The sequence below is a fragment of the Mercurialis annua genome, linkage group LG3, assembly GCF_937616625.2.
Source record: "Mercurialis annua linkage group LG3, ddMerAnnu1.2, whole genome shotgun sequence".
NCBI classification, from domain to species: domain Eukaryota; kingdom Viridiplantae; phylum Streptophyta; class Magnoliopsida; order Malpighiales; family Euphorbiaceae; genus Mercurialis; species Mercurialis annua.
This window is the reverse complement of record NC_065572.1, coordinates 59,909,517-59,981,605: the sequence shown is the minus strand read 5'-3', so window position 1 is coordinate 59,981,605 and position 72,089 is coordinate 59,909,517. Positions and strand designations below refer to the sequence as shown.

General features: G+C 32.2%; 7 protein-coding genes across 9 annotated transcripts in view; 2 read left to right on the top strand and 5 right to left on the bottom strand.

Moving 5' to 3' along the window:
- Positions 1-3,086, bottom strand: part of LOC126675415 (2-oxoglutarate and iron-dependent oxygenase domain-containing protein CP2-like) — a 3,806-nt gene extending 720 nt beyond the window's left edge. The window contains exons 1-7 of the mRNA XM_050370051.2: positions 2,643-3,086; positions 2,292-2,339; positions 1,723-1,899; positions 1,479-1,629; positions 1,304-1,390; positions 808-932; positions 226-344 (exon numbers count right to left, since the gene is read on the bottom strand). Of these exons, the coding sequence (XP_050226008.1) occupies positions 226-344; positions 808-932; positions 1,304-1,390; positions 1,479-1,629; positions 1,723-1,899; positions 2,292-2,339; positions 2,643-2,927 (992 nt within the window). The 5' untranslated portion in view covers positions 2,928-3,086. The remainder of the gene's footprint in view (positions 1-225; positions 345-807; positions 933-1,303; positions 1,391-1,478; positions 1,630-1,722; positions 1,900-2,291; positions 2,340-2,642) is intronic.
- Positions 3,087-27,515: 24,429 nt separating this feature from the next.
- On the top strand, positions 27,516-39,537 carry LOC126671231 (DExH-box ATP-dependent RNA helicase DExH5, mitochondrial). Of its 2 annotated transcripts, XM_050364981.2 has the most exons (19): positions 27,518-28,025; positions 30,161-30,312; positions 30,392-30,479; positions 30,849-31,091; positions 31,726-31,821; positions 31,989-32,177; positions 32,288-32,447; positions 32,576-32,706; positions 33,802-33,969; positions 34,057-34,329; positions 34,664-34,858; positions 35,757-35,960; positions 36,115-36,184; positions 36,281-36,429; positions 37,533-37,838; positions 38,022-38,081; positions 38,195-38,347; positions 38,439-38,549; positions 38,803-39,537. In XM_050364981.2, exons 1-19 carry the CDS (start codon positions 27,645-27,647, stop codon positions 39,262-39,264), a joined length of 3,591 nt encoding a protein of 1,196 aa, XP_050220938.1. In that variant the 5' UTR covers positions 27,518-27,644; the 3' UTR covers positions 39,265-39,537. The 2 variants fall into 2 exon arrangements, with proteins under 2 accessions (XP_055961196.1, XP_050220938.1); XM_056105221.1 differs by lacking the exons at positions 38,439-38,549; positions 38,803-39,537 and having other exon boundaries at positions 27,516-28,025; positions 38,022-38,112; positions 38,195-38,274.
- A 256-nt stretch (positions 39,538-39,793) lies between these two features.
- LOC126671232 (F-box/LRR-repeat protein At3g26922-like) lies at positions 39,794-42,541 on the bottom strand. Of its 2 annotated transcripts, none has more exons than XM_050364982.2 (3): positions 41,485-42,539; positions 40,494-40,664; positions 39,794-40,388 (listed from the first exon to the last, which is right to left on the bottom strand). In XM_050364982.2, exons 1-3 carry the CDS (start codon positions 42,454-42,456, stop codon positions 40,140-40,142), a joined length of 1,392 nt encoding a protein of 463 aa, XP_050220939.1. In that variant the 5' UTR covers positions 42,457-42,539; the 3' UTR covers positions 39,794-40,139. The 2 variants fall into 2 exon arrangements, with proteins under 2 accessions (XP_050220939.1, XP_050220940.1); XM_050364983.2 differs by having other exon boundaries at positions 40,247-40,388; positions 40,571-40,664; positions 41,485-42,541.
- A 1,453-nt stretch (positions 42,542-43,994) lies between these two features.
- Positions 43,995-44,663, bottom strand: LOC126672776 (uncharacterized). The gene has a single exon (XM_050366728.1). The coding sequence runs from the start codon at positions 44,661-44,663 to the stop codon at positions 43,995-43,997; it is 669 nt and encodes a 222-aa protein (XP_050222685.1).
- On the bottom strand, positions 44,604-45,366 carry LOC126671233 (uncharacterized). The gene is made up of 2 exons (XM_050364984.2): positions 45,026-45,366; positions 44,604-44,948 (listed from the first exon to the last, which is right to left on the bottom strand). The coding sequence occupies exons 1-2, from the start codon at positions 45,323-45,325 to the stop codon at positions 44,772-44,774; spliced, it is 477 nt and encodes a 158-aa protein (XP_050220941.1). The 5' UTR covers positions 45,326-45,366; the 3' UTR covers positions 44,604-44,771.
- A 9,533-nt stretch (positions 45,367-54,899) lies between these two features.
- On the top strand, positions 54,900-56,171 carry LOC126672775 (F-box/kelch-repeat protein At3g23880-like). The gene has a single exon (XM_050366727.1). It carries the CDS (start codon positions 54,900-54,902, stop codon positions 56,169-56,171), a length of 1,272 nt encoding a protein of 423 aa, XP_050222684.1.
- Positions 56,172-57,899: 1,728 nt separating this feature from the next.
- Positions 57,900-58,770, bottom strand: LOC126672774 (F-box/WD-40 repeat-containing protein 1-like). Its single transcript, XM_050366726.1, has 2 exons — positions 58,448-58,770; positions 57,900-58,251 (listed from the first exon to the last, which is right to left on the bottom strand). Exons 1-2 carry the CDS (start codon positions 58,768-58,770, stop codon positions 57,900-57,902), a joined length of 675 nt encoding a protein of 224 aa, XP_050222683.1.
- Between the last annotated feature and the right edge of the window lie 13,319 nt (positions 58,771-72,089).

Below are 72,089 nucleotides of genomic sequence, written 5' to 3'. Positions count from 1 at the left end.
AATTACAATATTTCTTTGTACTACCAGAGTTCTCAACTTGAGGATTTAGACAGTGAAAAATTAGTTCTGGTGGCAAGTCTATAATAATAGATTTCAAATGTCCAAGTCCAACCATGACCTAGCATGCAGACTAAACAAACTGCGATAAAGTGATTTCTTTGTTTAAAAGGAAGGATGCTTAAAGCTCACATTCACAGTTGTGTTAAGAGACAGATAGAGATGTACCTTCTGCACCATAAAATTAAGTTGGCCCGACGTCCAGAAGTTGTAGCTCTGGCACCATGTCGATGGCGACCACGATGAAGAACAGCATGCCCTTGAACATGAACATAATCTAAAATTTCCTGTAGTGTGTTATAAATACCTGTCAGATTAAAGTTCAAAAACTCAAAAAGACAATTCTAAACCACCGTAGTCTTTTGACCTTAGAGAGAAATGACAAAAAGAAGTGATCCATAGCATTTGGATTTTTTTTTTGAGAAATTGATGTTTGCATTCTTAATAGGAGCTAAAAAGACTCATAATAGCCAAAGTCATAACTAGATTTTATCCTTTTCTGATTTCTGAGCGTACTTTAATGTTCCGTTTTTTTTTAAGAGAACGAATCATCCTGGGTGCTTTTGTTAAAGCCTTTTCTAATAGTTCATGATACACTTATTCTCTAGATGGTACGTATAAGAAGTTGAGAATAAATTCAAAAAATGACAACATGGTAATCTTGTGTATCTAAGAAAGAAAGAAAAAACATTAGCTTTTGCCTCAATTAAAATTCATGTACTTCTGGGAATTAAATTTGGATTAACATACCTCTGGCTGGGTTTCAGTATTCACATGTTTATCACACCTTACACCACGAAAGAACAAGTCTCCTCCAACGAATTGCTTACTCAAGCAAGCATTCAAAGTGATTTCTGAATCATCCACATGAAAACCTACAGAGAAGTTTTTTCGACGTTTTACATAAGCTTGTAAAGATATAGCTACAAAACTGAAAGTAAAAGGCGGTAAATGAAAACGGACAAAGCTGCAGTTTGTACAAGCAAGTAAAACACTAGCAGACTACCATCCACTTAAATTATTAATTGTCAGTGTTATTATGATGTAAGGCTTTCATAGAAATTTTGTAAAAACGAAAGAGAAGTTTGACATATTTAATATTATACCATTAAAACAGAATAATTAAAAGAGAGTTAAGGGAGATTTCACTCAAATCTGGACTAACCAAGTGTGATAAGCTAGATAAAATTATTAATCTACAGCAATGGCAGTGGAAGGAAAGAAGAAGATTCATGCAAGTACCTACCAAGATCAACATCCCTATCCACTCCATATTCAACAACAAAACCATGATGAGAATCCAGAGTTAATCCTCCAACCTCAGGAAAGAACACTACAAGAATTATCAGCTAATTAGAACGAGGAACTAAAAAAATGATGATACTCTTTTATGCTCTTCCTGACTGGATAAAAATACATACATCTTGAAATGGGACGTAAATATTCATCCATCAATTTGTCAAGCATGTTTTCAAGGCCAAAGTCATCGAGAACAGCACCATAATTGTTCATAGTATTTGGACGCATTATCCTGAATTTTGTCTCATGAACCCACCTTTCAAAGTTTTCCACCTAAGCAATTAGAACCTGATAAGAAAACATACAAACTAAAATACAAGCAAAATTACACTATTCAAATAACGAATAACAAGAATGAGATAATACCTCAGACATCAACATTTCACAAAAGCTTGGCTGAAGCATTTCAAATACATAAACTCCTGGTGTGGGTTCAACCAATATATTTCTGAAACTCTGCTCTGTGCTTTCATTGATGGCTTTGAGAAATGAAGGTACAAAGAAGTTTTCAGCATTTACAGTATATAACTCCCTGTGCAAAGGCTAGAAAAATGAAAAAAATAAGTGAAAGAAAACAGTAAGAAAGAAATCAGTGTTAAGATGCAAACTGAAAACAAAACAAGAAAAGCCGGTAATTTTCTCCTGATCAACTCATCTTATTTTGACAGAATCATTCTCTTTCCATCATGTAGCCATAATTAATGACATTATAGCAAAACATCAGCTATTTGAAACCACAAAACCTAAAGACAGCACGAAATCTATCCTAATTACTATAGAGTCATCAAATACATTTTAAGGTAGCAGTTTATACCAAAAGATGCAATTCCAGATACGAAAATAAATTTTAGTACAATGCTACACATGCATATACAAATACTATAAAGTAACTCTGAACATGAGACCGGTCAATCAAACTTTCATCATGAAATTACCTGATAATTTGACATAATCCTCTGCCTGTATTCTTTATGCTTTTGAATCTGGCACAAAATAAGCAAACATACAAAATGAGAACTAATATTATTGTGAACAGATTTCCAAACCTGAGCATATATCAAATAGCGAATTCAATTTTCTATTATAATAGACAGTCCTAATTCTAACAATTTGAAATTTAAGTATTCAATCTCAGATACTAATAATTTGAAGTAATTCCAACTCAAACAATCAATCAAATGTCAACAGTTACAGCATAGCCAAACGTATACATATCGTACGGGTAACTTATAATTATACGTATACAAATATTTAAATACACAAAATAAAAGTAAAACGAAGCGTACGCGAGTGCGTTCACCCTCCGGCGAATAGCGAACGAGAATGTCCCGCATGAACTGGACTTTAGAGTCACGTGGCAGATTTAGCACTGACGGAGGTAAGTACCGCTCCAGCGAGCTGAACAGAAGTGGACTAAATTCCAATTGCAGTCCATCGTAGCTATCCGGACTGTGATCGGAGCTAGGGTTTAATCTTAGTCTATGTGACGCCGGCGTCACCGGCGTCCGGACTACGACGCCGTTTCCGTTTCCGTTTCCGGTTCCATTTCCATTAGGTCTGTCTGGTGACATTATGATTGAATTTTAGTATAATTAAGAAGGTATGAAGGTAGTTTGTTTTGCAGGTTAGGGTTTTGTCTAACAGTTGGTTCGTTCCACTGGTTTAGATGGGGCCCATATGTGCCAGCAAATAACGAAAATGCAACAGCCGTCCGATTTGGAGATGGCTTTGCTTAGGAAGGACCGACCAAAATTTCGGTTAAATAAATATAGCTAGACCATACGATATACATAGTAGAATCGTCCAGTGTCTAAAACAGTTGACTCTATTTTTACTCTACAAAAATATTTTTAATATATTTATATCCAATAAATTATTAAATATTTTATATTTACATCCATAAATTATACGAGACTTAAAAAATACATCTATATATTTATTTATAATAGAATATATTATTAATTTTAATAATATTTATATAAAGTTAAATATAAAAAACTATATTAATTAAAAAAATACTAAATAATTTGAAATAATTTTTTCTATACAAAATAATTTGAAATTTTAATGCAATAATTTTTCTATATGTTTGTATATATTAAAATAAAGGTATTAAACAAACATGATTTTATAATTGTATTTAATCGATTTAATTTTAGTTTTTATATTTATGTTACTTGATTATTAATTTTAATTTTTAACATTAAATTAAATTTTAGTTTTTATTATTGGATAAATAGAAGTAAGTTAATAGATAGCTAAGTGAATAATTAATGTGGACACGATATATGAACTTGATTTTTTTTTTTATCAGAGGTGGAAATCGACTCTTTAGAGTTTCATGTTAGTTGTTAGTTATCGAGGCGTGGTTCGAACCCACAACCTCTCGTGTTAGTTGTTAGTTACTTGTGATAACTCTGTTTTCCTGTGAATTTCACCCAACACCAGCTTCAAATGAAGATTTAAATGACATATATCCTCTAAATACTTTATTAAATCTCATAAACCTGGTGAACCTCGATCAATTATCACATCTAAAAATAGAGACCTTTTTTAACTCTTGTATTTGTTTCTTTCAAACAAAACAGTAACTTCTTCCCTTCTCTTCACTCTTTTATTTGTTTCTTTCAAACAAAATTCATTAAAATTTAGAATATATGTAATAATTTGCTGTTTTGTTTGATCATTTGGTTTTTGAATTGAAATTAGAAATAAAAGAGTGTGTATAGACCTGTCATGTTGGATAATTCAACTTTAAAATGTAAACAAATCTCAAATTCTGAATTCAAGATAAGCTTAGTTAAATTTGTTACCTTTTATTTGTTATTATAGAAATACAAATCCTTGTTGTGTGTGCAATCTTATAAGAATGTCCACCATTCATACAAAGATCGCATTTATAAATAACTATTGTTATTCATTCATCGATAGTTGATTAATAGTGGATTTGCTTAAAATTTGTTTGTTACGAGTGAGGTTGTAAATATGTATTCTAAATATAACAATTGGTGATGCTTATAAGTTGTTTATAGAATGCTCAAGAGAATTTTGGTTTGTTCGAATATTATTATTTTTTGGTATGCACAAAATAGGTTAGCTAAAGCCTAAAATGGCGTTAGAGTTGGTTCTTAAAATGTTTGAGGAATGACAAAGGCCTGATTTTGTGGAGCTATTTCGATGCGATTGTTGTAAGAAGTTTAAAATACTTCGTTTTACTTTGAATTTTTGAGATGTAGAACGTTATGATTCTTTATAAATTATGAGACGCGTCTATACTATTTTTTAGATGTATCTTATTTGTTTATTAGATGTATCAAAAATGTATTATTTTTATATCTTTGTATGTATTACGTTATATTTATTAATATGTTTTTGCTTACTGATTTTTCTCTTCTATTTTGCAGTTTAATGGTTTCATCAATATTTTTTGCAAGAAGTTTAGTCTACTTCCTTTATTTTGAAGAATGTAGCTGAGCTAGTTCTGAGACGTATCTCCATTGTTTTTGATATGTAACTGAAATATTTTTAAAATGTACATGATTTGTTTCTGAGATGTATTTGAATTATTTTTGAAATTTAATTTGTTATGTAAATTAGAAAAATGTAAATATGTATATTTTTGATATAAACTCGTATGTGTAAGCTTAACTTCAACTGATGATAAATTTAATGAAGGCATTGTATAATTCTTTATTCAGTTTATTATGTATATACATATTTGATATATCAATGATTCATGGCCTAATTACTTAAAACCCACCCATCTTATAACTTTTTTTCATTTATACCATGACTTATGAAAATTTTCAATTGTACCCTATTTTTAATTTTTATGTTTCATCTCTACCCTAATGAGTTAAATTGACCTATTTTTTTTGAAAAAATAATTTAAATTAGTCATTCATTTTTAACTTATATTATAATAAAACGTTAATGTTAATCATTTATGTATCTTGTTTTTAATATTTTCATCTTTATATTAATTAAATTATCAAATTTTTTAATTTTGGGGTACAAATAAAACATAAAAATCAAAAATAGGGTACAATTGAAAATTTTTCTAGGTGATGGTATAAATGAAAAAAAGTTATAAGGTGGGTGGTTTTTAAGTAATTAAGCCATGATTCATCGTGTATACATCACTAATGCATTGTAGATAATCTGATACATCATAGATACACAACTGGTACATCGTAGATACATATGTTTATTTTATTTTTTTTAACGAAATAAATTTTATAAATACACCATAGATTATAATTTTTAAAATCATATGCTCTTATTAACAACATATTTTTTGATTTGTCTTAAACTTTTAGCTATCTCTAACTAAAACTTAAGTTGATTTAGTTTTTATTTATATGTTATTATGTAATACATATTAGATACATCAACGATACATTATATATATAATATTGATACATCGTTGATACATCATGGATACACCATTTATTATAACTTCTAGAATCAGTCTCCAATTGATACCAATTATTTTTAACAATTAAATTTTGAAGAAACAGATACATTTGAGATACATCGTCGATACATCATTTTGAATGAACAAAAGTAATTCAAATATCCCTAACTATTTGAAGAACTCATTATAACAAAACCACATCCTCAACTAATCCAAGTTTCTGGGTTCTTGGAGACTTGAAACAAATTAATTTAATAATAAAAATTTAATACAATTACCTAATTAGTGGAATTGGTTGATTAATTAACCAAATAAAATCATAAAAACTGAAATTGAATTGGAATTATGTTGTGATACATAAATGATACACAAAAGATATATAAATGATACATGCTTAAATAATTCTGACACGCAGACACGCCCTGACGGGTGACTGATACACTTTCCTGACACGCGTGTCAGACGCGTTGCTGTCACGTTTTGACGCGTTTTTACAGCTGTTAACATGTTTTTTGACTTTTTTTCATTTTAAGTGTGCCATGTGTCTATTATTTAGTGGTTGGCTAGAAAATGTAAACTTTCTCCTTGTTTTGTCATAAATGTAAAGAATTTGGTTTTTGGCTATTTGAGTAATATTTGATTTATTTTGGAATATTTTTGTTTTTCTCTATAGTTTAACCCTTAAATTTTACCACTTTATTCTCTGTGACGTATAATTTTTTTTAAGGAAAATCTGTCGCATTTCTATTGTAAAATTCTCTTATAGACACTAAAGTCGTTCATTTAAAAATCTGAAGTCATTTTTCTCTTTTCTGATAGCTGTAAAATTTTCAAAAACAAAAATTAACATTTTTATTTATGCTCAAATCAAAACTTTCAAAGCAAAAAAACAGACCTTGTAAAAAAGGAGGTTACCATCATCGTCTTTCTCATGTCCTTCATTTTTAGGGTTGTGTTCTTCGAAAAAGATATTAACAACGAAGAAAATAAAAGCTTTCTTTTCAAATAGTTTGAGGTCAATATCGAGTTTTTTCAATGCTATTTTATGAATCTGATCCTCGGTCATCGTTCTCAAATTTGATTGTTGTAGCACTACCCGTATTATTTGACCTATATCAAAATATTTACAAAAAATAATTTATATCCAGATACAAATTTCTATTTAAACACTAATAATTATAAAAACTTTTTAATTTTTAGTCAATAAAGTAATATAAATTATTAAATTATAAAAACAAAATTTGAAGTTCAAAACAATAAAACATACTTATCTCTAACTTTTGTGAACCTCCAAGTACCATTATTTGGATGTTTCTTCAGCTTTTAAAATTTATAAACTCTCTCTTCAATCTACAACCTTTATTCAAGACCTTTAAATTTGTACTACTTAATTTGCATATTATATCTTTAGTAGCTTCTATTTTCACTAAACTAATTAAAGAACGAAAATTTGAAGAAATTGATTTTGTCTTCAAAAAATATCAATCCTTTCAAAGATAGAATCCATGTCGACGACCGGATGATAAGTTCTTCAATCCTGTCGACGACCGGATGATAAGTTCTTCAATCCTGTCGACGACAAGATTCGTGTTAATGACAAGACTTTTTTTCGTACTAAATTTGGTCGAGGAACATCATCCCATCAAGGACTATGTTTTCCTACCTCAATGAGATCTTCTGTCAGCACACTTCTTCCGCTTTTCACCGATTTTCTCTCCATTTGATCCGATGAGCTACAATTATCATATCAAAGGTAAGAATCTTCACATGCTAGAAGAACTAAAGGATGTTTTTCATATTTATTTCTAGTTACACAAAGTGGTGTAATTTGAGCTTTTCTTCCAATTTTCTCGGTTAAACCCTTTCCAATTTGGATATAATCATTTTAAAAATATTTGTTAAATCAGCAATATTAAAAGTTGATAAGCACATACATAATTTTGATACTGTTGAATTTTCAATTCATAAACAAAAAGATACAATTAAACACACAGTTGAAGCTAAGTCATTCATTAGCATGCTCCACTTCTCATATCAGAAAAAAAAAATCTAGTTTTTATTCAAGTCAAATGTATACTTGATTTTATACATAAAATAAGCAGCTCACACATCATATTGTTGTTCTATACAGTTTAACCGTGCTCAATACAACAAACTAAACTTGTTATAGAAAAGCATATCACTGTTAGTTTAATCAAAATTTAGTTTAATAGTTTATTATCCAGATTACCACTCTTTCAATATTATACATAATTCATGAAAGTAACAAGCAATAGTATAATATTTTTGCGGTTTTTATAAAAATATAACCAGCCATAAGAATAGAAAATAAAAATAAAAAAATTTTAAAAAAGGAAAATATGTCCCATTTTTATTGTAAAATTCTCTTATAGACACTAAAGTCGTTCCTTTAAAAATTTAAATAGTCATTTTTCTCTTGTCTGATAGCTGTAAAAAAATTAACAACAAAACTTAACATTTTTATATATACTCAAATCAAAATTTTCAAAGGAAACAAAAAACAGATCTTGCAAATAATGAGGTTTTCATTATCGTCCTTGTCATGTCCTTCATCTTTAGAGTTGTGTTCTTCGAAAGAGATATTAACAACGCAGCAAACAAAAGCTGTATTTTCAAATATTTTGAGGTTGATATCGAGCTTTTTCTATGCTATTTTATGAATTTGACCCTGTGTCATCGTTCTCAAATTTGATTGTTGTAGCACTACCCTTATTATTTGACCTATATCAAAATATTTACAAAAAATCATGTATATCCAAATACAAATTTATATTTAAACATTAATAATTATAAATTGCTTATGTTAAACTTTTTCATATTTAGTCAATAAAGTAATGGAAACCATTAAATTATAAAAATAAAAATTGAAAATCAAAACAATAAAACATACTTATCTCTAACTTTTGTAAAGTTTGAAGTACCATTATTTGGACGTTTCTTCAGCTTTTAAAATTTATAAACTCTCTCTACAATCTACAATCATTATTCAAGACCTTTTAATTTATACTACTTAATTTGCATATTATATCTTTAGTAGCTTCTATTTTCACTAAACTAATTAATGAAAGAAAATTTGAAGAAATTGATTTTGTCTTCAAAGAATATCAATCCTGTCAAAGATAGAATTCATGTCGACGACCGGATGATAAGTTCTCCAATCCTGTCGACGACAAGATTCGTGTCAATGACAAGACTTTTTTTCGAACTAAATTTGATCGAGGAACACCATCCCATCAAGGACTATGTTTTCCTACCTCGATGTGAACTTCTGTCAGCACACTTCTTCTGCCTTTTCACCGATTATCTCTCCATTTGATCTGATAAGATCTGATTATCATATCAAAGGCAAGAATCTTCACATGCTAGAAGACTAAATGATGTTTTTCATATTTACTCCAAGTTACACAAAGTGCTGTAATTTGAGCTTTTCTTCCAATTTTCTTGGTTAAACCCTTTTTAATTTGGATATAATCATTTTAGAAATATTTGTTAAATCAGCAACATGAAAAGTTGATAAGCACTTACATAGTTTTGATACAGTTAAATTTCCAATTCATAAACAAAGATATACAATCAAACACATAGTTGAAGCTAAATCATTCATTAGCATGCTCCACTTCTCATATAAGAAACAAATCTAGTTTTAATTCAAGTCAATTGTATACTTGATTTTATACATAAAATAAGCAGCTCACTAATCATATTGTTGCTCTACATAGTTTAAACGTGTTCAAGATAACAAACTAAACTTGTTATAGAAAAGCACATCACTAGTTTAATCTGAATTTAATTTAACAGTTTATTATCCAAATTACCACTTTTTCAATATTACATATAATTCATGAAAGTAACAAGTACATTGTAACTAAATTTATACAATTAGTATAATATTTTTGCAGTTTTTTCACAAATATAACCAGTTATAAAAATAGAAAATAGAAAATAAAAATCTAAAAAAGAAGGAAAATCTCTCACATTTTTATTGTAAAATTCTCTTATAGACACTAAAGTCGTTCCTTTAAAAATATGAATAGTCATTTTTCTCTTGTCTAATAGCTGTAAAAAACTTAGCAGCAAGAATAAATTTTTTTATATATGCTCAAATTAAAATTTTCAAAGGAAAAAAAAAAACAGACCTTGCAAACGATGAGGTTATCATCATCGTCCTTGTCATGTCCTTCATCTTTAGAGTTGTGTTGTTCGAAAAAGATATTAACAACGTAGAAAACCAAAGTTTTCTTTTCAAATAGTTTGAGGTCAATGTCGAGCTTTTTTTATGCTGTTTTATGAATATGATCCTCTGTCATCTTTTTCAAATTTGATTGTTGTAGCACTACCCTTATTATTTGACCTATATCTAGAAAATGTTAAAAAATCATGTACATCCAGATACAAATTTATATTTAAACACTAATAATTATAAATTGGTTATGTTTAACTTTTTAATATTTAGTCAGTAAAGTAATAAAAATATTAAATTATAAAAACAAAAATTGAAAATCAAAACAATAAAACATACTTATCTCTAACTTTTATGAAGCTCCAAGTACCATTATTTGGATGTTTCTTCACCTTTTAAAATATACAAACTCTCTCTACAATCTACAACCTTTATTCAAGACCTTTAAATTTGTACTACTTAATTTGCATATTATATCTTTAGTAGCTTCTATTTTCACTAAACTAATTAAAGAACAAAAATTTGAAGAAATTGATTTTGTCTTCAGAAAATATCAATCCTTTCAAAGATAGAATTCATGTCGACGACCGGATGATAAGTTCTCCAATCTCGTCGACGAAAAGATTCATTTTAATGACAAGACTTTTTTTTCGTACTAAATTTGATCGAGGAACATCATCCCATCAAGGACTATGTTTTCCTAACTCGATGAGATCTTCTGTCAGCACACTTCTTCCGCTTTTCACCAATTTTCTCTCCATTTGATCCGATAAGCTCCGATTATCATATTAAAGGCAAGAATCTTCACATTCTAGAAGAACTAAAGGATGTTTTTCATATTTACTTCAAGTTACAAAAAATGGTGTAATTTGAATTTTTCTTCCAATTTTCTCGGTTAAATCCTTTACAATTTGGATATAATTTTAGAAATATTTGTTAAATCAGCAACATGAAAAGTTGATAAGCACATACATAATTTTGATACAGTTGAATTTCCAATTCATAAACAAAGAGATATAATCAAACACATAGTTGAAGCTAAGTCATTCATTAGCATGCTCCACTTCTCATATAAGAAAAAAATATAGTTTTAATTCAAGTCAAATGTATACTTGATTTTATACATAAAATAAGCAGCTCACACATCATATTATTGCTCTATAAAGTTTAAACGTGTTCAAGACAACAAACTAAACGTGTTATAGAAAAGCACATCACTGTTAGTTTAATCTAAATTTAGTTTAATAGTCTATTATCCAGATTACCACTCTTTTAATATTACATATAATTCATGAAAGTAGCAAGCACATTGGAACTAAATTGAATCAATTAGCATAATATTTTTGCAATTTTTTCACAAATATAACCAGCCATAAAAATAAAAATTAAAAATTAAAAATCTTTTAAAAAAGGAAAATATATCCCATTTTTATTGTAAAATTCTCTTATAGACACTAAAGCCGTTCCTTTAAAAATCTAGTTATTTTTCTCTTGTCTGATAGCTGTAAAAAATTTAACAACAAAAATAATTATTTTTGTTTATGCTCAAATCAAAACTTTCAAAAGAAAAAAAAACAGACCTTGCAAACGATGAGGTTTTCATCATCTTCCTTGTCATGTCCTTCATCTTTAGAGTTGTGTTCTTCGAAAAAAATATTAACAACGTAGCAAACAAAAACTTTCTTTTCAAATAGTTTGAGGTCAATGTCGAACATTTTCTATGCTATTTTATGAATCTAATCCTCTATTATCGTTCTCAAATTTGACTGTTGTTTCACTACCCTTATTATTTGACCTATATCAAAATATTTATAAAAAATCATATATATCCAGATACAAATTTCTATTTCAACACTAACAGTTATAAATTGGTTATGTTAAACTTTTTAATATTTAGCCAATAAAGTAATAGAAATAATTAAATTATAAAAACTAAAATTGAAGATTAAAACAATAAAACATATTTATCTCTAACTTTTGTGAAGTTTGAAGTACCATTATTTGGACGTTTCTTCAGCTTTTAAAATTTATAAACTCTCTCTACAATCTACAATCATTATTCAAGACCTTTTAATTTATACTACTTAATTTTCATATTATGTATTTAGTAGCTTCTATTTTCACTAAACTAATTGAAGAAAGAAAATTTGAAGAAATTGACTTTGTCTTCAAAAAATATCAATCCTGTCAAAGATAGAATTCATGTCGACGACCGGATGATAAGTTCTCCAATCCTGTCGACGACAGGATTCGTGTCAATGACAAGACTTTTTTTTTGAACTAAATTTGATCGAGGAACATCATCCCATCAAGGACTATGTTTTCCTACGTCGATGGGATCTTCTGTCAGCACACTTCTTCCGCCTTTTCACCGATTTTCTCTCCATTTGATCCGATAAATTCCAATTATCATATCAAAGGCAAGAATCTTCACATGCTAGAAGAACTAAAGGATGTTTTTCATATTTACTTCATGTTACACAAAGTGGTGTAATTTGAGCTTTTCTTCCAATTTTCTCGGTTAAACCCTTTTCAATTTAGATACAATCATTTTAGAAATATTTGTTAAATCAGCAACATGAAAAGTTGATAAGCACATACATAATTTTGATACAGTTCAATTTCCAATTCTTAAACAAAGAGATACAATCAAACACACAATTGAAGCTAAGTCATTCATTAGCATGCTCCACTTCTCATATAATAAACAAATCTAGTTTTAATTCAAGTCAATCGTATACTTGATTTTATACATAAAATAAGCAGCTCACAAATCATATTGTTGCTCTATACAGTTTAAACATGTTCAAGACAACAAACTAAATTTGTTATAGAAAAGCACATCACTCTTAGTTTAATCTGAATTTAATTTAACAGTTTATTATCCAAATTATCACTCTTTCAATATTATATAAAATTCATAAAAGTAACAATTACATTGGAACTAAATTGATGCAATTAATATAATATTTTTGCAGTTTTTTCACAAATATAACCAGCCATAAAAATAGTAAATAAAAATAAAAATCTTTAAAAGAAGGAAAATCACTCCCATTTTTATTGTAAAATTTTCTTATAGACACTAAAGTCGTTCCTTTAAAAATCTGAATAGTCATTTTTCTCTTGTATGATAACTGTAAAATTTTCAATAACAAAAAGAAACATTTTTATATATGCTCAAATCAAAACTTTCAAAGAAAAAACTAGACCCTGCAAACGATGAGGTTATCATCATCGTCCTTCATCTTTAGAGTTGTGTTTTTCGAAAAAGATATTAACAACGTAGTAAAAAAAACTTTCTTTTCAAATAGTTTGAGGTCAATGTCGAACTTTTTCTACGCTATTTTATGAATCTGTCCAATGTCATCGTTCTCAAATTTGATTTTTGTAGCACTACCTTTATTATTTGACCTATATCAAAATATTTATAAAAAATCATGAATATCCATATACAAATTTTCATTTAAACATTAATAATTATAAATTGGTTATGTTAAAGTTTTAAATATTTAGCCAATAAAGTAATAGAAATTATTAAATTATAAAAACAAAAATTGAAGATTAAAACAATAAAACATACTTATCTCTAACTTTTGTGAAGTTTGAAGTACCATTATTTGGACGTTTCTTCAGCTTTTAAAATTTATAAACTCTCTCTACAATCTACAATCATTATTCAAGACCTTTTAATTTATACTACTTAATTTGCATATTATATCTTTAGTAGCTTCTATTTTCACTAAACCAATTGAAGAAGGAAAATTTGAAGAAATTGACTTTGTCTTCAAAAAATATCAATCCTGTCGAAGATAGAATTCATGTCGACGACCGGATGATAAGTTCTCTAATCCTGACGACGACAAGATTCGTGTCAATGACAAGACTTTTTTTCGAACTAAATTTGATCGAGGAACATCATTCCATCAAGGACTATATTTTCCTATCTCGATGGGATCTTCTGTCAGCACACTTCTTCCGCCTTTTCACCGGTTTTCTCTCCATTTGATCTGATACTCCGATTATCATATCAAAGGCAAGAATCTTCACATGCTAGAAGAACTAAATGATATTTTTCATATTTACTTTGTCACGACCCGATTTCCACCCCGAAATTCGAGCCGAGACCGACGATAGAAATGGGAATGGTTGTTCTGAAACCGTAGCAAGCCTAAAATCTTTATAAATATTTCGCAAACATAACTCTAGATCGTACCTCGCGTACGATCATTTTTCAGAAAATACCGTTAAAATATTTTTCCGATTAACGTAAGGGCGGTCCCAAAAATAATCCTTTAAGTGAAATCACGTTTTTTGAAATGCTGGTTGAATAACCCTAGTTATTCTAGACCACGCGTATTTCTAAAAACCGATGCATTGGTCCACGGACTTAACTCACATGCCTAACCTCATAGGGAGCACTGTCTCAACAACGCATCCGAATAATATGTTTAATAAAATATCTCAAACACTTTCCGTTTCAAAGCGTTATATTAAACATATTAAAAAATTGCACAGCAGGCATACAAACATAAGGTCAGCAGAACTATACACAATGTCTTTACAGACTGAAGACACAAAGCCTGGCCAACCCGTAGAGGGACACAAACTAAACACCATATGTCAAGTAAGTAGCCACCTAGTACTTATAAGCATCATCAGGTTCCTATCATAGTATATCAATAGAGGAACACTAACGTGGCCACTGGCATAGCACTCCTATATATACTACTGAAACAGCTAAGAGTTCAAAGTATTATGTACATATCAACAAGAAAAAGCTTCCCTGATAGAGAAGGATGGAAGCTCGACCAGACCCGAAACTAAGTACATGAAAATGATAAACAACAACAGAGTTAGAAATATAAATATTTCTGAGTGAGTAGATAGGTTTACAATTAAATACTAAAATCGCATATAGGTAAAATATCGTATATCAAAATATTACCAGTTCTCGATTCAAATGAAACCCTAATCCTGTTACGTATAATGTTATCGTTAATAATGCATATGCTCAGCTCTTGTTTAATACATGATGAGCTGTATACTTGTGTATCACAGCCATCTTAATTCTGTATAGGGTTGTTGGGCCGGAGCTTAAGTCACTACCACCTCAGCACTACCCGTTAGGTTTAAGCCGCTTTGCAAGCATTTGGCTTCACAACCTAACCTAACCTCAACATATATGCTTATAATATTTACCTCTCATTCTAGTTCATTATCACCGGTGATCACACAGTCCTATTGTTGCCCAATAGATAGCTCGTTTCAGTGGATCTTCCTTGGCTAGGTTTCATACTTAGTGTAATTTCTGGATTTAAAAACAATTGAATACTAATATCTAAAAGTAAACAAATGAACTCACAAACATCGCTAAGTCTGATACTAATTCCTGTGGTATGTGTGTTAGAGTCCATGTGGTCGTGGTCAGACTGTTGGCTAGCTGGTCGGACTAAACATACAAAGCAAACAGGATAAACACATCAATATATGTTTCCTATATAACTTTTAGGTTCAGAAACCTAGTTGCACGTCAAATATATAATCATTTAAACACATAACACTTATGGTCTCTTTTCTTTTAAAACCATATTGTTAATTCTCATTCTGAGAAAAGAAGCTCCGATTATCATATCAAAGGCAAGAATCTTCACATGCAAGAGGAATTAAAGGATATTTTTCATATTTACTTTAAGTTACACAAAGTGGCGTAATTTGAGATTTTCTTCTAAATTTCTCAGTAAAACCCTCTTCAATTTGGATATAATCATTCTAGAAATATTTGTTAAATCAACAGCTTGAAAAGTTGATAAGCACTAATATAATTTTGATGCAGTTGAATTTTCAATTCATAAACAAAGAGACACGATCGAACATATAGTTGAGGCTTGATCATTCATTAGGATGCTCTAATCTATACATATAGTTTAAAATAGAACCCAAAACACTGTACATTGAACAGTGTTTTGGGTTCTATTTACTCAAAAAACCTCACTGTTTTGTATAATTTCAATAAAACCAAGATGATACCATATCTTTTTTTGTCCCTTTCCGTAAATAGATGTTATTTGTGATAAGAAATGCTAATTGTTGCTATATAATTACCAAACAACCAATACCAACTTGCATTTTTTATTTATTGTCTTTATATTACATTAACTATTCTTCTTTTGATTAGAAAGAATTATGCTTTTCTATTTCATTTTTCATTTGAATCTATTTATTACTAATTTTAGCTGTCTTTTTAAAAATTTATTTTCATTTTTTTTGTGTAGTGTGAGTTTAATTAATGAAGATGGACCAACGAAATAGAATTTTGAACGGGAAAAAATGATTTTTTTTAATTTAAAGATATTTTAGTTGCTAATAACTATATATTTGTAATTTAAATAATTTTCTAATTGAATTGGAAATTTTCATTTCACGTATAAAAATAATATCATGATGTTGTTTAATTTGATATTACAATGCTCTAAATGTGAATTTTACATTAAATAATTCATTGTATGCATGAGAAAAGAAAGATATTTTGAATAAAATATATCAATTATAAAAAAAAGTTAATTATTTGCGTTTAGTATATTTATTTATCTAATTTACTATTATATGACATTTATTTATTTATTTTATTTAAATTCTTTAAAAATAAATTCCGATGCAAAGCGAGGGTATCTTACTAGTTCTTATATAAAAAAGAAATCTAGTTTTACTTCAAGTCAAATGTATATTTGATATCATACATAAAATAAACAGCTCACATATCATATTGTTGCTCTCTATAGTTTAAACATGTTCAAGATAACAAACTTAACTTTTTATAGAAAAGCACATAATAGTTAGTTTAATCTGAATTTAGTAACAGTTTATTATCCAAATTACCACTATTTCAATATTATATAATTCATGTGTCACGACCCAAAATATTAGATCGTGACCGGCGCTAGGGCAATGGGAGTGGTTCCGCCTCCAACTCACATTCTTTCGCGACATATCTCTCATACGCAACCCTGATCCCATCAACAATAGTAAGAAAATATTAGAGAGAGGATCATAAAGATTGTTGTCCTCGAGTCGAAAATAAGACGAAAGAGCCTCCATCCTCCCGATAAACTCACGAAGTTATCGAAGGACACCCAAGTCATTTTGCTGGCTACCATAATAGAGAACAAGGTAAGGCCCAACATAAACGGTCGTACTCGGAACAACGACGACAATATCAACATCTATACTAGCAGAAGAAGCAGAGGCAACTGCTGATTTTCTGGAGACCCTGGCTAAAACACCCGCACGAAGAGGACGAGAGACAGGCGGAGGTACCAAAGGAGCAGAAATAGCTACTCACAGAGCAGGATGGACCAATGGAGAAACGATATCCAGAGTAGCCCAAAATGAAGGTGGACACATTCCCAACAGAAAGACATGCAGTTAATGGGGATGGCGACAAATCTGGCAAAAGAGGGTCCCTTTGAGGCCCCTCTGTGAAACGTCCGAAACCTCCTTCCTAGACGAAGGAACAGGGACAGTCGGAAAATGTTGACCTACAAACACTCATAAAAATAAACATAAGGAAAAACTACAAACTTATGAAGTAAGGCCAAATTTGCTGGCGGAAAAAAGAAGACAAATACCTGTCGAAGGGACGAAAACGTCTATTTTTGGGCAGCAGGAGCGTCCTGATGCCAAACATAGTCACTGATGTACGTGGTGTACGCTAGCGAATCTTCAAAATAGAAAGCCCCTATTCGATCCATTATTGAATGTTCGACGGCAGGAATCTCCATATCATATTTTTGCTCGACATCGGAGCGCCACGGTCAAGGCCCGAGCGAATGACTGGGATGGGAAATCAAGAAGAACTTATCCTTCCATTTCCTTAGAGAGTCAGGAATATCTTTAAACATCTTTAGACTAGACTTGAAACCTAAGGTAAAAAATGGCCAATCTCTACAAGGAAAAAGGGAGTTCGTCCAGTAGTGAAGACGAGTCAGCGTCAACCGCTCATCATGAAGGAGATAAAGCGACTTCAAACAGATGATATGGAAAATGATGCTAGGGTGCAATTGGGAAAGAGCAATACCCCATAAGCAAGAAAGCGAAGTACTAAAGGATCCAGAGGAAAACCAAGACCACCCAATAATTATTCTTCAAAAACAAAAGAGTACTGAGGGGGAGCATTCACAAAAACTCCAACCTCAGGAAAAAATATTTCATAATCGTTGGGTATGCTGTTAAATTCATAAAAAGTAACAAAAGATTCTGACTGTAAAGGACAAGGATACTTCTTCAACGAAGTAACGACCTTCGTATAATCCTCGGCCATGAGACAAGAGTGAGAGAAGAAAAGAACATGCGATAGAAGTCAAGGAAGGAATATAGGGGAGAAATAAGAAGAATGAGACAAAAAGAATGCAGAGAATAATGACAAAATCAAAATACCAAGAAGTTTTAGGAAAAATTTTGAATGAGAAAGGAAAGAAAACAGCGGCAGTACTCGAAAGGGTGCTAAGCGCATTAAATGTGACATGACAGGCAGCCAGAAGTACAAACACAAAAAAAGAGAAACAATTCCACTAACAGACCCAACCTGATAACCAGCGACCTATTTCACAGATATTAGATATAAATATCCAAGTAAAACGGGTATATAGGAGGGGATTAATGATGGAATACCATAAAATCTCACATCACCAAGAGAAGAAAGGATTCACACACTCGCTTATAAATAAACGGTCAAAAGCCACTCTCAGGGGTATGTACTATTCCTTATAATGAACACATAACTCATATACCATTATACCTTTACTGACTTAAACATCGGAGTGGACATGGGGCCTGCGCCCAAGATCCATCTTCTTCTTTGCCTTTCAGGAAGGACCAGAAAACCGGATACGTGATTAGTCGCTCATACATTCTTGGATCCATCACTTTCACTTAAGATACTCGCAAATGGTTAATTGCAACTCAAATTGCTTTACTCAGCCGCATACTATCGGATAAAATACATGTAGTGAAAGCTGAGTAATAAAACACATTAGATTAGATAAAAAAATTGATACTTAATTTCAAGTTCTTTAAAAAGCTCAGCTTCCAAAGTTTTTTAAGCAAGCACAAATTTTCCAATTATAATAAAAAACCACTAAAAATACTTCTTAGTTAAAAAAATAAAAGCAAGATTATAATAACACCTGATTGTGATGGACTGTTGGAACTATCAATTAACAAAATGATTGAATAATTTGTGTAAACAGTTTATGGAAAATTGGAATGAATTACAGAATGAATAACAGTTTATGGACTAAGTCGCTCTATTTAAGACGTTTTGCGGCTTTGCCCAGTCTATCAAGCACGTCGTACATAGGATAAAACAACCACTCTTTGATGTACGACGTACACTTCATTGTGTTGGAACGTTCGAATTACTCCCCCAATAATCCTTAAGGAAGTCACAGGTTTTATTCTGAAAGAGAATTCAGAACGACGTTTTTGAAATTGCAATGTAATGTTTGTATTTTTGCAGTCGTCTCAACGAAGAAGACATAATGTTTGATATAGAAAATAATATCATTAATGGTAATAAAAATATATTCGTATAATGTTAATAAAACGTATCCAAAAATAATGTTATTAACTATTATATTTTCAAAAAACGAAATAAAGCAGGTGGCGCAAATTAAATAATCCAATTTGACAAAATCTAAACATTACATCTATATAGATAAAATATATAATAAATCTCTGAACCGAGCCAACTAGACCAGCTAGCCGACAGACGACGCACACATGGTAAATAAGAAGGATTTAAGTCCTACCTTACTCACAAAACTAGTACCCCTTGAGCCCAAACAAAAAGTTGAATTCTTTCATATAAACCCAATGAATACTAATTCCTTATTGATAACATGGCTAGTAACGTAAAGGTAGCAAAGCAGCCTCACCAGCACAAGACCTCACCAGGTCAGGCAATCAGGGGATCCGGACCGAGATACCTTCTCTGAGCAACCCACCAACCTGACGACTTCACAAAGGGACGAGCTAAAAGAAACTGTATCTCGGTACGAAACGCGGCCGATGTGGCAACTGAAATAAACAACCTAGCTCGGTATACATCCAGACCGATGTACATTATCTACCAACAAACTCTCTGAAATCACTAACAGAATCTGACACACAGAAGGTTCCCCGCATCACGTATTTTGCTCGATAAACGAGACACAATGAGGAGCTGCTGCCTCAGCTAACCGATTATGTGGGGACCAAGAGAAGAGAAATAAATCCACTGAGGTAGGTTTGTATTGGGTGAACCTATATAAGCCACCATATGTACAAACCCTGAGGTAATTCTTTTTCTTACTCTACACTCTCTTTTTTCTTCTTCCTTTCCTTTTTACAAATTTTGACTAGACCGTCGGAGCAATTTGTCGTCGTTCCCCACTGGTATTTCGGCTGACTTTTTTTCTTATCTTCTCAGGCTCGGTTGACCGGATTAGGCGGCAGCGATTTATCACTTATCAATGTGGGATTTCTACTCTTACATACACATACAAGTGGTGTTCTCACTCAAGTACAAATAAGACATTTTTTAATTTTATTTTAAAATTTAACACAAATTTTAACATGGACAACGGTGGTGCTCATACAATATTAACGGTAAAAATGATACAAAAGAAAACGAAACTGGAACAAATTAAATGGAAAGAACAGAAGTGAGAATACGATTGACAAAAAAGGGAAATAAGAAGTGTAATTAGCTAGGGAAAAGATAGCTAAAAAAATGACATAAGACAAGATCTGATTTTTTTTGGATTAATAAAGGGTAAAATTACCGGCATGTAGTTACATTTTTTAAGTAACACTATTACTTCTACAAAAAAAATCGGTCGAACGCCGACAGCGGGTACCTCAGAAGAGGAGGAGTTTGATGCTCCGGAAAAAATTTCGGAAAAAATATGTGGATTAAAAAAATCGAAAAAAAATCGGCGGAAAAAAATTTCCGTCAAACGCCGACAACGGTTACCTCGAAAGAGGAGGAACCTAATCCTTCCGAAAAAAAATTTGGAAATTAATTTTTAAAAAATATCTCAGGATTAAAAGAAATTCGAAAAAAAATTGTCGAAAAAAAAATTTCGGTCGAACGCCGACAGCGGGTACCTCGGAAGAGGAGGAGTCTGATCCTGCGAAAAAAATATGTAGATTAAAAAAATCGGAAAAAAATTGTCAGAAAAAAACTTCCGTCAAACGCCGGCAGCGGTTACTATTAGCCAGCCCTCACAGCTCAGCAACAGTAAATATTGTTATGAGGATAAAAATAAAGAAAACCAACAATCTTGGAGTGATAAGGAAGCATCTTGGAGTGATAAGGAAGCTTATCCTCATTCAAAACAATAAAACCGTATGCTGCTATGGATGGAGAGTGTTTGAGTAATACAGGACTTCTAAGGTTTACTAGTTCCAATCAATTGGTTATCTAAGGAGATGTGATCAGCTGAAATAACAACAACTTATTAGAGAGTATTTGAAATTCAGAATAGATAGCTTGAGTCAGTTAGCTATTGATTGAGTTAGTTATTTATGCTTTCTATTTAAACGAAAGCTCACTGTAACATTGAATCTTAACGTTGAATAAAATTATTAAATCACTCATAATTTCTTTTTTCTTCTTGGTATCAAAGCAGGTTGAGAGCACCGTGTTTTTTTTTTCTCAACCAATCATGTCTACAACACTTGCTACAAACAGCTCACAATCATCTCTTTCCCTCAATGTCGGCAACTTCATCACTCTCCGACTCAACTCCACCAATTATCCATTATGGCGAGAACAAGTTTTAGCCCTTTCTGAAAGCCAAGACCTCGTCGGTCACCTTACCAATGAAGACCAAGCACCCACCAAATATAACGCAAACACAGAACCACAAACTCTAACCGATGCTTTTATTGCCTGGCGCAAATCTGACAGACTTCTTCGCGGTTGGATCATTGGTACCTTATCCGAAGAATCTCTTGGACTTGTCGTAGGCCTCGATACTGCACATTTAGTATGGGAGGCCCTCAAGAATGAATACGCACAAGATTCACAAGAAAGAGAATTCACTCTCCGACAACAGATTACCTATTTTCGCAAAGATGATGACAAGACTGTTGCAGAGCACATCCGTACGTTCAAAGGCTTATGTGACAGCCTTACAGCAATCGGCAAACCAATTCCGGACAAAGAGAAAGTCTTTTGTTTACTCACAAGTCTTGGACCCCAATATGAACCATTCACCACATCCATGTTAAAGCCACCAAGACCCACTTACTCAGAACTGGTGTCACAGTTACAAAGTTTCGATCAGCGACGCAATTGGTTTTCTGGTCATACAGATGTCACATCTCGACAAGTAACCCAACAATTAGCATTTTACGGGCAGCAGCAAAACACCTCAAAATATCGAGGTGCGTCAACCTTTACCTCAGCTGGAAGAGGATTCCAAGCACAACAATCCAGAAATTTCAGCAAAAGCAACACAAACAACTCCTTCTCCAACACCAAACTTCGCCCTCCACCACCAGGAGAACGTCGCATGACTCCACAAGAGCGGGACATGTATCGTGAAGAACGCTGCCAGTATTGTGGTACTGCAGGACATATTGCAAAGATTTGTTGGTGGATGCCAAAGAACACTACGAAACATGAAGACATTCCACAAGCCCTGGCAGCACTTACATTGGATAATACCATTCCAGACACTGAATGGACATCAGACACCGGTGCATCAAACCACATGACAGGTAAGTCGAATATGTTAAAAAATATACGTCCTTACCAAGGCTCAGATTCTGTTCTTATAGGGGATGGCTATCCCTTAAAAATTCTTGGTAAAGGCGATACATTTATAAAGCAAAAAAATACCACTCTACCGCTTCATGATGTTTTACTCGTTCCTGAACTTACAAAAAATTTACTTTCTGTTAGTCAATTAACCAAAGAGTTTCCTGTAAATTGTGAATTTTCTGATGTTGATTTTTGTGTAAAGGAACGAACAACAGGGCAGCCAATGATAAGAGGGAGTCGTAAGGGTGATCTTTATGTACTCTCCAATACGCCGGAATTATATTTCTCTTGCAGGCAGCAATCCGGCACAACTGAAGTGTGGCATCAACGTTTAGGACATCCTCAAGCATCTGCTTTACATTTACTTAAAAATAAGGGTTTAATTAATGTTTTAGGAACTACAAAATCACATCATCTATGTGATAGTTGTCAGCTAGGAAAACTTAGTAAATTACCATTTACTAGTTCTGAACAATCAAGTACTTCTATTTTTGATAAAATACATTGTGATTTGTGGGGTCCTGCCCCTGTTTTATCTATTGGAAAATTTCGCTATTATGCTTGTTTAGTTGATGATTTTTCTAAATATACATGGATCATTCCTTTGCATAATAAATCTGATTTTTTTAATGTTTTTTTAGCGTTCGAACAATATGTCTACCGACAATTCAACAAGCAAATCAAAGTTTTTCACTCTGATGGAGGAGGAGAATTTTTAAACTCCAAATTATCATCTCATTTTCTTGCAACAGGTATCAAACATCAAATTTCTTGCCCCTATACTCCGGAACAAACAGGTATGGTTGAACGACGTCACCGCATAATAAGAGAATTAGGTATGACAATGCTTTTTCACTGTGGTGCTCCTTTGTTCTTATGGGTTGAAGCATTTATGACAGCAGTTTATCTTATTAACCGATTGCCTTCTTCTTCTCTGAATAATGAAACTCCATATTATAACTTGTATGGAAGCCATCCAGTTTACTCTTCACTTCGAGTTTTTGGGTCAAAATGCTTTCCGTATACGTGGGATACTAGACGTCACAAGTTTGATCCTAAAACAGTTCCCTGTGTTTTTATTGGTTACAGCGATAAGCATAAAGGGTATAAATGTTATCACCCATCATCCAAAAGAATTTTTGTTTCGCGCCATGTACTCTTTGATGAAACATTGTTCCCTTACAAAATACAAACTATTAATTCTCATGTTCCTGTTCCAAAGCATGTTGTTGATATTTTTGATTCATGGCTACCACCTACAACTAACATTGATATTTCTGCAGGCACATCAGATCTGAATTCTGAACCTCCATGTTCAAGTCCATTGCCAACTGCAATTTCTGTACAGCCATCATCAAGTGAAATCGAGATGCCTGCCGAGTCACGGTTTTTCGTACCCTTCAACAGCATATCTCAACAGGGTACCCCTTCATCACCATCGTCAATTGATGACCTGCATTCTACCTCCTCACTTGACAACACCACAAGTAGAGATGATGTGTCTTTACTGCCCATTACTGAAACTATAGCGAGCAGCTCTATACAAAAATCAGGCCCTGTGGTTACTCGTTCTCAACATGGAGTGTTTAAACCAAATCGTAAGTATGCTTTGTCTGCCGTTACTTTCTCCATTCCCCGGGAGCCAAACACCATCAAAACAGCCTTAGCGCACCCCGGTTGGAAGGCTGCTATGGATGAAGAACTAGCAGCTTTACACTCTAATCAGACTTGGCGTCTTGTCCCTCGCACTCAAGGAATGCACGTTATAGGATCAAAATGGGTATTCAAGACAAAACTCAAACCTGACGGTTCCTTAGACCGTCTTAAAGCCCGCTTGGTGGCAAAAGGCTACCATCAAATTGATGGAATAGATTATACTGAGACGTTCTCTCCGGTTGTTAGACCTGGAACAATTCGCATAATTTTGACTATTGCTTTGGTTCAAAAATGGCATATACGACAGCTTGACGTCAAGAATGCCTTTCTACATGGCTTAATTTCAGAAGATCTATATATGGAACAGCCGCCAGGCATGGCTGATGCGCAATGTCCGACGCATGTGTGTAAGCTACAACGAGCTCTTTACGGGTTAAAACAAGCACCTCGCGCCTGGTTTGATCGATTTAGTGCCTTTCTTCTTAAATTTGGTTTCTTTTGTAGTTTGGCTGATCCTTCGTTATTCATTTTTCACTCTGATCATGGTTCTCTCATTTTACTTCTTTACGTAGATGATATGTTGCTAACAGGGTCAACCTTACATATGGTTAATTCTTTCATTCGTATTCTTAGCAATGAATTTTCCATGAAAGATTTGGGGCATGTTCATCATTTTCTTGGGATAGAAATTTCACAAGTATCTAGTGGTCTTCATTTATCACAGACTCATTATGCTCTTACAATACTTGAGAAAACAAATATGGTGGATTGTAAACCTATGAGTACCCCTATGGAGTCAAAATTTACACAGCCGGTTCAAGCTGAATTCTTAGATAATCCTAGCTATTATAGAGGAATAGTAGGTGCTTTGCAGTACTTAACCCTTACTAGACCTGATTTGTCCTTTAGTGTAAACTATTTATCCCAGTTCATGCATTCTCCCACAACAACTCATTTAAAAATGGTTCGACGCTTACTTCGTTATGTTAAGGGTACAATTCACTTTGGTTTACATTTCACTGCAAATACCTCACTTGATCTATGTGCTTTTTCAGATGCAGATTGGGCTGGTTGTTCGACTACAAGACGTTCTACAACAGGATACTGCATTTTTCTCGGAAAGAATATTATATCGTGGTGCGCCAAAAAGCAACATACAGTCTCTCGCTCTAGCACTGAAGCTGAATATCGTGCAATGGCCAACACTGCGGCTGAATTGACTTGGTTAACATACATTCTCAAAGATCTGCGTATTCCATTACGTCGTCCTCCAACAATCTATTGTGATAATCTCAGTGCTCTCTATATGACCGTTAATCCAGTATTTCATGCTCGAAGCAAACACATCGAATTGGATTATCATTTTGTGCGCGAACGGGTTGCCCTTGGTCTCCTTGTTACTCGGCATGTCTCCACCAATGACCAGCTCGCTGATTTATTCACTAAGCCAATGTCCAGAGCTGCTCTACATTACTTCTGCACCAAACTCTGCCTCGAGCCTCGGCACAGTTTGCGGGAGGGTATTAGCCAGCCCTCACAGCTCAGCAACAGTAAATATTGTTATGAGGATAAAAATAAAGAAAACCAACAATCTTGGAGTGATAAGGAAGCATCTTGGAGTGATAAGGAAGCTTATCCTCATTCAAAACAATAAAACCGTATGCTGCTATGGATGGAGAGTGTTTGAGTAATACAGGACTTCTAAGGTTTACTAGTTCCAATCAATTGGTTATCTAAGGAGATGTGATCAGCTGAAATAACAACAACTTATTAGAGAGTATTTGAAATTCAGAATAGATAGCTTGAGTCAGTTAGCTATTGATTGAGTTAGTTATTTATGCTTTCTATTTAAACGAAAGCTCACTGTAACATTGAATCTTAACGTTGAATAAAATTATTAAATCACTCATAATTTCTTTTTTCTTCTGTTACCTCGGAAGAGGAGGAACCTAATCTTTTAGAAAATAAATTCCGAAAAAATTCCGAAAAAAAAAACAAAAAAAACTCCGGAAAATATCGGAAAATAAAATCCAGAAGGATTTATGTCGGACGGCGCCCGCAAGTTTCTCGAAAGAGGAGGAACCGAATCATTCAGAAAAAATTCAGGAAAAAATTGCCGTCGGACAGCGACAGTGGATATCTCAGAAAAAGAGAAACATGCTCTTTTCCTAGAATTTTTTTTTCGAAAAAAAAATTTCGAACAAATATTGACCGGATAAAATTTTCATTTTTTTCTCTATTCGAATCGGGTTATAGTCGATTTTCGACTGAATTAATTCAATCGGTTAATTTTTATAATAATAAAGATAATGTAACTATTTGAAATCCATAGGTTTAGGAGTTATTTCAAATCCTCAATTTTGTATGTGTTAAAATTAACTTGAATTTGACTCAAATCCAAATTCAACAAATTGTACAATCCAAACAAAGGATTTGGCTCAAATCCAAATCCAAATTCAAACCCACCCTTATCCAAACGCACCCTTAGAGAAAAAGGCCATATGTGTCTAAAATGTTTGACTCAAAATCATTTATGTCCTCATATATTGTAAATATGCAATAAGCCTCTTATATTTTTTAATAGGCTCATTTAGCCTACTATCATTTTTCAAAAAATGGTCATTTATGCCCCTTACGTGTAAGGATCCAAATGAGTCAATTTAAAAACGTTAGGAGTATATTTACACCTTTCCGAACCATAAAATATATAAATGATCCTAATCCAAACGTTAGGGGCAATATTTGACCGTTATTCCTTTATATTATAGTAGATACTGACTATTAAATAATTGAGATATTTTATGATCATTGATAAAACTTGTAACCAATTTGTTTCCAGACTCCAGTAATTAACATAGTAACTCAAATAAATTAGCAAAACCATTAATTTTGCACCGGCTTTTATCTTTTTATCTATACGCCCTCGTATCAATACGAGTTAGGTATATTTGTACGCACCTCAGTAGTTCCAATTTGCTGTATGGACCCACTTTTAAAACATACAAAATCTCTTTATATTCCACGTGCCACACAAGCGCGTGTTTTCAACACTATCCAGTACTATCTACCGTCCGTCACCAGAAAGAAGCACGCACTCGTTTCTGTTACTCAGTTAATAAAATAAAAATAAATAAATACTCAAAAAGCTGCAACCAGTAAACAATCGAAACAGTTCCGGTGAAACGCCGGCGTTTTACAGGTCTCGCATGCTCTGTTCTTCTCGGCAAGTTCCTCTCCTTAATACAGCGCACTCCAAAACCCTAAAACCCTCACTAATGAAGGACCGGCCGCCTTCTTCTTACGGCGCCGTTTATGTTCCGCCACATCAACGGCCCCGCTCCGGCATTACTACACCGAGCTATAGCGAGTCTAAAAAAGTTGTTGAGAATCGTAATCCTCATTATTATCAAAGTGCTGTGTTGAATTTAAATCATAAAAATAGCTACCATTTACCTTATTTACAGCAGAAGAACAACGGTGGGAGTGATGATAGTAATGGCAATAATTATAAGTTTATTTCAGCTTATGATGATGGAGTCTATGAGGAAGGAATTAATCGCGAAATGGAATCGTCTACTGTTATACCTGTGAGTAAATTCGTATACTGGAAATGATTTTAGTTGACTTTTAATCTGTCTTACTTATTTTGATAATGAGCGTTTATCTTATGCAACGGTTGCCAGGTAATCTTTAATTAGTACTTTTTTATTATTATCATGAAATATGCTGCCAAATGCCATGACACAACAATTGTGTTGTATAATTTTCCTTTGATAATTACAGTGTTTGAAAAATTTCTGTTTTCTAGGACGAAGTAGTATGATTTTAGCTTTTGGAGCTATGAAGTAATGTTTTGAGATGAATCTAGACTTGCCAAAGATTTGATGAAGAGTGGAGTCCTTGGTTGCTTTTTTTAGGGCAAGTTATGGATTAAACCTTGATGTGTACTGAGATTTCTTATACATTTACAATCTTATCAAATGCCAATAATGGTGCCAGTAATTGTACCATCGTGCAGCCTGTCCTAATGGTTGTTTCATTTTATTTTTTAATTTTTGATAGTTGGGAAGGGGAGCGCCTGTGGGAGGAATAGAACAAGATTAGGAGAATCCTGCCCAACGTTTATGTCATTTGAGCTATAGCTCGTTAGTTGTTTCATTTTCTGCTTAATATTCCTGACAGGGTTGTTTTTAGTAGCAAAAGCTTTAGTGGAGCTTAAATAACTAATTTAGTAATAAATTTTTAATCTTAGGATTCAGTATGTAAGGCTTCTCTTTTTATAGGAATTGGTTGCATGTACTGCTGGTAATGCAATGTTTGAGTATGGTTTTACTGACGGTTAACTAATTCTTGTAAATTGGTTTAATGATTGTCTATGCTTAGTTAAGTAGTGTTTATTGATTTCATAAAATTGGAGATTTTTTACAATTTTATCACATTCTTTTTCCCAACAATGGAATTTATTATTTTAGATGGTCAAGGGCTGGCCTACTATTTCCTTATGTTTTGTATTTGTACTTTGCTTTGCATTATCCAAGGGTGGAATTCATAGGTTCTTGATTATTAATATTGAACTGTAGGAGCTCACATAGTTGTAAGAGTTTGGTGCCATTGATATAGAAGTTTAGGATATCTTAGTATTGATTACTAAGATATTGCATTGACATTAAAGCAGTCAAATGGCAAGAGACATCAGAGTGCAATTTGAATAGGACATTAGGAGCCAAAATGATATGTAATATTTGCTACTAGCTGGTGCTAGAACTGGGGAAGGGAACGATCCATTTTGCAAGATTAATTTTGAGAAATTTACACTATCAGTTAGCTGGGAGTTTTTATACACAAGCACACATGTTAGTACAGAGGTTGGGTGCCAGAGGAGTTAAAAGAGAGTGGATTGAAAATACTCTCTCAGTTTCATATTTATATGCAAGTGCCTAGTTCATTCTTTTTTTTGATTGTATAGGGGCCATTATAAGGAAATAAGAAGAGATCCCATGTATCTATTAGTCTTCCTTTTATGCATAGTTCTGAAATCTGGTCAAATTCTTGTAGAGAAGGGGTGTGATGCACATTCTAATGTCACAAGTATTGTATTTTTTTGGATTAGTAATTCACTTCCAATTACAAATTTTGTATAATGTAGCTAAATGATATAATATTGATAATTCCAAAGAACATAGTTGAGCTTTTATTTGAAATAAATTCGTCTTTCATGAATAAAATCATTACATTTAATATTCTCAGTACTTATTAGTTAACTTATTATTTTCAATAGAATTCATAAATGAAATTGAAATAATGTTGAGAAGTGGCAAGGCAAGGTGTTATTCTATGGTTTTTTCTTTTTAAAAAGCAGCCTATTTAGTTATGTTTATATTTTATATGCATAAAAGGGGTTGCAGAGATCCATCAAAATTTATCTACAATATTACATCATTAGTTATCCCAAATTAATCATTACTCAACATACCTTTGGAACTCATACAGCTCCCTCTTTCGCTCTCTCTCTCCCAAATGGATACACACTCCTTGGAGTCCTTGCAACTCACCATGTAGACTTAAATTTGATATTTTTTACACTGTAATCTGTAGTATTATGCAACAAATGCAATCCTTGGATCCATTACATGTCCTATTCTTCTTGAATATATATAGTTGCAATTTTAGTGTACTCTTTTTGTGGTTATTGTATACTATACAATTAAATTGTGTTTGTCAGGGTGCTATCCTTTCTGATAACATTGAGGAGTGGAAACGAAAGTTAAGTTTGCTTTTGCGAGATAAGAAGAAAGAATTGATCTCAAGGGAGAAAAAGGACCGACATGATTTTGATCAAATAGCAGCTCTGGCAAGCACAATGGGCTTATATAGGTATCTCATGTATCATTTGATAGATACTTTAATTTGCTGTCGGTTTCAGTTAGTATTCTCACTTCAATTATTGTTGCAGCCATATATACGAAAAAGCTGTTGTTTTTAGTAAGATCCCACTGCCGAACTACAGATTTGATTTGGATAATAAGCGGCCGCAGAGGGAGGTATTTTCTCTTAGTTGTATTGTCTTAAATAACCAATGCGTGATTTAATTTGACTTGTACTGCAAAGTAAGGCTTGCTTTGCAACTTTCACCAGTAATACAGACAAAGATACCTCTTTTTTCTCGTTTTGCGCACCAGAAATTATTATCTCCCATTCCTCAACCTTTCCACTTTGACACTCTTAAAGCATCCATTCCAATTATTTGCTTTTTTTTTTTGAATTTCCCTTCCTGATCTTTTTTAGATTGCCTCTTTCTGACTTGGGAAGTGGGATAACTTTCTGTTTGTTTCTGGTCTGGCATGTCTAACTTAATTAGCTTTCTTTAATTTTAGTCATAAGCATTTAATCAAACAGTTAAAAATGGGCAGGTGAACATACCTATTGGTTTACAAACAAGAATTAATGCTCATCTTGGAGAATACCTCTCCCAGAAGTCCAAGACTAAGGAAAACTTTCCAGATTCTTTTTCTAGATCAAGCAGCAATGGCGGTAATGCCGCTGATGAATCGCTTTTTGAGCTGCCAGAGCTTCCTGCATCCAGTAAGATTGTCATGGAAAAAATTCTACGGCAGAGAAGTTTGCAACTGCGTGATCAGCAACATGCTTGGCAGGTTCAAATTTCCTTGAACTTATGGAACTTTTCTTTTTTCTGTTGTTACAAGAACATATCTCTATATTGAACGCTTTCTTACCTCACCAGAAAGTAGCATTACTGGCATCTACAACCGAATATGAAAAGTAAAATTTGCACAAAATATTGCGTATGAAAGCTATCTTTCCAGTTCTAATTTGTAAATGCTGTACCGTTATACTATTCTTTTTAGTACAAGATACAGTTCTAAAATTTAGAAAAATTCGAGACATTACCAAGTAGTAGTAGTTGTCAATTGCAGAAAAAAAACCAAAAACCTACTTTGGAATTTATGCAACACGTAATAAATTTTTGAATGTATTATATCCTATATGTGCCACTTCAATGCATTGCTGATTGGTTCTAACTTGTACAATTGTTAAAACACGCATGGGAAGTGCGTTGCCATGTTCATGCTGTAATTGGTGTGTAATTATACATACACTACATAAGACTAAATAATAGTTGTCCACGTTTCGAATGATAAGATCTTATTTTTAGCTTTTTAATGACTCGCCCCTTTCTTTGCTACTCACATATAGTTATTGTGGTGCGAATTAGTTATGTTTTTTTTTCTTCTCAAATTTGATTTATATTTTTTTTTAAATTAACAGAATTCTCTAGATGGCAGAAAAATATTGGAATTTCGGGAAAACCTCCCTGCTTATAAGGCGAAGGATGCAATATTAACAGCCATTTCACAGAATCAGGTTTTTAAACTTTAATATGTTATTTTGCTCCACGCTAAATTGTTTATGGTGCCTATTCTTCTTATGAGAAATGGAGATATTAAACATGATGACTTCATGAGTTTTGAACTCATTGATACTATATGGCATTCGTTGCTCTCATAGTGATGCTACTTCATACTTGACAGGTGGTTATTATCTCAGGGGAAACTGGTTGTGGTAAAACCACACAAATTCCCCAGTTCATATTAGAATCTGAGATAGAATCTGACCGAGGAGCGTTCTGCAATATTATATGTACGCAGCCAAGACGAATATCTGCTATGTCTGTTTCTGAAAGAATTGCTTCCGAAAGGGGAGAGAAATTGGGTGAATGTGTGAGTTCTATCCCAAGTACTGTGGCAACACTTTGCCAAATTACAACTTTTCTATAATTGAAATGAGGAAAGCATATTGAATATGATTTCGTTTTTTCTAATTTTTAAAGGTTGGATATAAAGTTCGGCTTGAAGGTGTAAAAGGAAGAGATACCCACCTTCTCTTTTGTACCACTGGCATTTTGTTAAGAAGATTGCTTGTTGATAGAAACTTAACGGGAATAACTCATGTTTTTGTGGATGAGATTCATGAACGTGGAATGAATGAAGGTAAACTCTTTGAGAAATTTGTGAATGCAAGATTTTACTTCTTCCATTTGTTAGTAAATTTTCTTTGTAATCTAAAAGAAATGCGTGGATGATTAAATCTGACTCTTTCAAGGATCATATTATTCTAGATTTTTTGCTTATTGTCCTTAAGGATCTCCTCCCTCGTCGTCCCGAACTTAGGCTGATTCTGATGAGTGCCACCCTCGATGCGGAGCTTTTTTCTTCCTATTTTGGTGGAGCACCAACACTTCACATTCCAGTAAGTCAAAATGCTGCAATGTAAATGAAAATGACCTCAATTAAATTGTAATGGATAGGTCAGGTGATTGTTATTCGAACGAGTCCTTTGCTCATGATAGTTTATGATTCAAATTTCAAGTGACTTATCTTTCTAATGTTTTCCTCACTGCTTATCTCTTCATTCAGAGTAGATCTCATATTAGCTTATCTCTTCATTCATTGTAGCTTTCATATTAGCTTATCTCTTCATTCCTATAAGCTTATAATTAAATATAATTACTGAATATAGATTGCTTCCCACTCTATCTTTATCAGAATTAATGTCTCTACTCCATAAACATACCTTTTGGGCTTTGAATGTTAACTATGATTGTTTTGTTGATTAAATTTGGTGAAATATTTTATGCATATGTAATGTTTATGCTTAAATTCTGTTGGTATGCTGGAACATCCATTGCTTTTTTAAGTTGTAGTGGAGCCCATTCCTTGCACAGATATGGTAGAGCGCTTAAGAATTTATTAATCAGTATGTACTGATCTGAAGATTATTCCCGTGGAATTGTGTTTCTCTGCCTCTAACTACCAGCATTTGACATAGTGAATAGACTTTGTTATGCTGTTTGAATCCTGTGGTTTGGTTCCCGAAACAATTTGGTAGAATTCTTAACTATACATTAATTTAACGTGTTGATATTAATATTTCTCCTTCAGATTTGTGATTTTCTGCCTTTCTCCTACCGCATGTGCACAATGAATCGAACTTATAGCTATAAAGATGAATAAGTTTGAATAAGTTTTCTCCATACGTTAAAATAAGAGATGTGTGTATAGAAAATTCTAAGTTGGTTTTCATCTGACTGGGGCTTTGTACTCTCTTTCATCCTGGCATTCAATAGGTCTGACTTAATTTCCTACTTCCGTTGAGTCGGATGTTTTCTCTGGTTAAATTATGGCTGGTTAAACCGTATCTATGGAAGGCATCTATATGTTGCAGAGTGTAAAAACTATAGCTTTTGTAAATGTCCAGATTGCTTTACTCCTGCTGGAAGTTATACCAAAATGCAGATATATGATAAGTGTGGTCTAATCAAGGGCTCGAATCTCGTCATGGCAGGGATTTACCTATCCAGTGAGGACTTATTTTCTAGAAAATATCCTGGAAATGACAGGCTACAGATTAACCCCGTCCAATCAAATAGATGACTATGGTCAAGAAAAGGTCTGGAGAACAAGTAAACCAGCTCCGAGAAAGAGGAAAAGCCAAATTGCTTCTGCTGTCGAGGTATCTGAAGTTCTTATAGATGGTATTGCTTCTCGCATTATATTAATTTATTCCTAATTCCTTTTGATTTTGGAAACTTGCAACCAGGATGCACTAAGGGCTGCTGATTTCAAGAATTATAACCCTCAGACTCAGGAATCTTTGTCTTGTTGGAATCCTGATTGCATTGGATTTAATTTAATTGAATATCTTTTATGTAATATCTGTGAGAATGCGATGCGTGGTGCTGTTTTAGTTTTTATGACTGGTTGGGATGATATAAATTCCCTGAAGGACAAGCTCCAGGCTCATCCCATTTTAGGAGATCCTAGCCGAGTCTTGTTGCTCACTTGCCATGGTTCTATGGCTAGCTCAGAGCAGGTGAATTCATTAAAGCTTATATGTAATCATTTAGTTGTCAATCTCATCAATTTCTATGTTATTTGTTACTCTTGTCCTACTATCAATCAATAATTTATCAACATTTTTTGTCCTAAATAATATTTATCTGCTGCAAACTAAGAAATATCGACATATTTTTTTGTTCTTTTAAACAAGAAGGAAATTGGTGCTGCAGTTTGACTTCCTTCTTGCCTAAATGCTTTATTTTTTATTACTTAATGGCAAATAACAATAAGTGAAAAAGAGCATTCTCTTCGTTTTCTTTCTTACTTTAAATAATTCTGAGAATTTTTATCTGAACTGCTTCCTACAGAGGTTAATATTTGATGAGCCCAAAGATGGTGTGAGGAAAATAGTGCTGGCTACTAATATTGCTGAGACAAGTATCACGATCAATGACGTTGTTTTTGTACTTGACTGTGGTAAGGCAAAGGAGTCCTCATATGATGCACTAAACAACACTCCGTGTCTGCTTCCTTCCTGGATATCTAAAGTTTCTGCTCAACAAGTAGGTCTTCTTTGCCTTGACATTCAACCTCTAAATTAGTTAGCAGTGTTAGGCTTTTAGTTGTTACCTTGTGGAACTAATGAAGTCGAAGCAATCGCTGACTCGTGAATTTTGAGGTGTGGGCTTTTGCCTACCACCACCCACCTTTGAAAAATGAGTCTAGTTTGTCTGCTTTGATAGCTTAGAAGGTTGTTTTAATCCAGTCAATGATTGATATTTCTTCTATGATTCTCATTTTGCTGGATGTCTTATAAATTGAAAAAAAATAAAGCTCATTGACATGTGTTAGTGGGCTTGTAGTCTAATTAATATAGGGTTTATCATTCTTAACAACATTGTATCTGTACTGCATCAGTACTGTTGACTATCTAGCTAGAAACGGATATTTTGGTGTTTTAAAGTGGGATAAATAGCGAATAAAAATGCAGACATTCATTTATTAGGTCAAGATTTCTCTTCGAAGCCTGCTATGAATATTATGGTCATATCAGCAAGTAATTTGTTTGAAACAATTAAAATTAATTGTCAAATTGACTCCTATGTTGACTTCTATAGAAATTTTAGTCTTCCGATATGAATTTATTTGCTGGTCGTGTATAATTCTTCCTGCTCATCCCTCTCCTCTCAATTTATAAGCCAAGAGCCAAAAAGATGTGATTTGATGGATCTTAAATAAAATCAGAAAGTATGCTGAAGGAAGATTCCCAAATGACTCTCGTCATCGTACACTTTACGAGTTAACGGTTGGAATGATTTGATGTAGGATTCGAGTCGTTTGGGGATTGAATCTTCTGTTTCTATTATGTACTTCAATTTTTGTATTTATGCAGTTTCGTCCGAGGACCATCGTACACATTAATTGACTATGTTACTTTTCTGTTCACTGCATATGATATAGAGGCGAGGAAGAGCTGGCCGTGTTCAACCAGGAGAATGTTACCATATCTATCCCAGATGTGTTTATGATGCTTTTGCAGAGTATCAATTGCCGGAAATCTTAAGGACACCTTTGCAATCTCTTTGTCTGCAAATTAAAAGTTTGAAACTTGGAAGTATTCCTGAATTTCTATCCAGGGCTTTGCAGTCACCTGAATTACTGGCAGTAGGTTCAATTTAATTCTTGTATCTTATTTCCTTATTTATGTGGCTTATTTGAAATTCCTTTTTAATATTTTATTAGAGAACTTATTTCACTTCATTCATGCAATATTTTTAGCATTTCTGACCTCTCACTTTTTATGTAAATTATTTTGTAGGTTCAAAATGCTATTGAATACTTGAAAGTGATTGGGGCCTTGGATCAACATGAAAATTTAACTGTTTTAGGTAGGTTAGATGCTGATTTTACATTTCTTTTGATGCTCTGACTTATGCAAGCATGTTCCTGGAAATATTTTAACCACATCATGTACTGCTTGACAGGAAAATATTTGACTTTGTTTCCCATGGAGCCTAAACTTGGAAAGATGCTAGTAGTAGGTGCTGTCTTCAATTGTCTGGACCCCATTTTAACAGTTGTTGCTGGTCTTAGTGTTAGAGATCCTTTCTTGACACCAATGGACAAGAAGGATGTAAGTCAGCTTCCAATTTTCATTGCCAGATGATGGTTATCTGCCTGTATGCATTAGTTAAGGTTAATGTAGAAGAAATTACCATTTATTTCGATTGACTAGATTTTATCCTTAGTGGATATTCATGTCTGGCCTCAATTAAGAAGAAGTGTTTGTGTCTGCAAAGTGGCACTTCTTGTGAACTTCTGTAGGAGCAAGTTTAATTTCTTGATAATTTGCATTTGATCCAACTCCAACCTATAAAAGATTATAACTTTTGTTGGTTCCTACATATCCAGTCCTGAGTTTAGGTTAAAGATTGGCATAAATCATCTGTTTGATGAATCAAAAATGTCCAACTTTGAGTAGGATGGAGATAAAGATCCTTGTAGTGATTCCCAAATAGATTGGATTTAAGTATTACTTAATCCCTGTTGATGAACTTCTAGGAGAATATGTTCTAAAATATATTAACTCTCTCCATCTAAACATTATTGAAGGTCAAGTTTGATAAATATTTTTAAAAGAAGTTGAATTTCTTAATTTCCCCCCTCAATATGCCACTTACTGAGAATTGAGGGGTCAAAATGGAATTTCCTAGTCATCAACGCATACTACATACTTTGTACATGTCCCACAGAAAAGAGGGGAGAAATCTTTTGAGGCCCTTCTCAACTTCCTGAACTCTATGTGCGCAAAAAATAAATTGAGCTTGCAACCTTGTACGGATCATATGTGTACGGACAGTGTACATTATCAAATTACTTTCTGTTTCTTTATATCTCATGTTCTCCTTCGTTTTCTTTTGCTTCCTTTATTGTGCCGTTATCAAACATTATTCCATATGGCAATACTGCTGGTTTTCGAGTTAGGCCATTAAACCCTCAGTGGCTACTTGTTTTGAAATAAATATTATCAATCCTTAGAGTTTTAATCTTTAAGCAATGCTACCAGTTATCGAATCGCATCAATGGAGTCTGAAACTGGGAACCAACCATTATAGTGTAAGGTTTTCTGAGTGTGCAATAGGTCAAGTTTATCTCTAATGTTGCACTTATTCCATGACTACTTGTTCCAATGCTTGCCGAATCTATATTAATCAAATTATTTACATTAAAATGCAGCTTGCAGAGGCTGCCAAATCTCAGTTTTCCCATGACTATAGTGATCATCTAGCCCTTGTCCGGGCATATGAGGGCTGGAACGAAGCTGAAAGAAATTTTGCAGGGTATGATTACTGCTGGAAAAATTTTCTCTCAGTACAATCCATGAAAGTTATTGAATCTCTTCGCAAGGAGTTCTCCTCCTTGCTCAAGGATGCTGGCTTGGTTGATAATAACACAGCCATCAGCAATGCATGGAGCCATGACGAGCCTCTTATTCGAGCGGTTATTTGCTATGGCCTCTATCCAGGAATTTCCTCTGTTGTGGTTAGTTTTTTTCTCTTGCTGTTGATCAGTGTGATTTGACACAATTAATTTACAACACTTGCATTTTTCACATTTTAATTGCTGAAAAAAAACACAAGGAAAAAGTGTAGTTTGAATAAATGATTAGCATCCTTCTCTATGATCTTAATGAGCATCTAAGTTCTAATATAATTTTTAATGCAGCATAATGAGAAGTCATTTTCACTGAAAACTATGGAAGACGGAAAAGTGCTTCTTTACTCTGTGAGTCTTTCCTTTCTAACTGCTGACTCCTGTAAGGATTTCCCTTTTAGGACTACTAAATTCTCCATATGATCTTTTATTTTGATTTAATCGAATGGTTTTGTTTCCTCTAGAACTCAGTCAATGCCCGAGATTCTAAAAGTCCTTATCCATGGCTTGTTTTCAATGAGAAGATAAAGGTTAATGCTGTTTTCCTTCGGGATTCAACAGCCATATCTGATTCAGTTTTGCTTCTTTTTGGTGGAAGCGTCTCCAAGGGTGAAACTGTTAGTATCCTTCTATCTGCCCTTTTCTTTATATTCTGCTGTACATGGTTATAGTGATAGTTGTCTGGAATGTCGCTTGATGCTCTGGCAGGATGGGCATTTAAAGATGCTGGGAGGATATCTGGAATTTTTCATGAAACCTGATACAGCTGAAATGTATCAAACTTTGAGGAGAGAACTTGATGAACTGATTCAGACTAAAGTAAGTGAAACCTTGGAATTCTGCCTGATTTGACGTGATTATAATACTGTTATCATTTACTTTTTTTTATTACATTAGTGCTTTATATATTTTTTTATTTCGAAAGATTCTATTCCACAGCTATCATGCTGCCAACAGCTATCATGCTGCAATAACCCACATTTTGTTCTTGCTGTTTGTATGCTGGTTTTTGGCTGAGAATGGTATCTAAAAGTTTCTTCATTTGTTAAATTTTCGGTGTGAAAATGAACAGCTTTTGAATCCCAAGATGGATATAAAGTCTTATCATGAGCTCCTCTCCGCCATACGTCTACTTATTTCCGAGGATCCACGTGATGGTAGATTTGTATTTGGTCGTCAGGTCCTGAAGCCCTCGACAGTATCTGTTACGGTACCACAACCAGCTTTAGTTTCAAGCACTGATAGTGGACCTGGAGGTGATAATTCTAAGGGTAAGCTCCAAACATTAATAACCAGAGCCGGATACACTGCGCCAACTTATAAGACGAAGCAGTTGAAGAACAGCCAATTTCGGTCTACTGTGGAGTTCAACGGAATGGAAATTATGGGGGCACCTTGTACCAACAAGAAGAGTGCAGAAAAAGATGCAGCAGCTGAGGCGCTCCAGTGGCTGATGGGGGAGACCCAGACAGGCCATGAATACATCAATCACATGTCGATGTTATTAAAAAAAAGTAAGACTGCTCATAATTGAGCTAGGATTTTAAACTTTCCGCTTGGTGGTTTCATCATATTTGCAAGTTGCGACAATGTTAAGATGTCGATTCAATTCCTCTTCGCTCTCGTTTAAACTCGGTTTCTCTATTTTAGACGCAGCTGAACTGACATTTCCTGTTTACTCCGCTTTGTGGAAGTGTATTATGACGCTAGAGACCCCATAAATCTGTACAGTGTCAGTAGTTGAACTATTTTTAATTCATAGTAGCGTGTTACTCTTTTACGGTTATCAATTTATTACTTCTGTAAATACTTATGAAATTTATTTATAAAAATACACCTTAACAATAAACATTTTATTTTACTTTATTTTATTGATTAAAAAGGAGACTTGCAAAAAGATTATTTTATTTATTTGTAGTTTCTCAATTCTTTGTGAAAAAAGGAGTTAAATACTTACACCACCTAAATAATATAGAAACCAAAATCCCCCAAATAATCAGTGTCTATATATTTGACAAAAAAAAAAACAATATCTATATTATAACTAATTATTCACAGCTACCTTTGTTGAGAACCGCCATATATACATAACATATTCTCCATGAGAAAGGAAAATAAATGTAAACCTTAATTTCCATTCTTGGCTCTCATTGGAACTAAATGAAATGAAGCATCACTAGTCTACGACACAAACGCCAACATATTGTAAACCCCATATAGAAGTCCAAAAAGAATAAACCCAAAGAAAACAAATTATAAAAAGAAAATAAAAAGGGCCATTACTCATTAGCACCGAAGAAGATGCACGTCCGGAAAAAAAAAATGGACATAGTTAACCAATTTGAGTGCTTGCAATCTCTAAATTATCTTTTCAGTAAGAAACTATTTCAATACTGAGGCTTTACTTCTCTATGTGGAGATGGTCTCTGCAATCTCAGTATTCCTTCGCCTTCTACGCAAAACTATTGGAGCATATTTGGTGTCGCCCACTTCTGCAGGAACAATAACGATTTTCTCTAGCACCGCTCCTTGCTTCTTTAAGAGTTCCAAAAATTTAACTTCATTTTCTGTTCCGGTAAATTCTTTCATCTTCACCTCCTTGAGATTTGGCATGCTTAGAATAATTGGTTTGTTAGCTAGATCTTCCGACAAGCTCTCCTATGAAAAACCGAAAATAAATGACACTAAGAGATAAATAGAAACAAAACTTGACCTCTGCTGCAACTTATGGACCAGATAAAATTTAAAATAAAGAAGACTCACATCTTCATCGATCTTATATAAATAATCAAAGATCATTGTTTCCACATTGGGAGTAAGTTCAAGCAAGGCTTCCATACCGAGAAGATCATATTGCGTATACCCTGTTTGTAGCTCTAAGTGCTTGAGATGGTAGAGTTGAAAGTCTTTCGAGAAAGCTTTCTTTGGATCCAACTGGAAACATCAAGATCAAGCAAAGAGAGAAATCAAATGAATGTCTCATGACATTATTATTAAAAAAATAAATTTGAACTGCAATTGTAAGAAAGAGGAGTTACTAATGAAAAGAAACTACCCTTTAAACTTATTCTGTCAAGAACTACAAGCTCATTTGCAAATAATCGGTGAGGTAAACTAGCTGGACAAGATGTGATCACGCATTAATGTAATAAGTGTCAACAAGAAAACTATTCCCTAAAGAGATTGATATTGCAAAAAAAAAACATATACATTTAACATGCATTTAAAATAGACATTAAAATGGAACTTGTAAGGTTTTGATTCTTGAATGGGAGTCCTAAGCCAATGCCTATAGCATTATTTTCATGCTATAATAAAGTAACCAAGAGAGGGGAAAAAGATGAAAACAGCTTGTTTAAGAGGAAAAAGAAACCACTATAGGGAAAAGGATAAAAATAGCTCATTGCGACTAGAAGGAAATCATTGGTAAATTCATTTCATAAGTTAACTTACAAATTCATAAAAGAAAAAAAGTTAACTTACAAAATAATAGTTATAATTGTCTGTAAATTTTGCAATTCTGCATTCATTCTGTTTTAGGAGCAGAACCTGCTAAATTATCTAACATATTCAAAATGTCTAAGCAGCTAATTACAATCTCTCATATATTAATTAAGTGTAATTGAGTGCTTATTGACAAGTTGCACATTGCTACAATGCCTGACTAAAACTTCAAAATGACATGAACACAAATATACAAAAATATCATAATAGCAAAAGATAAAATGAATAGCAGAACTCAAAAAGAAAGAACCTTTAGCCACCAATTTTGAACCGCAAGACTCTCGATTTGCGGAATTTGATCAAGCAAACCGACAATCTTACTCCAGTATCGATAATACAGGCCATTCTTATGCCCAATATCAGTACCGAAATGAACCAAATTCAACAAATTCTTAAACCAACAATTCTTAACCTCGAACCAAACAATATTCAACCTAACAAGACTACCACAATCAATCTCCAAATCAAATTCCTCGTCATTACGAATAAAATGCTTAATCTCCAACTCCTTCAAACTCCTCGAACTAATCTTTAAACTACTCATCCCATAGCAACTCTCCAGCTCCAAAAACTCCAAATTAAAACACCCGCTCATCAAATCCAAACACATTTGATCACTCAAAAAAACCTGATCAAGATAAACCGACTTCAGCATCCAAAGATTCAAACTCCGTACACTTAAAGGAAAATACAAATCGCAACGGGTCAATCTCAAAACCCTAATTTTCCCATCTTTTAAAGCACTCAACGGAAAATCATAAAAATCAACCTCATGTAAAAACGGCTCATTTTGAAAAAAAGACCGGTCAATGAAGAAATCAAACCCTAATTCTTGCACGTGATTGTTGATCGCGTAACGAACCCAAGAATCGACATGGAACTTGAACCGCTCCTCGTAGATGAAATCGAGGCGGAGTGTGGAGGGAGGGGAATGCGCACGTGAGATGAGCGTGCGGTCGATGAAATTGGCGAAGAATTTACGGGTGGTGGACGGGGTTTTGTAAGGCGGGAAATTTGTTAAAGAAAAGTTGAGCGAGGGTATCATTGTCCATAATTTGTGCCATTTTTTTGAGACTAAACTTGTTGTGACTGCGTCTAGAGTTGGGAGGAAGGATAGGATGTGGAGAATTAGGGTTTCCGGGAGGTTGTCTATGGTGTTTTCATCGGCTGCGGCGGCGATTGGCGCCTGAGATGGTGGTGGTGGCGGTGGTTGTTCTTCCATGTTAATTTTGACGTTTCATTGCGTAGATTGTGACATAATTGTTGGGATTGTGCGGATATGTTTTATTCTTGGATTTGGAAGAAAGGATTAATGCATCCCTTAATTTAGTACTAAAGATTACAAACGTCATTTTTAATAAAAATAGATAAATGCTACTGCTGTTGTTTTCGTTTTGAACAAAGGTCAACGCGCCCCATGAACTTGTGACACGGGGTCATCTAACCCAATTTATACTTTTTTGAGCAAATAACCCCAAAACTCTTCATTTTTGGGTCAAATAACCCCATAATTATATTTTTAAAACGCATAAAATACAAATCGGAAGTGAGGGATGTAAAAAAGTAATTAAATACTTTGCTAATTGTTGTGATATAATTATCCTAAATCTATTTTTTGAAATAAAAATATATATTATTGGGTTACTTGATCCAAAAATGAAGAGTTTTGGGGTTAGTTGCTCAAAAAAGTATAAATTGGATTAGATGATCCCGTGTCACAAGGGGGCGCGTTGACCCTTTCTTCTTTTCGTTTTTCTATTTTTTCTTTTTCGAATATGGAGGGCCAAATGTGTATTTGACCCTTCATTTAGTAAACCAAATATAAAAATTGGGGATAAATACTATTACCCCTGAGTTTATGTCATAATTATTACTTCATCACCAAATTTTAAAAAGTGAATTAGTTCTCCCCTAAGTATTCATTAAATTCATGACAAACCCCCTCCGTCTCTCAATCTGTCAAATGTACGTTAGTTTCGCCCCATCTGTTGGTCAAAGTAAAAAAAATATTTTTTTAACCCAAAAATACCCTCCCTTGTTGAAATATTATATCCCCCATGCTTTTTATGTTTATATAATTATGTCCCCCCTGCTTTTTGGCTCTACTGCATTATATCCCCCCGCTTTTTGGCTCTACTGAACTATATACCCCTGCATAATTACTTATAAAGTGACCTATAATTAAGAACTATAAATAAACACATTCACACCAATGAGCTGTAGCTCAAATGGTATAAGCGCTCAGCAGAAAACTGCTAAGGTTGTGGGTTCAATTCCTTCCACAAGCGCTCCCCCTCTCCTAATTATCAAAAAAATAAAATAAATAAACACATTCACAGTTTGAATCAACAATGCTCAAATACAAAGCATGTAAATATTAGATTTTTAATTCCCTGTTAGTTGCATTAACAATTTGCATACACGCTACCAAACAATAGCAATACTGCATGCTCCAAAAACTAGCAATATTGTATGCCACCAAAAATTAGCCATATTGTATGCTACCACAAAATTACAAACTATCAAAAGACTATAAAACTATAATGTTCCAAAAATTCAGCATTACGGACACCAAAATATATGCGCTATTCAGTTTGACGTTCTTGATCTTTTGCTTGAAGCAGTCTATGCATGGCTTTCTTGTGTTGCACCTTCAGTGACGTTTCTTGCTTTTCGAGTCTTCTTAGTCTGCCTTGGTGCCTATAATTGACAATAAGAATCGATGTTATTTGTATGGAATGAAAACAGATAAATAGTTGATTATGAAAAAATAACCAAACTTACTCGTTGGTCATTGGTTGTTCGCTGACAACCTCTTTTGTTGTGGCCTAATTGACTGCATGTTTTGCATCGAACTGTATTAACTCTCTTAGATGTTGTAGAAGGACCGGGTTCTCCGGCTTCCCCACGTCTATTTTTTCGTGGTCTTCCAGGTAATCTCTTAAGAGGCAGGGGCAGTAAATGTAGAGATGTATCATCCGTGGTCATATCCATTTCAGGCATGGGATGTAATGCACCATTATAAGTTTTTAAATATCTTTCGATTGAGTGGTAATCATCACAAAAATCCTCTGCGTTCAGTCTTTTATAGCCAATGCAAATACATGCATGCTTACAAGGCATTCCAGAGATATCCCACCACTGGCAACTACATTTTCGCTCTCTAAGATTGACTGCAAATTTAGCTTTTCCATCTTTAATTTCAAACTCATCATTTCTACCATGTATAACTCTATATTGCCTCCTACTCTCATTAATGACTTTTTTTAACATCTTTTGTGCATGAGGTGTTAGCTTACCCTCCCAAATACTTCCTACTGCATATCTCTTATGTAATTTAACCATGCATTTTTCCCTAAAATAGTCTAATAAGGTGGTAATAGGCATCCCTCTTAACTTTCCAATCCAAGCATTAAATGATTCAGACATATTATTACTAATAAGGTCACTTTTAGCATCTTTAGTAAAAGCATGTTTACACCAATGCTTTAGCTTTATCTTTAATAACCACTTACTAGCCTTACCATTATCAATTTTCTATATCTCTTTCATTACAGCCCAAAATGAAAATCCAGTTGTGCTTCGTGCTGCCATCCAAAACTTCGGCCTTAGAGAAATTTCAGGAAATTGCTTGATGAAATTGGAGAAGATATGCCTACAACAATATCTGTGTGTAGCTGTTGGAAATATGTTGGACACTGCCTCAATCAACCCCTATAATGGAAATAAATTATCAAAATAAGTCACCTATTTAAAAATAAAAGACATACAAATTGGAAATAAAAATATACCTTTTGTCTATCTGACATGAATGTATAGTGTTTGCCTTCATCTTCTCCTCCAATACATTGTTTTAAACAGTCTAGAAAAAACTCCCAGCTTTGATAACACTCTCCCTCAACAATTGCAATTGCTATAGGCAGGATTCCTCTATTTCCATCCAAAGCTACAGCATTAAGAAGACAACCTCCATATGGACCTTTCAAATGACACCCATCAACTCCTATTAAAGGTCTACAACCCTCAAGAAATCCAATGATCAAAGGTTCAAATGCTATAAAAATTCTCTTGAATTGACCTGGTTCATCCATATTTTGTCTCTCATAATGCTCAAACTTTACAAATGTTCCAGGATTAATCTTCATTAGATTTTTGATATACACCTTTAAGAACTTATAATACCCAGCATGCGATCCTTCTATTGATTCTTTTACTGCATTTCTTGCTTTGTACAACTGCATTTGGGAGGTTGAATGCCCCAATTCTGCTGCATTTCTTTCTCCATTAGATCATAGCTCATGTTCCCATCCACAACTAGTTTCTCATGAAGTTTGCTTGTAACCCATTTTGTATTTGCATTTGGATTTTTATTATCAGTGGGTCTAATGCAGCTATGCTCATCAATCAAAGTTTTTATCATGAAGGTATGCTTATCACATAAAGAATTGATAAAAAGATGGAAATAATTTTTTTTTTCTCTTTAATTAAAAGGGCAATATCGTCCTTTTTGCGTAATTAACAGACATTTGACGGACTGAGAGACGGAGGGGGTTTGTCATGAATTTAATGAATACTCAGGGGGGAACTAATTCACTTTTTAAAATTTAGTGATGAAGTAATAATTATGATCTAAACTCAGGGGGTAATAGTATTTATCCCTAAAAATTAAACACTGTTTTTAGCCACACAAGCTTTCTGTTTTTTCTATTTTTTTTAGAATGTGAATTCATTTAGTAAAATAAATATAAGGACTAAAAACTAACTTTAGCCCTTATAATATGTTTTATAAGTTTTACCTTTTAAAAAAAAATTATCTCTCCCTTTTTATAAGTTTTACCATAATTTCCTATTATTTAAAATTAGTACTTATATATTTTAGTGGTAATTTTCTGAAATACATGTTTTGACAACTTATTTACACTTTTACCTGTCAAATTTTGAATTTCTTTTCTGGCTTTTTTTATTTACGAAAAATACTTTTTTTTAATTTCACAAATACCTTTTTCGGCTTACAATTTTATTTTTTATTTTTTTCGGTTCGGTCCACCGAACCGACCGATTGCACATCCCTATTTTTCAGTTTTTAATAATTTATTTTTTTAATAGATTTTTCCCTGAATTTTTTTTATTTTTTTATAGTGTATCAATAGTGATATATATAGTATTTTATGGTGTTTTTATAGTGTAAAATTAGTGTATATATAGTGTATTTATGGTATTTTGTAGTGTTTTTATGATCTATACCATGAAAATACTGTAAATACACCATAAACACTGCAAATACACCATAAACACTGTAAATGCACCATAAATATATTAAAAAAAAGGCACAAATACACCAAAAAAACATAGATATCCCGAAAAACACCAGAAATACACTATAAATACACAAAAAATACACTAAAATATAAATATATAATAAAATCACTACAAATGCACCATAAATCAATTTGTTCTTTACAAAATCAGTAGCAATAAACAAATATATGAATAAGAGAAAGACAAAATAAATAATTATATGAATAATAGAACAATTTTATTAACAAAAAATTATAGATCTATAATAATTTATTTACAAAATGTTTAAATCATTACAAAAAATCTAAAAAGTTACACAAATCTAAAAACGAGTCGAGAAATCCATAGCGCGGACAAAAGAGACGAACGGACTAGCGCGAACGGAAAAGACGAACGGAAAAACGACCGAAAACGACAAAAAATCCATCGAAAGCAGATGATCGGAAGCGCGAACAGAAAAGCGAAAGGAAACGATGAAGATAAAAGTAATCGGAGGAGACAAACTGAAAATCAAATGAAAAAAAAAAGAAAAGAAGAGAGAACTTTGAGAGACAATAGAGAGAAAAAATAGTGGCTATGTAAAAGTTTAACCTAAAATGAGATAAAGCTTCTATATATATAGTGGGTACATTTATAAATAAGTTAGAAAAATAGATAGTTTAGGAAATAAGGAAAAGATGGGCCAAATGCTGTAAATACTTTGGCAAAAACAGGTATTTGGAAAATAATCCCTACATTTTATGGTGCTTTTATTTATTAATTGTTTTTGATTTTATTTTTATTTATTAACATACTTTATTTTTATAAGTTAAAAATTAATGTCGAATTAACTATTAAAAAACTAGCACTTGTATATATATATATAAAAGTTCGAATTACATTGTAAGTTCTATTACAAAAGTTATATATACAAATTATATCTGTTATTGAGAAACCAGCATGTATCTTTTTTTAGAACTAACGATAAAAACAATCTAATTTTTTATGATTTTTTTACAAATTAATCCAAATATTTTAATTTTTATAATAATAGCCAAATTGCATTTTTCCGTTGCAATAATAGCCTAATAACCTGATTGAAGATAACAAGCTGGCCACTAATTTGACTATTATTGCAACGAAAAAAATACAATTTGGCTAAAATTACAAAAATTAAAAGATTTAGATTAAACTACAACAAGCTAAGTTGTAGAAGTTTAATTTTTTTTTTCACCATTAAGCCTTTCTTTTAAGGGAAAAATTGAAAAATATGGAAATATGGGTAATTAATACCATTAATACGGATGTCCATACTTTTTTGGGATCGACACTTTATTTTCTTCTTAAACTTCTTTTAGTACTTGATTACTCATAACTTCCTCACCCAACACGTGTTCTTTAAAAACACAAATTCACAAAAGCTACCAAATAGACTCTTATCGAAAGCTAAAAGAAGAACATACCCATCACGATTCATGCTTCACCACCATCTTTTATCCTTCATCTCTGCCTACCCATCATATTTCATCTTCATTTTCTTCTCTTGGCCTCTGCAAATTTTGCTTTTTTATTTATGTCTTTTGTATTATTCATGAGTTTGAGAATTTAGTGGGTTTTGCTATTTTCAACTAAATTTCTAGGATTGATCGAAAACGATTTCAGTTAACATCGATTGAAGTCGATTTGAATCGATTTCAGCTAGAAATCGATTTCAACCGATTTCAGATTTATAGAATTGTTTAGTTTTATTGTGATATTGCTGTTATTTTTCTTTCATGTTGTTTATGCTGTTAATTTTTTTTTATATTGCTGCTGTTGGTTTCTGTTTTTTCTTACTGCTGCTGCTATTTTTAACAGCTACTGTTGGTTTCTGTTTTTTCTTACTGTTGCTGCAATTTTCAGCAGCTACTGTTGTTTTCTGGTTTTTTTCTTACTGCTGCTGCTATTTTCTGCAGCTACTGTTGTTGTTGTTTTTCTAGTATACTTTTTGTATGCTTTGTTTATACTTTTACTATACTCTGATATATACCCTCATATATTTTTTAGTATATTATTTCTTTTTCTATGTTAATGCATTTTAAAGATTAAAACGACAGTATATTCAAATTATCTAATTTTAATATTATATTGAGAGTATTGTTCGTATGTTTTTCAGTTTATTATATGTATTGATTATTTTTATTTTTAATGATTACAATTGTTTGGTATACCTCTTGAATGTTTTATGTATAATGTATATTTGTTATATTTATTGATTTGTCACTTGAACTATTTTTTTAGATAATTATAATGTTTATACTAATCAAATTTTATATACTTTCGGTATGTTTTAAGTATACTATAATTGCATAATCTGTGATTGATTGATCATAATTGACATTCATACAACAGAAGGTACAATCTTGTGTTTTTTCTACTTTTAACAGTTTTGTTATATACTTGTATATTTTGTGTATTCTTTTAAATATTAAAATTCTCCATTGGTACTATTTTGTATTTTGTGTACAGTGTTATTGTATACTTTTTGTATATTTGTTGTATATTGGTACATCTTGCGTTTCGTTTCTTTTATTTCTGTTTTCAATGTTTTTATATACCTTATGTATATTTTTTGCATATTTACTATGTTTTAATTTTTTCTTAATGACCAGAAATGGAATCAATAGTAGTTATCATCCATTATATTAGACAATTCAGACTATTTTTCCACCTTATGGGAAACTTTCTTTAGGAAAGCCTAAAATAGAAGATATAAGGCCTCACGAGAGAAAAAAAATCAGTAACATGCGTAAGGTATAAATACCAATAAAATTTGTAGAAATTTAATTATCAAAGAGAAACATGTAATAGTTTGACATTATTATAATTTATAATCTTCCATTGAATGTTTTAAATTTTTAGAATTAATATAAGAATTACTGCTCACAATGTTTGTTATACCTTATATATATATCCATCATATGCTTTATAGTTTTATAGTTTCTGGTTACAGTATTCTGTATATTTTATGTAAACAATATTTATACCAACAATATTTAATTACTGTGCAATTAAAGAAGTGTTTGTTCAAATAAGTACACATACTTTATACATACTTAATGCATATCCCTTTTAGTTTAATAGTTTTTGGTTATAATATATCTGTATACTTTATGTATGCAATATGTATACCATCAATATTAAGAAAAAATGGAGTAAATAGGCAGATATAATGTAAAAATACAATAGGTATATAGAGTATTAAAACATAATTTAACATGTTGTTAATAAAAACAAAACTTATGCAAAAAGTTTACATGAAGTATACAAATCCAAATATGTAATTTTCTGTCAAATATACTTAAGGATCACAAAAAGTAAATTAATAATTTAAAATCAGTTTAGGGTATATAAAATAAGGTCATGCAATAAAATTATATCGATTTATAAACCAAACACCACAGTTTTGAACAAAATAAACAATAATAAAATAAGAAAATATACAAAAAATAAGAAAATACCTGAAGAAAATTTAAAGTATCTACTTTTATGCGCGCTCAGTTCCCCTTTCTCCACTGTCACGTCGATGCTGCCTTCCAAATGTCGATATGGTTGTTCACGAAGTCCACATCATGCAACATCTCTTCTTCCTGCTGACATCGTTCGTCACCATAACCCAACTTGTAAACAAAAACAGAGCATACAATAATCATTTTTTGTTTCTATTTCATTCTATTTTTATTTTCATTTTTCTTCTCATTGGAATAAAAGCATTGAATCCTTCATTTTTGAACACCACCACCACCACCACCACCACCACCACCACCACCACCATACTCATACTATAGTGTACCAAAAGTCTCAAGTTACTTGATGTGCAACATCTTCCTTCAGAAATTTTTTATACCAAAAGTCTTTGATGTCGTCATTGTCGTTATTATAGCCAATGTCGATGTGGTCGTTATTGAAGTTGCTGCCTCCATGGTCGTTATCAGAGCTGCTATAAGTTATAAATCATTCTCTTGTTTATATAATTTATTTATATGTTAATGTACAGTACTATAGTTCTAATATGATCATGTTTACATATGCATACTTTCTGTATACTTTTGGTTTACTTTAAATATATCGAAATCACATTACTCTTCCTTTCTCCCTCTAACTTCTCTCTCTATTGTAAATAATATAGAAACATAACAACGCATAAAAAATAACCAGAGCATATAATAATCAATTTTTGTTTTCATATTTTTCTATGTTTGTTTCCATTCTCCCACCACCACCACTCTTATAGACATCGTTAATCTGTTCACCACCACCATCCCTACTACTACCACTAAAAGAAGAAGAAGAAAAATAAGTCAACTCGCATGACATTTATGGTTTAAAATTCTCTAGACAAATTTTCCGACCACTACGACATTGGGAAATGCATTGTCCGCTACCGCCAACCTCAGATCCAAACCTAATACAAAAAAAATTAGGTCAGATATTAGATAAAAAAAAGTAAAGAAGAGGAGAAAGAAAGATAAAGAATGAAGAAATAGAAGATGTGTAATATCCCGTTTTTTTATTTATTTATTTGTGGCTTTCTCCGTCGAGCTTCCGGTAGTGTTTTGAGTCGTTCGCTGATACGGTCGTGGTTTGCTTCAGGTTTGGTTTGAGTTTGGGTTGGTTTGGCCCCAAGGTTATATTTCTCTTTGCATGGGCCTTGTTGGTGGCCCATGCAATATTTTCAGCAGGTCTCTCTTGAATTGGAGACTAGCAGCACGCATTGCTGCGTCCTCTCTTTTCCTATTATATATAGGTCTTCCAAAAACCGATTAAACCCAAATTTCTTTCCCTCACTCACTACAAACCCTAGCCATCATTCTCTATCAAACAACACTAAATTCTCACGTCCAAATTCCTCCCCAATTGCTTGTTAATTCGGTAAATTCTTATCTCTTAATTTCCAATTATGTTCGATAATCGACACTTCCTTTTCTTGATCTGTTCTCTTTTGTTTTTGCACCAAATCAAGTTCCGTTCGTTTGCCGCCGTAGCTAACTCAATCCTTTTCGATTCTAAAGTTTGAAATCGTAATTCGGTAAGTTATATCTCCATACTAAGCGCCGTCGTTTTATTGTTTTTGAATGATTATTGTTAACTATTGTTTATTAAGTTTCTGCCGAATTTTTATTATTTGCTGCCAAAAATTCCTTTATTCTTAGTCTTTGTATATTGTTCCTAAGGTTATTAATCGAAGGTATTTGGTTCTTAATAGATTAGTTTTGCCTTGACTGCCATTGATGTTTTACCGTTGAACTGTTAATGATATTATGAGCTTGAGTTTGGTTATTGTTTGGAGACCAAGTAACCGTTTTTCTGTTAGTTTTGGGTTCCTTAATTGATTATACTTTCATGATGTCTTGGTTGGATAAATTTCAGTATTGCATATTGTTCATATTAATAGGTTTAGTTTTGATTGTTTATTAATCTAAGTGTTGGCGGAAATGTTTGATTCTCAAATTTTGGATAGGTTTAGTTTTGATTGTTTATTAATCTAAGTGTTGGCGGAAATGTTTGATTCTCAAATTTTGGGTTGGTTTCATTTTGTTTTTGTTACTGAAATTTATTTGGTTTTCATTAATTGCTGTGTTGTTTGGGCTTGGGATTAAGTGGTATAATCATGTGTTAAATTTCCATTTGATTGCTATTGCTATTGATTAGTTCTTATATTATATTAATCAAAGATTTTTAAATTATTTTTTGATTATTATTATCCGAAAACGATATTTATTTTATAAACTATAATTATAATTACTTGGGTGATTATTATTTTTAGAATTATTGAATTGGCGTGCCAATTTGGCTAAATTATAATTTTTCTTTTAAATTATTTTCTTAGCTTATTTTTTCTAAATATTTGTCGGTAACTATTGGTTATTTGTTTTTAAGCTATTGAGTTTTGTTTTAATATTTAATTATTATTTTATCAAAAGTATTATTATAGAATTATAAACTGTGGTTTATATTTTTGATAAAATGTTTGGGTCGGGTTAGACTTGGGTCGCCCGACATGTGAGGTTAACTTGATAGTTACCGGTAACTCGGCTAACCTATTATTTGGAAATTAATTTAATTTATTATTTAAACATTATTTAAATAATATTTTTCGAAACGGATTTTAAAACAAGAACTCAATTGAATTGTATTATTTTGGGCATTGTAATTTATTTGAGTATCGTGTTACTCTGTGTGGCTATACATTGATTTATAAAGGCTTAAATGCACCAAAAATTACCAACTTTCACATGTTTTTAGTATTTAACATAATTTTTTAATTTTGACATATTTAATATGAACTTTCCAATTTTTTGCAATTAAGACCACATGTGTTTTTTTTGAAAATAGTGTTATTTTACATCCAAAACAACGTCGTTTTGATATAAAACGGTGCCGTTTTACATCTAAAACGGTGCCGGTGTCTTTAATTGTAAATTTTTAAAAGTTCATGTACTTTTTTGCCAAAATTAAAAGATTATATTTAATACTAAAAACACACGAAAGTTGGTGATTTTTTGTTCATTTAAGCCATTTATAAATTGTGCTGGTCCTATGTGGTGTCTAGTATTCTAGAGTTATAGGGTCCGTTTTAATAATTATTTATATTTGTTTAGACTCGTCGACTGTCCGTGCTTCGAAGGCAAACCAGGATTAGGTTGCTTGCCAGGTTATCACGGGGATAGCAAGCAGTGAGTTTATATTTACTATTTACCGCTTTATTAAGTAATGCCGATTTCAAACTGTTTTTATCATTATGGCTCTTAATTTGAACATGCTACCTAATGGGCATCATTAGAACTGCATGCGCACCGGTAATGATCTGAGTAAAGTATATTGTGAATTAGGGTAACTCGGTGTGAGTCTAACTCTTGGGACCCGGTTGAGTAACTCGGTGTAACTCAGCTCTCGAGACTCTGGTTATGGATTAAGTGCGGTCGGTTATAACTCGGTGTAACTCAGCTCTCGAGATCACGCCTTTGGATAAAAATACATATTTAGAATACTGTGGTTTAGGGTTCCTACTATTAATCGTAATGCTTATATAAAATATTTTTTATTGTTTTAAAAGTTTTTCACTTAATAAATGTAAATAGTGGTATGAACTTATTTCAGTATATCTGAACCCCTTTTTTACCCAATATTTCCAGGTTTATTATTTTGAGCAAGTCAGCTGATTTTAGATTCATTATTTCCCTCGGAGGTTTTTTCTTTATTTTTAATAAAGATGTCAAACTGATTTTATTCTTACACTGCAGTAGTAACTAGAAGTTTTTATTATTCTAATTTATTATCGGATTGGTCCGACTGGTTTTATTATTATTTTGGCATTATATTGTTAACTCTGGATTTATTATTTATGCCATGTTGGAGTCGCGGAGTTGACCGAGTAATTATTATTTAACTATTATTATTATGAACTGTTAGAATTAGGTTGGAGTCTCGGTTGCCCCCGAACAGTGATTTTTTGCAGATTATGTGTTTGTATGTTTCGTGAGGTTAGCTACGGGTTTTGGTACCATATTCTATCGCCGGTTGCGATCCATGAAATTGGATCGCCACAAGATAGAAAAGATAAAAAAAATGAAAAAAAAAATCACATGTTAAATGAAAGAAAAAGGAATGGACCAAGTTTTTGATGCAAATAGAACTTTTGGCTGCAAATTAATAAAGGAGAACGTAATTTTGAGATTAATTTCAAAATTCAAGTGCTTCGTATAATTTTCTCTTCTTTTAAAACATTTGATATTTTTACCACAATACTTTTATTTAAAATTTGAAATCATATTTTTTTATTTTTTATAGTGTTTCTATTTATCAATTTTTTGAAATTTATGTTTATAATGAATTAATATTTAATAAATTATGAATTATATAAATGGATTCAAACAATTAAACTTTTTAATTTTAAAATAGTTGAATAATTTTTATATTTTTAAACTGAAGGACGTAACAAAACTTATATAAAATTTCGACATATTTTTTGGTCAAATTAAATTCCGCCTCCTGAATAAAATTTTAACTTCGCCACTGACTATCCTAACTTATTTCTATTAAAACGAAAGTAGTTGCGCACAAAGATATATAGTATATCTTATTCAATTGGTGGTGTAAGTGGATTTGAGAGAAATGGAGAGAATTTTGGACTTGAGGTGATCACTCCCTAGTAGTTATATTGTTAATCATTACGATTTAGGATTTAATTGAATCTTTTTAGTTGTCCTTATTAAATAAAAATGAGAGAATTAATCCATCTCCGAACAGGAGAAGTTAAAAACATAAAAACAAAAGTTTTTAAAAGTCTATAAATAGGGCGAATGTCACCTCAAATACATTAACTAAAAATCGTTCTTCTTGTCAACCATGGCCACAACGCTGGTTAAGAAGCACAAGGGAATTGACGACAAAGAAGTATATTTTGGTGATGATCTGCTTCATACCATCTTGTTAAACCTAGATGTAAAATCTCTTGTTCGTTTTAAGTGTGTCTCTAAACCATGGAATTCTCTTATCAGCAGCACCCGATTCATCAGAGACCATTCACGTATTCACCAACGCAACCCCGCCATGAACTGTTATCTTCTCTGCAAAAGGAATTTAATCTGCAATTGGGTTCAGACTATGGATGAACTCGAAAGCAAAAGAAACGGAACGGAACCACTACTTCCCCCGCCTGCAATAACCATGGTGCATTACGGCTCAATCATGAAACTATCACCACAAAATGGACGAGCAATAAAGATAGATTCATCGTCATCGTCTAAACTCATGTTCGATAAGCTGCCATCAAACTGGGATCCCTTCCAGATCACATGTTGCTGTGATGGTGTCATGTGTATTACTGTGTGTGATCGTCTGCTTCTATGGAACCTTTACATGGGTGACTGCAAAACATTACCATTACCTGATCCCGATAACACTTTTCCTGCCAAGATTTGGGAAGCTTTCGGGTTCGGATATGACTCTTCTACTGATGATTACAAGGTTGTAAGAGTTCCTTCTTGTGATGACTCTCAAGTCTGCAGGAACCCTAGTGTCTATGTGATGAGTCTCAAGTCAAATTTATGGAGAAAATTAGATATTGAGTGTCCGTATGCGGTGCCTGAACGTGGACAAGCAATCTCTACCGGTGGAAACTTGTACTGGTTTGCCCGAATTCCTCATATGGCTAATAAAATTGTGTTAATTAGATTCGATTTGGAAACGGAGGTATTCAGAGAATTCCCGATGCCTCCCAACCTCCATGTACAAGAAGCACGCTTTTTGAAAGAAGCTACCAAATTGGGAATTTTACAAGGTTGTATTTCTTCATCCAGTCTCGACGCGAGTAAAAATAATTTCGGCATCTGGATGCTCCAGGGAGAAATTTGGATCAAGTTTATGAGTTTTCCAATAAGCATTCACAAGGGACCTAATCATATTTTTAGTTTGAGGCCGCTCTTTACCGACAATGGTGCCCTCGTGATGCATGCTATATTATTTAACAATCGCCATCGTCGTATGGATATATGGGGAGATTTACTTGTTATCTATCATCCAAAAGAAAACATTTATACAAAATTTCGATTTCCTGGCGGACCCGATCCACGTCCCAATGAAGTTTATCTTAATTTTCCTAGTCTACTTTCACTTTAAGTCTGGTAACAAGTTTTTATTTTTGTTTTAAATTATATATTTAAGTTGAATCGGATCCAAAGAATGGGCAATGAATAAGAATAACGATAATACTGTTGCAAAATGATAATCTATATCTATAACTGCATATCTATTCATTAAATAATATTGTACAATGAGAGCTAACAGGAGTAGTAAAGAGCTTAATAGTAGAACAAAATAAAGAAATAGCAATGAGTCAATCTCTATAAAAGGCCATCCGATACAAAGCAACATATAAGCCATGGTCTAATATTTCTTGAACTTCGTAGGCCATGTTTGGTTCATGTAATAGGTGCGGAATGGAATAGCTATTCCGTATAGAATGAAAATTCTTTGCTTTGGTTCACGGAATTGGTATTCCACGGAATTGTTATTCCATGATTTTGTGAAATAAGTACTACTCTCAAAAACTAAAGAATGGTTATTCCATTCCTTATGAAATAGCTATTCCATTCCATATTATTCCATTCTATGAACCAAACATGGCCGTAGATGAATTGCAAGCAGAATCTGCCGATAGGGGAATGTGAACGGGGGATGAGCATCTGGGAGTGGTATCATAAGGTCGTCGTTAGATCAAATCCTTCCACGAAAATGATATCTTTTCTCCCTAAATGATTAAAAAAAAGTTTAACATTAAAAATACCTGTTATCAGACTGCAAGTAGACTAGGAAAAACTAGATAAACTTCATTTGAATACGAATCGCGTGGACTAGGAAATCGAATATCTTTATAAATGCCTTCTTTTGGATGATAGATAAGAAGTACATCAAAAACTTCATTGGTAACCGCTAAGTGGTGAAAACGTCAGCAATTGTTTATATGATTCTGTTTAAGTTTTTTGTTTTTGTTTTGTGCTTCACTGGATTCCCATTCTCATTTAAAGCATTGATAAGCCTAATGAAAATTATTAGATATAACTAATTAATCAAATTCATAATTATACTAGACGTGTTGCAATAAACTCACAAGATACTATTATTATCATATCGTTTTTACTAATGGTACTGTAGACACCTATTTTTACCCCGCTCCGCCCACAGGTACGTATCTTATTCATTTTAATATTGTCAGTTTATTTTATAGCTCTACCGTTTGTTTAATAAATTATTTAAACTTTGGTTTATTTTAATTTATTAAACGAATGTGTATTTGGATGGCTCATATAGTAGCTACAAAGTCCACATTTTATTAGTTGTATAAAGAATGGTTCATTTCCTTCAGGGGATGATCATTCTTATATATATATATATATATATATATATATATATATATATATATATATATATATATATATATATATATATATATATATATATATATATATATATATTTATATATTTATATATTGTTATCTTTGGCAAAAAAAAAAGATAAGAAGTACATCTCCACCAAATTTCATAAATTCATTGTTAAATAATATAGCATGCATCACGAGAGCGCCATGGTCGGTAAACAGCGGCCTCAAACTATAAATATGGTTAGATCCGTGGTAAATTCTCATCGGAAAACTCATAAACTTGATCCATATTTCTCCCTTGAACATCCAAACGTCAAAAAACAATTTACTTGCATCGAGACTCGATGAAGAAATACAACCTTCTAAAATTACCAACTTGGCAGTTGCATTCATAAACTGTGTTGCTTCTACCTGGAGGTTAGGAGGCATCGACAATTCTTCGAATATTTCAGTTTCCAAATCGAATCTAATTATCAGCCATACGAGGAATTAGGGCAAACCAGTACAAGCTTCCACTAGTAGAGATTGCCTGTGCGCGTTCAGACACAAAATATGAAAACTCAATATCTAATTTTCTCCATAAATTTGACTTGAGACTCATCACATAGACACTACGGTTTCTGCTTACAGCTCGATAAAATGATCGATAAAATGCCCAAGAAGGAACTCTTACAACCTTGTAGCCATCAGTAGAAGAATCATACCCGAACCCGAAAGCTTCCCAAACCTCGGCAGGAAAAGTGTTATTCGGGTCAAGTAACGATATTGTTTTGCAGTCAGCGGTATAAGGGTTCCATAGAAGAAGACGATCACATACACTAATGCATACAATACCGTCATAGCAACATGTGATATGAAAGGGTTACGAGTTTGATGGCAGCTTATCACACGTGAGTTTAAATGATGACGATGAATGTATCTTAGTCGTTATCATCGCTTGTTCTTGTTGTAATCTTTTGATGATTGAGCCGTAATGCGCAACGACTATTCGTGGAGGAAGCCGTGGTCTCATACCGTTTCTTATGCTTTTCGAGTTCGTCGATAGTCAGAACCCAATTGTACACTAAATTCTTTCTGCTGAGAAGACATAAGTTCTTCATAGTGTTGCTTTGGTGAATACGTAAATGGTCTGTGATGAAACGGTTGTCGCTGATAAGAGATTTCCATGTTTTAGAGACAGACCTGAAACGTACAAGAGATTTTACAGGTAGATTTATTAAGATATCATGAAGCAGATCATCGACAAAATTGAGTTCTTTTTCTTTATCATCATCAATTCCCTTGGGCTTCTTAACCGCCGTTATGCTTTGATACATCTGAATTTGCTTCGTGGCCATGATTAAGAAGAATGGATTTTAGCTTATGTATTTGAGTTGATACGCACTATAAATGATATAGAATACTAATTGAATTCAACTACTACTAATAGGAGAAATTCTTATGTAGACTCGGTCTACCACGTCATCCGTAGACTAACCTATCATATTATGACACGTCATTAAAATGATGGCAATCTTGTAAATAGAGAAATTCTTAGGTAGACTCGGTCTATCACGTCATCCGTAGACCAAACCTATCATATTATGACACGTCATTAAAATGATGGCAATCTTGTAATATTACTATTCAAAGGTGTAAATAAGTAAAAAACGAATTTACAAGATTGCCATCATTTTAATGACGTGTCATAATATGATAGGTTAGTCTACGGATGACGTGGTAGACCGAGTCTACATAAGAATTTCTCCTACTAATAGAGTTAAAGTAGTCTACTATACTAGTTTATTATCCTAATTTTGATGAACTATTTCTATTGAACTACTATTTTTTTATTAAGATAATTAGATGAAGAATACTAACTAAGGTAAAATTAATACGTCCTAACATATTATTCTTTTATTAATATTTGACAAAAATTATAATATAAATATATAAAAGTAAACTTCGGTATATAAACTTAAGAATGTGCAGTATAATAAAAAATACAAGGTTAAATAGGTCACTAAACTATAGTTATTTTACAAAAAAGTTATAAAATAGTTATCTAATTTTAATTTTTATATAAAATAGTTATCTAATTTTAATTTTTATATAAAATAGTTACCGAATTACAAAAATTACAAAACGGTTATCGAACTATTATTTTTTGATGTGGACAAATAAAGATGTACAATGAGACAATAAGATGATAACCTTTTTTTTTTTGATAAATGATATTTGTATTAGCTCATTCACAAAAAGCGAATGGCAAAGAAACTAATACAACTAAAGTTGGATACAAAATAAATCCAAACTTCGAAAGACATCAGAACTAGAGTAAGGAAAAAATGATAACCTTTTTATAACAAAATATAGTTCGGTAACCGTTTTGTGGTTTTCATAATTCGATAGCCATTTTGTAAAACTTATAATTTGATAACCATTTTATGATTTTTTATAGTTTGTTAACCATTTTATAAAAAATATTTAAATAGATGACCTTAAAAATATTTAACACTTTGTTTTGTTTTTGATTTCACACAAGAAAAATTAGTTCAATTTCTGATCTTTTAGTTTGTATAACTAAATTGTTATATTGATTCGTTAATAATCTATGTTATAGATTGTTTTCATTTTGTTGTTGAATATAATACAAAGAAAACTTGGTTTAATCTTTCTAGGGTTAATGTAAAAAAATACGAACTTTACACGTTTTTTTATTTTAATTACGTAGTTTAAATTTTCTCATTTTCATGCACGAACTACCAATTTTTCTCAAATTCATGCACGGTGCTGATGTGACACTCATTCATTAGTATAAAATGACCTCCACCTTAGCGAATTACACTAATGGAGCCGTGACACCTCAGCATCGTGCATGAATTTGAGAAAAAATTGTAGTTCGTGCATGCAAATGAGAAAATTTAAATTCCGTAATTAAAATGAGAAAACGTGTTAAGTTGGTGAATTTTTCATCTTTCTATTTTATTTATTAGAACTTTATGTATTCTGATAAACAATAAAATTGAAATTTATTTTTATATTAAATATCAGTTTCTTCCTAATTATTTACCATATAGGGTATGTTCGATAAATCATTTAATTAATATTACACTTACTAGTGTTTTAATTGATAGTGTAATTGAACATTAAAAATAATAATTTTAATTCAACTCATAAAAATATATTATGATTTGGCAAAACTCTAGACTTAATTACTTAAAAAAATCTCATCTTAAACTTTTTTTTTGTTTATACTCTGACCTTATAAAAAAACCATTTGTATTCAATTTTGGATTTTATTTAATTTTAATTATTTTTTCCGGAGCCACCGCTACCCCTTCTCACCGAAGAAGGTGGTGGGTGCTCAATCTCCGTAGAAAAGGAACAGGTGGACATCGACGGCGGCTCCTCGGGTAGTTCCGGGAAGATTTTTTTAATTTATTTTATATTTTAGAAAAATGAAAAAATAAATAAATTTTTAAGATATATTTGAATATTTTTTAAGTTGAAGGACTTGTTTGTATTTTTTAAAATAAAAAAAAGTATGTTATAACCCTCAATTTAATTGTTTTTAATGATTTCATCTTTTAATTAGATAAATTGTCAATTATATCCCTGTGTTAGGTAGGGACGAAACCTAAAAACCCAAAAATGGATACAAATGGTTTTTTTTACAAGATCAGGGTATAAACGAAAAAAAATTCAAGGTGGCGTTTATTTACGTAATTAGACCAAAACTCTAACTAATTCAAGTATAAGTATATATAAAAATACATTGATACAGTTAAAATAATTATAAATAAATATTATTAACGTCAATTAATCTTTAAAAATTAATAAAAATAATATTATATTTATTTCTAATAAACTCTAACTAATTTAATATTAATTAAAATTAAAATAAATAACTATAATTATGATGAATTTAATTAACATATAACTTGATGAGTCACATTACGAGTTACGTGCGTAGCACGTAATGCAAACGAAAAGGGGTTAAAAGGTGGAGGTTTTTTCAGACCATTAGCCATATTAAAAAGATAGTCCCTCCGGTCTATAATATTTGTCGCATTTGAGAAATTTTTTTGTCAATAATATTTGTCATATTAGAATATCGAAAAAGCGTTAATTGCTATTTTTTCATGTTTGTCCTCCATTAATTTATTGGAAGAATACAATAAATAAATAAAAATAATAGTTATAAATGTAAATAAATTTTAATGTAAGATTAATTAAGTTAGTAAAAGTGTTTATAAATTAAGACATATTAATTGTTTTTTTTAGTTCTTATGTGAAAGTTAAATGCAAAAAATGTTACAAATCACGCAACGACACATGGCGGTATATTACAATGTCCACGTTAGTGTTTTTCGTGTTTGGTGTATCGATTTGCCAAAAGTGTAAAATTGGTTACTGACATTGACAAGTTTCAAAATTTATGTTGTAATTACAAATTAAGATAAAGTTCGTGTATGAATTTGCAATTAACTTTTTTTTATTTATTATGTTTTATAATTTTCAAGTCTAAGTCGATCTCGCTAGTACTTTTAAATATCGAATCTCTCATTTTCCTTACATCTCAATAAAATTGTTTAGTTTTTTATTATCACACAATTTTAAATTATATAATTAATATCATTAACTTTTAGAAATTGTTTTTTCTATTTTACCATTATTTGATATAGTAATTAATTCTTATTTTCTTATATATTTCTTTAGATAGCAAACAATATTATTTTATTAGTGAATTTTAAATAAATATAATATAAAAATAATTTTTTTTGACAATATATATATATATATATATATATATATATATATATATATATATATATATATATATATATATATATATATATATATATATATATATATATATATAAAGAGAAAATAACAAGAAAGCAAGAAAAAAGACTTCATATTTCACACAATGCAATTTTAATAAGATTGTTTACTTTGTTACCATTTTTTTTCTTAAATACCACTTTTCCTAATTTCTTTTCAACCACCACCACTTTGTTTCAAACATATACGTGTCCAATAAATTCAGTTGTCTTTCTAACCTAATTAAATCATTAGAAATTATAAAGTGGGATTGTTACTTTTGAAATATCATTCTTCTTCTTCACTGTCACTGTCCCCGTCTCCATCTCCGGCACTGTCACGTTTACCATTTTTGTCTTCTTCATCTCTGTCCTGCCTCTTCTTCTCTACTTACTCTTATTTCCGGCCACCACATATCCATCTCCATCAGCGTGAGACCTCCGCCTAGCCTACCCATCTCCTTCGTCACCATCTCGCCTCGCTATGAACGCGAGAGACTGCTGAATCTGGGCAGATTTTAGATAAAGGGAGCTGATCTATTGTCAAACGGACCCTCCACACAAATTTCAAAAGCAGGAACATCGTCGTCACAGCGAGTTCGGCCATGTCTAAGAGTTTACATGTGGAAGTTAAGGCTGTAAGAGAGAAAATGGTATGCGAGGGATTTTGTTAGTTTGTTCCTCTTTAATGTTTCTTGTTTGGTTCTTGGATTGACCATAATTATTTTGTGTAGCTAGATTAATGTGGGTTGGATTTTTAATCTTTGTTTTTAAGGCATAATTTGAAGATTATTGATATTGCCATTGAAATTGGGTGGCAAAGATAATAGTGCAGAACATTTTGTTTTATTAATTATTTTTGGTTTAGTGATATTGTAATAGAAAACTGATAATCTAAATTTTATTCTTAAGTTAAGGCTATTTATTTCATTTCACTTTTGTTTGTAATTTTAGATATATTATTGATGTTAATGTTATTTTCTAGTGATACACAATTTATATATGATTGATACATATTTGATACATTAATTGAATTAACTGACTAATTCGATTGATTCATTTTTATATTGAGAAAAGTTTATAAACATATATGTAATAATACTAATTAAAATGAATTTTTCTAGTGCTTATTGATTTCTAATTGACTATATTTAATTGTAATTCGAATATATTTTTAATACATCTCTGATACACAATTTATACATGATAGATACATATTTGATACATTAATTGAACCAATTGACTAATTTGATTGGTTTGTTTTTATATTTAAATTAGTATTATTATATTGTTTTATATATATTTGATCAGTTTGTTTTCATGATTTGACTGGAAGCCCAAGGTACAAGAAAAGAAAAAAAGAGTATAAGTGCAAAATATTCGATAAATATTTGATACATCTTCAATATATATTTGATTCATCTTGGATACATACGTGATACATTTTCGATACATAATTTATACGTGATATTTATAAAAAAAATACTAAACATGATAGATACATTTTTTAAATGTACTTAATAGATACGTCACTGGTATATAATTTATACACGATAAATATATTTTTAAATATATTTAAATAGATACATGATAGATACATTTTTACTAAATTTATACACAATATATAATTAAACAGATACATGATAGATACAGTTTTATTACGTTTATTTTTTATACATATTTGATACATTTGCGACGTATCAATTTTTTTATTACATGTATTATATATATATTTGATACATATTCGATACATAATTTATACATGAGAAGTATATTATTCATGTATTAGACCTGTGTTCGGTATGTATGAACAATATTCGATAAATAATTAATAAAATCATTTTTAATACATATTTGATAAATCTCCGATACATAATTTATACATAAAAAATATATTATTCATACATCGGACCCGTGTTCGATATGTATCAATAATATATTTGTTTGATACATCATTGATACACAATATTTATTGTAGTTGATGAAACTAACTTTTTAATTTTTGTAAATATTACTTTGAATAATTTTTGGATTTTTTTATATTTGTAAATATACAGAAATAATAAAATACTATAAATAATCGATATATATTTTTAAAAAATAAATAAATTACTATCAATTTTTTTTTGGAAAATGTATCAATGATGTAATACCCCGTGAAATTTTTATATATTAGGATGGGTTTTCAAAAATTAATTTAGGGCGTTTTCGATTTTTGGTTCGATTTATGGTTCGGTTAGTGGTCCGGTTCTTTATGGTTCGGTTGTGGTTCGATTTATGGTTGAACCAAGAGATTAACCCAGGTCTCATAAGAGACCTGAGTTGTTCTCTTGCACAGTCTCGTACGAGACTGTGCCTGTCTCGTACGAGACAGAGCCATTTTGGCTCAGTCTCGAACGAGACTGCAGTGTCTCGTTCGAGAAAGAGCCAATTTTGGCTTGGTCTCGAACGAGACTGCAGTGTCTCGTTCGAGACCTACTACGGGCAGTTAAGGGGGGCAGTTTTGCCCCTGATTCTCAGCGATTCTCTCGGTATTTCAAAACGTTTTGAAAACCAAAAGTGTTCACCACATATCCAACAAACCCTAGCCTCTTTTTCCTCTCAAAATCGTCTTGAAACCTTTCTCCAATCTTGCTCTGAAGTTCAGTAAGTTTTCAAGCTTAAATTCTGTTTTAATATCAAAATCGACATCTCCGTTCATAACTGATATCTCACTCGTTTCAGAATCAAATTCACTTCCGTTTGATTCCTGACATTGTAGACTCGATCCCCTACGATTCCGAACTTTTGTTTTGTCATAAGGTACGTAAACAAATCCATATCAATCGCCGCCGTTGTATCGTTTTCAGTTATTTCCAGTTTTGAGTTTTAAACGATACCTTCGTATTTTAATTTGTTAGGCAGCCGTTCGGAGGTCGAAATCAATTCCGTTTGTTTCCCGTGAAAGTAGACTCACGCATCTACGTTTCTACACCTTTTGTTCGTCAAACGGTGCGTAAACGAACCCGTAGTAATCGCCGCCGTCTCATCGTTTTTCATTGTTTTAAGTTGTTCTTGAGATTGAGTTACTGCCGATTGTTGGGTTAGTTTTCTGAGTTGATTTTATGTGAAAAGGATTGTGATTTATGGTGTTCTTAATTGTTAAACGTTTTGTGTGATTTTAGTCCTTCGTTTTGCTTCGGATTACTGAGTTCGATTTGGCTTTGTTTGATGGATAGTTTATGCCATAAGTCATTTGTTTCGGGGTTTATCATGTTGTGATTTTATTGAGCTTGATCTTGTTTAAAGGACTTGTTGATGACTATTATGTTCTTGCTTGATTGATTATGTGATCTTGGTTAGTTTGATGGTTAAGGAATTATGAAGTTTGAATGTTGTTGTGGTGATTTTCGGTTCTGCAAATTGAAATTATTGAAGATGGGTTCATATCATTGCATAATTGAAGAAGATGATTACTTGTCTTTATTCTATTGGCCATTATAATTAGTTTTTGGCTAATGGGTTGTTTTGGTCATTAAGATTTTGTGACTAAAATATAATGGTTCCTAAACTTATCTTTTAACTGTTTTAATTGATTTTTGATTTCAATTTGCGAATTTGATTTCGACTTATTAATTAACGTTTTAAATAATATTATTATTTATAATTTGAAATTACTCCGGGCATTAATATTTTAAGTTTAAATTAAATATTAATTGTATAATAGTTTATACTTAATATTATTTATCTTGACTATATTAAATGGGAATTGGAGATTTCATTTTAATTTGAAAGTTTATCAAATTAGTAATATTATTTTAAAATTTTAAAATAATATTTGCGTTCTTAATTATTAGTAATTATTATTTAATTATTAATTTGAGATTTTGGGGTTAGCGTGCCAACGTGATTAAATTTGTATTTTAATTTTTTTGGATTTCGCTATATAATTTGACAAATTGAAAACGATGATTATTTTATAATCTAAATTAATATAATTACTCGGGTAATTATATTTGATTTTAAATATCTTTTGGTATGGCATTTTGGCTGAATTACGATTTAGCCCTTGAACGTTTTTAAAACTTATTTGATTAAGTTTTTGGTTGTAACTTGGGTTACTTGAAGTTAAAGCTATTGGGTTCCGTTTTGACTTTAAACTATTATTTTATCAAGGTTGTTTATAATTATAAACTATGGTTTATAATTGGATATAATTATAGTTATTTTATCAAAGTTATTTTTGGGAATTATAAACTCTGGTTTATTTTTGATAAAATATTTTGGGTCGGGATTTGACTTGGGTCACCCGACATGTGAGGTAGCTTGGTAGTTATTGGTAACTCGGCTAACCTAATATTTGAGGAAATGGATTTAAGTTATTATTTATTTATTATTTAAGTAATGTTTTTCGGAACGGATTTTAAAGCGGAAACCCAATAGACTTTGCTTAATTATTTGAGTATTGTGTTACTCGATGTGATTCATTTTGACTCGGTTCATTACGTGATTAATTGTTCATTATATTCTTGCTACGTTTATGTTTGACTCGGTATTGTGCTAGTCCTATGTGGTGTCTAGTATTCTTAGAGTTAGGGGTTGAATGGAGTTTAACTTATATATTGTTTTAGACCCGTCGACTGCTCGTGCTTCGGAGTCTACGCAGGGTTAGCTGTTTGCCAAGATTCACGTGGATAAGCAAGCAGTGAGTTTGTAGTGCTATTTACCGCTTTATTAAGTACCGCAATTTATTTTAGTATTATAAATGCTTTTGAACTGTTTTAAGCGATTATGGATCTGGATTGAAACGAGCTACTCGATAGGCTTGTATCGAGACTGTGTGCACCGGTATATACTCTGGGATCGGCAGACTATGATCTTGCTTACGCTGGTAATTTGACGAGGATTTGTTCCCGTCCACTCTGGGTTTATTTTTCAGTATGCTATGTCATACTTACGCTGGGATCTTTTCAATACTGTTTTCCATAATCATATTATATTAGTATAAAAAATGTTTTGATTTAAGGGTTTAAAACTTAATAAATGTAAATAGTATTGCGAACTCATCTCAGTATATCTGACCCCGTTGTTTTCCCAAATTTTCCAGGTTTATGATTTGAAAGCTGGTCCACTCCGATTCTTTTGATTCCTCAGAGGTTTTTATGTTATTTAAACTAGTTACTGTTTTTCGAACTCTTAGACCGCAGTAGAACTAGTTTATATATTACATTCGATATTGCACTTGGGATTGTCGATACATTCGATTATTTATTATTGGCATGTTTACTTTGGGATTATTATTATATTTAAGACATGCCGTTGAGTCTCGGGTTTTAACCGAGCATTTTATTTATATAATTAAGTTGTTATAACTGAGTTGTATGTTTAATTATTATCCGCGAGGCTTGCTACGGGTTTTGGTACGACCATACCCATACCCTAGCGCCGGTCACGATTCATGAAATTGGGTCGTGACAAAGTTGGTATCAGAGCTTTGGTTTCAAACCAATGCCTTATGCATGTTAATTGTTATGTGATTTTGGCATGATAAGTTGATGTCGTGTCTTAGGAACTACTGCGGAATTCGGATTCGTGTCTTGTCTTTTAAAACGTCATCATTTGTTTTCAAACCTTCAGCCTACATCCTATAGGTGATGTCTGTCAGTCCTTATTTGATATTGATGTTTTGATTGACAATTTATTTCACTTGGATGTTAATTGCTGTGTTTTATCATGTTGAGATTATTTCACTTGGGTGATTATAATTGCTTACGATTTCTCGGGAAATCATAGGTTGGATAATTTTTTTTTTTCTAAACTCATACTCGGGTATGATGTTGTTGAAAAACTTTTGCTTTATGCCATTAATGGTTTTAAATAACAATGAATTATTTGATAGTACAATTTGGTTTTGGCCGTAATTGCTGAGTACTATATACGTTAGCACTTATGAGGATATATTTAGTCGATAACCTTGTTTTTTCATTAAAGAGATTTTAAGTTAAATTCTAATGCGTGTTTTGGTGGTCATACACTGTTTGACCACATATTGTTTTAAAATTTCCATTGAGAATGATTGTTTTATCTGATTAGTGTGTAGACACAGAATCATAAGAGAAGTTTGGTTTTAAATTCTTAAAAAGTTTGATTTTTGGTTAAGTTACCAGTAAGAAGAAATTCTGGTATTTTGAAATATTATGTTAGGATTGGTGTTAACAAGCGATGATTTCAAAATGATATTCTTATATGATGATTCATTTGTTGTGAGAATTTTAACGTTGAATTTATTTTACCATGTTGTAGTGTATCAACATTTTAATTTTTGGGATTTACGGATTAGCTTTTTGAAATCAAAGATTTCTCACATAAGTTTTAGTTTACCGTTTAGCGGTTGGGTTAAGTTGAGCTCCCAAATTTGAAAGAGTGAAAATTGGATTAAAGTATTTTTTTTTCGAATTTACAAATATTTTGAATACGTTTTATAAACGATTGTTTTGGGGTTCGACTTGGGTCACCCAATTTAGGAGTTGAGCTTGGTAGTTGTAATGACTCGGCTAGCTCGATGATTTTATGATTTGAGATACTTTGGTATCCGTTTTAAAGCAACTGATTAATAAGGAGAGACTTTTACAAATTGTGATTTTGTTTTAACTGTGGGGTTCAACAAAACTTGGAAGTTTTCATATTTGACTTTAAATTTTCTTTTTAAACGAATTTTGAAGCATAAATTTTTTAAGGATGATTTATTTCATACGGTTATGGTAAATACCTGATTTTGGTTTGATTGTGAGTCGATTTTTGTTCAGACCCTATTTTGATATAATATCAACTGGGGATAAGCTGAGTTTTCTATATTGCGTTTTAGATCGAAATCTTTGGGTTTCGATATCAAGGTAGAGGAGGGAAATATTCCCTTGGATTGGCTAATGGTTTCTAGTTATCCTAGAATGGATAGTGAAATTTCTGAACCAAGAAGATAGATCGGTGTAATGATACACTGATGTTTTCATCAAGTCTAATGATTCGATGCGAGAGCTGGCGATAAAGTTTGTAGGAACGTATTGATATGTTATTTCTTTGGGAATAAGTTTCAACTAGAGTTAACGGTAGTTTGATATTTATGCGGAAGAGTTGTAACGAAATTTTAGGATGAGTTTTATAGCATCGAATGTTGCTAGGTTACAAGTAGGGAATTTTGAGAAATACTTTGAGGTTATCGAGTGCACATCTCACAGAGTGTAACGTCTAGCAAATGTTTTATTGAAAAATGGATTTCAAATGTTGATATGTTAAAATATTCGAAATATTTTTAACACATAATTGTGCCCAGACATACCATGAACATGCATTTTAAATGTCACGAATAGGATTGCATTGAGCATTGAGAATGTTCACTAAATAAAAGATAATTAAGTAATTGATACATGCATAGTAGTACATGCATCACGTGCATAGAAATTATTAGGGTTGGACGCAACTCTTTGGGGATGAGAGATGTCATCACCCTGGCGCACAATTATGTAAAACGGATTTTATCGATAAATTGTTTTAAGGAAGATGTTTTGAAACGAACTCGCGAGTCACATTGTGATATATTTATTTATAAAGTTGTTGGAATTCAAATGATTTTAAACTGTTACCGAAAGGTAGCTAGACAAATACTCTGTGATGATGGTGATGGGTATTGGACGATTATGTTGTGAGATATTGGTCTGTAGAATTATATCTTGTGGTTATGAGTAAGAATGATTTTGAGATTCGAGATATAGTTATGCTATGTGCGGTATAGTGTATTTTAGAGAAGTTTCATGATAATTAAGGATTTATGGATTAAGAATGTTGGTTATGCTCCACGTGTATATATACACTATATTTTTGTTTTAAACGAAACTTTATCTTTCCAGATTTGAAATTGTCCAAAATATTTTGGTATATTGATATAAGGAATGTTTATAAACAAGAAATTTATATTGCTGATTTTACCTTTCTGAGGAAAGGGAGAAATTTGTCAAAATTGATTTAAGAAGGGATAATAAATTTTCCGCTTAAGCGATGTCTTCAAATGGTGTTTTGTTTGAGAAAATTTAAAAGCGATTTAAAATTTTGGTATGTTTTGAAACATCAATGTGTATTTTGAATACGGGAAAATTCTGCACACAGTTGACTTTTAAAGTACAAATTATTTAAAGAGTGTTTTAACGAGTTTGATTTAAGGGAACATAGATTTTTGACAGTTGAACCGTTATTAAATTTGCAAATATATTAGAAGTAAGGAAAAATTTCAGACTTTAAACGTGGAGGTTTTAAATTTTTAGGGTTTTCAAAACAGACAGTTTTTCAACGATAAAGGTATTTCGATTTTGAATGCAAAAGAAGGTGTAAGACGTTGAGTCTTTTAAATAGGGTGGAAAATTTTGTATATAAAATATTTTGTGTTAAAAGATTTCATACCCACAGGGGTTGTTTTGAGTATGGCTGACAATCCGGTTGTAGTCAACTGGTCGTAGTGATCATTCGTTGTATACGAGGATATAGTCAATTGATTGAATAATTTTATGAATTTGAGTTCGGTTTGGTTATATGAAATAGTTGATTTGAAATCGGAAATCGCGGTTGATCGATTTTGTTAATTGATGGTGTTATAGTAATGGTTGTATATCATTTTGTTCGTGGTTGAACAATTGTTGTAAGAGATAAAATTTTGAGTTGTGAGATGTCAATGCTAAGTGTAGTTGTGGTATTATATTTCTGAGTGATTGAGGGAATCATTTTGATGGATATTGTTTAACATTGATATAGAAAATTTTCTTGACATGAAAGAGGTTCGTTTTCTTTGAATTACGACACGAGTTTTTGTGTTTTATGATTCACAAGTAAATTGAGTTGGTGTTAATCGTTAGGATTGGGTGATTATTATAGTGTTTACTGTGGAACCGAAATATTATCTAAAGTTTATTGGGTTTTGTTATCGATTACTTTGATCTCAAGATGTTATAAGGGGAAGTAAGTAATTGTTTGAGAACGATAGATTTTATCAGCTAAGTTTGCAGTGTTATTGTTTTGTTGAGGCAAAAGAGTTTGGAATTGTAGAACTATTGTTGGGCTTAACGCTTAATCTTGTATTTGATATTGAGTATTTTATAATAGTTAAGTTTCGAAGTGGTTTCCCACTCCGGTATAGAGAAATTGTGATTCTCGGATGAATGGTCGTGTAATAGAGTTAGTTGATCTTAGTTGATCTCGCTTAGAGTTGCGTTTTCGTTTATGCCTAGTGGAAGATGTGTCGGTAATTTGGTGACCTTTGAGTGTGTTCGTTTTATTCAACTGGAAGTATTGAGTTGTTTGAGGGACAACCTGTTGAGTTTTGCTTACGCGCGTGCGTATGTCGTTGAGCGTGGAATACCATTGACTACAGTTGAGTTGGTTTCTTGGTTGAGAACTGTTCTTTTATGACAAAGGTCGTTTGCGGTTTTGTTGTTTTTGCTGTCCTGGTTTACGTGGGGTATCTTGTGGATGCGTTTTCTTGTCGGCTTTATATATTTTGTTCAGATAGACGTGTAAATTTATGTTATGTGGTATGTTGAGGGTTTGTTTTTAATTCGAGGACGAATTTTTTTTCTAGTAGGGAAGAATGTAATACCCCGTGAAATTTTTATATATTAGGATGGGTTTTCAAAAATTAATTTAGGGCGTTTTCGATTTTTGGTTCTATTTATGGTTCGGTTAGTGGTCTGGTTCTTTATGGTTCGGTTGTGGTTCGATTTATGGTTGAACCAAGAGATTAACCCAGGTCTCATAAGAGACCTGAGTTGTTCTCTTGCACAGTCTCGTACGAGACTGTGCCTGTCTCGTACGAGACAGAGCCATTTTGG

Excerpts from the sequence above, each read along its gene's own strand:
- LOC126671231 (XM_050364981.2), top strand. The coding sequence starts at position 27,645 with ATGCTCTGTTCTTCTCGGCAAGTTCCTCTCCTTAATACAGCGCACTCC. Across the intron at positions 34,859-35,756 it reads CTAAAGTTTCTGCTCAACAA|AGGCGAGGAAGAGCTGGCCG; the intron begins GTAGGTCTTCTT and ends CATATGATATAG. Across the intron at positions 38,550-38,802 it reads ATGAACTGATTCAGACTAAA|CTTTTGAATCCCAAGATGGA; the intron begins GTAAGTGAAACC and ends GAAAATGAACAG.
- LOC126671232 (XM_050364982.2), bottom strand. The coding sequence starts at position 42,456 with ATGGAAGAACAACCACCGCCACCACCACCATCTCAGGCGCCAATCGCC. Across the intron at positions 40,665-41,484 it reads TTCAAAATTGGTGGCTAAAG|TTGGATCCAAAGAAAGCTTT; the intron begins GTTCTTTCTTTT and ends TGATGTTTCCAG. Across the intron at positions 40,389-40,493 it reads TATATAAGATCGATGAAGAT|GAGAGCTTGTCGGAAGATCT; the intron begins GTGAGTCTTCTT and ends GGTTTTTCATAG.
- LOC126672776 (XM_050366728.1), bottom strand. The coding sequence starts at position 44,663 with ATGTCTGAATCATTTAATGCTTGGATTGGAAAGTTAAGAGGGATGCCT.
- LOC126671233 (XM_050364984.2), bottom strand. The coding sequence starts at position 45,325 with ATGGATGAACCAGGTCAATTCAAGAGAATTTTTATAGCATTTGAACCT. Across the intron at positions 44,949-45,025 it reads TCATGTCAGATAGACAAAAG|GGGTTGATTGAGGCAGTGTC; the intron begins GTATATTTTTAT and ends TTTCCATTATAG.
- LOC126672775 (XM_050366727.1), top strand. The coding sequence starts at position 54,900 with ATGGCCACAACGCTGGTTAAGAAGCACAAGGGAATTGACGACAAAGAA.
- LOC126672774 (XM_050366726.1), bottom strand. The coding sequence starts at position 58,770 with ATGGCCACGAAGCAAATTCAGATGTATCAAAGCATAACGGCGGTTAAG. Across the intron at positions 58,252-58,447 it reads CTCGAAAAGCATAAGAAACG|TGTATGTGATCGTCTTCTTC; the intron begins GTATGAGACCAC and ends TGTATGCATTAG.